This window comes from Lactuca virosa, chromosome 8 (assembly GCF_052849685.1).
Source record: "Lactuca virosa cultivar CGN04683 chromosome 8, Lactuca_virosa_CGN04683_v6, whole genome shotgun sequence".
NCBI classification, from domain to species: Eukaryota; Viridiplantae; Streptophyta; class Magnoliopsida; order Asterales; family Asteraceae; genus Lactuca; species Lactuca virosa.
In genome coordinates this window covers 381,510,408-381,582,496 of record NC_136433.1, presented here as the reverse complement: position 1 = coordinate 381,582,496, position 72,089 = coordinate 381,510,408, and the positions used below count along the sequence as shown (strand labels likewise).

Below are 72,089 nucleotides of genomic sequence, written 5' to 3'. Positions count from 1 at the left end.
TATTGGAAGTTCAATATATGAACTTAATCACTGTAAGTATAGGGATACAAACCATAGGAAATATATATATATATATATATATATATATATATATATATATATATATATATATATATATATATATATATATATATATATATTCTAATATTCTAAAATACAATATTACTCCCTATTGCAGAGCAATGGCTGAACAGGTTAGTAGCCATACCCCCGAGGTTGGTGGAGGTCCTCAAACTGAGGAAGTGAATACTCCAGTATCTCCTCGTGAGGAGCGACTCTTGGGTAAACTTATCGGTGTTATTCGACAGACTCTCGAAGAACACAAAAAGAGTGGTGATAAAGGGAAAGAGAAAGCCACTGCAGAATCTTCGAGAGGAGAGGTGAAGCGTCCCTCGTTTAAAGATTTCAAGAGTAGCGGTGCTACAGAGTTTTCTGGTGTTCTTAATCCAATTGTTGTTCTTACTTGGATCCAGAACACAGAAAAAGTGTTTCGTATTTCTTATGTAGATGCTGAAGAAAAGGCTAACTATACTTCTGCAATGCTCATCGGAGAAGCCTTGGTCTGGTGGGAAGCAACCTATGAAGCTCTCAATAGATTTGACCAGGAGAATTTATCCTGGGAAATGTTCAAAACTCGTGTGCTAGAGAAGTACTGTCCTCTAGACATGAAGAGGAGGTTGGAGAAAGAATTCCTCGAGAGGAATGACTGTGAATGAGTATGAAACTCAATTTAATCAAAGAGCAAGGTTTGCTACAAAGTATATCCCAACTGAAGAAGAGAAAATTCAGTTGTTCATGGAGGGACTACGGCACGAAATCCACGATTTCGTTGCCAATCGGGAGGTTCTATCATTCGATAAAGTCGTTGAGTATGCTCGAAGGCGTGAGCATGACTTAGAACTACGTGGTGCCACTCTTACTGTTCTGAAGCATCCGCGTACTGAAAGGACTGCTCCTGCTTCCTCTATTCCACCAACTCAATCCGTTCGATCTGAACCTAGCAAGCAAGTACAATCTCATAGTGCTTTTCGTGGCCGCGGCAGGTCACAATCTTTTTCTCTTCAGTCGCCAGCTTGTCGAAATTGTGGAAAGAATCATCCGGGCGAATGCATACTAGAGGAAAGAACTGTGGTCTGTTTTGGATGTGCATAAGTAGGACACAAGAGGCCCGTGTTTCCAATGAAAGGTGTTACATGCTTTGCATGTGGTGTTACTGGCCACAGGAAGCATTTTTGCCCCACTCTTACTAGTCAGATGATGGGAAGTCAAGCTTCCGTTCAACAACCGGAGAAAAGTCAAGCTCCTGTTCAACAATCAAGGGGTACTCCAACTAAAAAGGAGGAGGTTCCAAAAGCTAAGGGTCGTGCATTCCAGATCACCACAGAAGAGGCACGCGAGGACCCAGATGTTGTGACGGGTACATTTCTTGTTAACTCTAGACCTGCTCACATTTTATTTGATTCTGGTGCCTCAGATTCTTTTGTTTCTTATGAATTTGCGCATTCTTTTCAAATTGCTTGCTATGCACTCGCGTAACCCTTTCACGTAGAGACAGCTGGAAGTATATCATTACTTGCCGATAAAAGTCTATAGGAATTGTGTTATAGAAATTGAAGGCTACAATTTTCTTGCTAATCTAATTCCTATCTCCTTGCCCAACTTTGACATTATTCTCGGCATGGATTGGTTGTCAAAGAACCACGCAGACCTCTTGTGTTATGAAAAGATAGTACGTATTCCCATTGAAGGGGAGAATCCTATCTATGTCTATGGTGAACAAGGAACCTTAAAAATAATATCTTTCCTCAAAGCCCATATATTCATATCGAAAGGGTGTTCTATCTATCTGGCCTACACAGTCGATGTCTCAAAAGAAGATAAGAAAACGGTGAATGATGTTCCCATTGCTAAGGAATATCCAGATGTTTTTCCCGAAGAATTGCCTGGACTTCCTCCGGACAGGCAAGTAGAATTACGAATTGACCTTGTGCCTGGTGCTGCTCCGATTGCTAAGACTCCTTATCATCTTGCGCCAGCTGAGATGAAAGAAATGATGATCCAACTGCAGGAATTACTTGACAAAGGCTTTATCCGACCAAGTACCTCTCCCTGAGGTGCTCCGGTATTGTTTTTCAAGAAGAAAGACGGATCGATGCGGATGTGCATTGATTATCGTGAGCTGAATAAGGTGACTATCAAGAACAAGTACCCACTCCCTCGCATTGATGATTTATTTGATCAACTTCAGCGTGTTAGCTATTTCTCAAAGATTGATCTAAGATCTGGCTATCATCAGTTGAAAGTTCACGAGCAGGATGTACCGAAGACTGCTTTTCGTACTCGGTATGGGCATTACGAATTCCTTGTTATGCCGTTTGGTTTAACGAATGCTCCTGCTGTATTCATGGATATGATGAATCGGGTATGCCGCCCAATGCTCGATAAATCTGTCATCGTATTCATTGACGATATTCTAATCTATTCCAAGTCTGAAGCTGATCATGTTATTCATATTCGTGCGGTATTAGAACTTCTTCGAAAGGAGAAACTATATGCTAAATTCTCGAAATGTGAATTCTGGCTTCGCCAAGTTCAATTTCTCGGCCTTGTTATTTCTGGTGACGGTGTATCCGTAGATCCTACTAAAATTGAAGTTATTCAAAATTGGGAAGTGCCCTGTAATGCTTCCGAAATTCATAGTTTCTTGGGTCTTGCGGGATATTACCGAAGATTTATTAAAGACTTTTCTCGTATAGCCGTACCTCTCACGAGTCTTACACGAAAGGAAGTGAAGTTCGAGTGGGGTGAAGCCCAAGAAAAAGCTTTCTCGACTTTAAAAGATCTTTTGACTCATGCTCCAATCTTATCACTTCCAGAAGGTGATGATGATTTCTCTGTATATAGCGATGCTTCAAGATTAGGATTCGGTTGTGTGTTGATGCAACGTGGTAAGGTGATAGCCTATGCCTCAAGACAACTGAACGATTATGAAAAGAATTATCCCACTCATGATCTCGAACTCGCTGCAGTGGTATTTGCCCTAAAACTTTGGAGACATTACCTTTTTGGTACAAAATGTCAACTGTATACCGACCACAAGAGTCTCAAGTATATATTCAGTCAGCAAACTCTGAATATGAGACAACAACGAGCCATGGAGCTGATCAAAGACTATGACTGTGAAATCCTATATCATCCTGGAAAGGCTAATGTAGTTGCCGATGCACTTAGCAGAAAAGTTTATCGTAATAGTATGTGTTATGCTGTTACCCATACCACAGTAAAGTTCACTATTCTGGATGAACTAGAGAAATGGCAAGTAGAGGCCCTAAAGCCAGAAAATGTGAAGAAAGAAGGGATGGTACATTACACCGATGTTTTACTTGATGATCCACGAGGATTGAAGGTATTCAAGAATCGGCTATGGATTTTGAAGATTGGTGGATTAAGAAAGAAGATTTTAGATGAAGCCCATAAGTCTAAACTGTCAATACATCCTGGTACAAGTAAAATGTACTATGATGTAAGAGCTGATTATTAGTGGACTGGATTAAAGAGAGACATTGGAAGATATGTACAGGAATGCTTAGTATGTTTACAAGTCAAAACAGAGCACCAAAAGCCTTACGGAACCCCAGAAAGTCTTAGTGTTCCTGTATGGAAATGGGAAGAACTGTCCATGGATTTTATTACCAAATTGCCAAAGACTGCTAGACAGCATGATAGCATTTGGGTAATCGTCGACCGCCTGACTAAACCTAAACGAGAATCGAAGGTCTCGTCATTAGTAGTACAACGGTAAAAAATCTGACGAAAACGGACGTAGGATGAAGAAGTTATGAATTTTTAACGGATTTAGCAGTCCCGGTCTGTTAAAAATAATAATATAAAAAATAAAGTCAAAATTTTCCGACGAAGTCTAAACGAAAGTTGTAGAGCATAATTTTCTCTACGCGTGCATATAAAGAACGTAAAAAACGGAGCTCGTATGAGAAAGTTATGGATTTTACAAGATTGGGCACATTTTTCGAGAAATTTCGCATGAATAGTGATTGCCACGTCACCCTCGCTCGAAGCTGGCCACGTGTCCGAAGCTGCTGCATGGCACGTCCGAGAAGCGACGCATGTCGTATAGGTGTCCGAAGTCGTCACGTGATCCTCGCATGCACCCACGTGATCCGACCCGCGTGTTGGCTCCTGATTCGACCGAGGCAGCCGACCCGATCCGAAGCCAGAAGCCGCGTCATCCGACCAATGCGAAGCGAGCACCTGTCTGTCCGAGCCTCACCCTACTGCCACCTGGTCCGAACCTCGCAGCCGCGTGCCCTCACGCCCTCGCTTCGGATCCGAGGCTTGCACCTATATAAGGGGTGCGAGACCTCCCGGTTAGATGTTTGAAAATTGCCCTTTTTCACCCTTTTTCAACATTTTCTTACATTCCGACTTCCCCCGAAGCCCCGGTACTTATTCCAAAGCCCGAAACACGCCCCGAAATTCCTGAGAAGCCCGAAAAATCTATCTTTTCGGTTTCGAAGCTCTACCTTCGTAGAGCCCGGTTTTCAACGAAGAAAGTTATATTTAAAGCCGAAGTGCTGCCCAAATTACTATTTTGACCCCCGGTTATTTCTCGGTGAGTTTAATATATAGGAACAATTATATGTTATGTGTTATATGTGCTATGTGCTTTTCCATGTTATCATCTCGAGTTGTTGTATCTGCTATTATATAGCAAGGTTGTACCTCTGACTTGAAGTGTATGACATAGGCATCACTTTGGCTTCGGTAGTATGCTAAGATAAGGCTGAAAGCCTAAATATTCTAGCAAAATGATATTCCTGAGTATTTACTGTGCCATTTGTGCTGAAACTTTATTGATTTTATATCAAGTATGGAAATTGTTATGTCTCATTGATTAATATGGAAAGCTTTTCGCATTATGCCTTTGTTGTTCCTTGTTCCTCTTTGCTTCTGGCATATTAAAGTATATATATGGCATAACGTTATATTGTATCTATTATTGAACTCACTAAGCGCCACCGCTTACCCCTCTCAATGTTTAACAAATTTGCAGGAGATAAGCATCCAGTATAGTTATATACTGGTAGCAGATTTTTGAATAGTTTGAAACTACTATGTTGATAGAAGATTTTCGAATAGTTTGAAACTATTGTATTTTGCACTCCCATGTGTATAAAACTATAGAATCCTGGGGAGTTATGTAATATATAACACTATGAAATAGTGGGTTTGTATCCAGTAGTTTGTAACCGCTTTATCAATATAAAATATTGTTTTATGAATATGCATGTAGCATGTTTCGGATTAACTATATAATCAAGTATAGAAAGGGGTTCTTTCATTTGGGCAACGTACTTTATTTCTCATGATGACAACGAACTCTGTTTATGCAAACTTATTTACTCATTTTAGCAATGTACTTTTATTTATGGAAACTTCTATCAACACTTTGATTACAATTCATTAAACCAATATGATTTTTAACTTGTGAACTCGCCAACTATTTTTAGTTGACGCTTGTTTTACATGCTTTTTCAGGAATCACCTAGTAAAAGGCACGTAGAGACGCAACACTTGTAGGAGCATTCGCATGTGTTGTTCCATTTTAATATATTGTAATTTCTTTTAAAATTTTGTTCAAACTCATTGTAAATTTGTAATGATTTTTAATACTATGGTTGGTGTTGTCTTTTAACTTTTGCTATGAAACCTTTTGTACTGTCACACCCCGTATTTCCGCTTTAGCGGGTTGTGACAGATCGGCTTCGTGAATGAGGCGTACTAGCGGTTCGACTCACTTGTCTTATACATATAGTAAATATTAAACTTTTAATTTTACATATAGTATAAGGTGTATTTTTAAACATCTCAAAATACTAGGGTTTTTAAATCTTTAAATTTCGATATTAAAATAATTTTAATTTAGATTTAAAATTCCAAAACTTTGATTTAATTATCAATTAATTAAACCTTTAATTAATTTATTAAACCTATTGAGGATTATCCATTAAATTAATCAAAATAATTTAACCTAATCCCTTACCCCTGAATTTCGAAAACATGGGAGGGATATTATAAAATTCTATAATTATCTAGTTAATCAAATGATAAGATAATTACAAAAAATAAGAACCCTGCCCATAACCCTAATTTTCGAAATTATCATATATTGGGGAGGAAGGCAAGGTTTTCAACCCTTTCCTAATTTTCGAAAATCCATAGGGTTAGGAAACCCAAAATTTCGAAATTTGTTGTCCAAAAAAAAGGTTAATATCCTTATCCAAATTTCTGAAAACTAGGGTTAGGAAACCCTAATTTGCGAAAATCATAAGTCCAAAGGGTTTAATTTCCATAGAACCCTAATTGTCAAGTTCAACAAATTGCATCATATTCAATAGAAAACAAATCTAGGCTCTAATACCATTGCTGGGTTTTACGCATAACAAACAATCCTTATGTGTTCATGCAACCCTAATAGCTTGGATCTATGTTTTCTGTAATTGAACATACAAGCATTGAACACAAAAGAAAAAACCCAGGAGCCATCTAGTAATTTCGAAATTCATAACAATAGATAGTAAACTAACCTTTGAACATTATATAGTAATAACAAATAGTTCCTTGTTGTTGTAGCAGCTTGAGAACTATTGTCACAAGTGTAACACCTCTAATGGCTAACAAACACACTTAGCAATACGATGATATATGAGAGAGGAGGAGGAAGCTTCAAATTTCATCTATTCTTCTTAGGGTTGGAGTGGCCGAAATCAAGAGGGGGTGTAGCTCCTTATATAGCAGAGGTAGCTTAGAGGCAAAGCTAGGGTTTGTTGGAGGAAACCATAATTCCTCAGCTTAAGAACTAAGCAGCCCATGGACTCCCCATCCAAGGCCTTGGACGAAAATTCTAGGGACTCCCTAGAAGTTTTCGTCCAACCCTTCTAGGGCGGTCCAAGAGCCCAAATCCACAACTATCAATAAATTGCCAAATAGCCCCTGCAGTTTTAATTAATTCCTTAAATCCCAAAAGTAATTCCAAATTAATTTTTGATTAAATATTAATTAAATAATTTGATTTCTAATTAATATATTATTTCCATGATACATTAATAAATCATTTATTATAATAAATTCTTCCTCTTTCTCAATAGGTCATCTTGTCTAGTTGCTAGTAAGAACACAACCCAAAAGGACTGTGCTATTACCAATTCATGTACATACCAATTATAATTATGGGCTTAGACACCTAATCTAACAAAAACAGTTTAACAGTAGTTCCCTAAAGCAACAAAACATTAATGTAACATCCCGATGTCAAGACAATTTCAATTTCAACCCTTTCTTTGAATAATATTGTATTTTAGCCTTAGGATTGAAGAATGATTGAAAACAGCCCATAATGGCAATATGGTAATTTTACCCAAGTGTAATACGCTGAGCGTACGTTGTGTACGTTAGGCGTACTAGGGCACACCCTAGTACGCTGGGCGTACACCTCGTACGCGGGGCGTACTTGAAGAAATGGCAAACCCTAAATTTTAGGGTTTGGTCCATATTTAAACCTCTTTATAGCCTCATATCTCATTTCTTCTTCAGCCTACCTCTGTGAGAAACGGCCCCAAGAAAACCCTAAGTGAAAGAGGGCATTTTGGAGGCCTTTGGAGTGTTTAAAGTGTTCTTGAAGATGAAAAGAGCAGTGAGAAGAGCTTCGAGTTTGGGAAGCATCTTGGATCTGGGATTTCCTTTATGTTAGCAACCTCTAGGAGGTATAAAGTTTGTATGTTGATCACTCCAACTTGTATATCAAGATATTTCTTCCTTTAAGACACTTTTTATCCCAAAAATGGTGATACTTGAGCATGGCATGTTCTTGACCCAATAAGTCGTCCTTTCAGACCTTATGAGGGGTCTTGAGTCAAAAAAATGTAGTATTAAGGGTTAGTTTCACTCCCAGCAAGCTATAGAAGGTGCTAATGTATTAAGATGTTGGGTTTTTGTGTTTTACGCACTTAATGGAAATGCAAAGTCATAAAGTTGGAAACTTTATAGCTCTTGAGGAAAATTTAGCATTGGATCTGTAACTGGAAGCATTAAGTCGAAGAAATAAGTGATGAATGAATAAGAGGATGGTTGCTGCGTACGTTGGGCGTACCGTAGGGTACGCTGCACGGATGCAGATATGGCCCCGATGCCTCGGACGCTTGTACGCCCCACGTACCTCCGGAGTACGCCCCGCGTATGAATCCTGTGTCAACTCGGTTGAGTTGACTCGGCTGTGTTGACTCCGTTGACTTGCTGACTTTGACCAACGTTGACCAAGTTTGACTTGAGGGTATTTTGGGTATTTTGAGCAATAGTTAGTCTTGGTCTATATCTGTGAGGTGAGTTTTCCTCACTGTACTTACGGGTCGAAGGCACCAAGGTCGGCCCATTGGATTGATATCTTGGTTTACCGTATGTTGTTTTGTTGTAGTTATCTGTTAGATTTGTATCCTCGTATATAGGATGTTGCTATATTGTAGTGATCTGTTAGATCTGTATCCTGGTATATGGGATGTTGCTATGTTGTAGTGATCTCTTACATCTGTATCATGGTATATAGGATGTTGCTATGTTGTAGTAATCTGTTAGATCTGTATCGTGGTATATAGGATGTTGCTATGTTGTGGTGGTCTGTTAGATTTGCATGACAACCTGTATATCCTAGCAATTGATTGTTATGTATATGTCGACATGTTATGGTTGGTTGGGTTGAGACGGTCATGCTTTGTGCTGAAGGCCAAGATTTCTGGGGCGCTCCGGATAGACTGTAGGCCCTATAAGGCGGTTCAGTCAGGCCGAAGGCCCGGCGAGCGGTCGGTATAGGTTATAGGCCCTACGTGGTGGTCCAGTCATGCCGAAGGCTAGAGAGTGGTCCAGATAGGCTATAGGCCCTGCGAGGCGGTCCAGTCAGGCTGAAGGCTCAATTATGCATGATGTTCTTTGTTATGTTTATGTGGTGGTACTTTGGGGGAAACCCATTAAGCGTTGGATTACAGTTTTAGTTTTGTTTCAGGTACTTCTGAGGACCGTGGCAACGTAAAGGCATGAAAGTACACATTCTCGGTTTTTATGTTGATGGATCTTGGGAGATTCTGAATCGAATAAAATTTTAAAACAATGACTTTGTAAACACTTTTTAAGTAATGTCTTGTTTTGAAAAGTTTAAAATATGTTATGATTTTTGAGATGTTACAAATTAGTATTAGAGCCTTGGTTTGAGTGAATTGGAGGAACATCCGAGTGAATCCAGTCTCAAACTAAGGAACTGCGAAAGTTTTAAAAATGATTTTCAAAAATAATCAAGAAAGGATATGATGTGTACGATCAGCCAGAGCTAGTAAGTATTCCCCAAGTTACCCACACAGTTATCTGATATTGTGTTTATGTTAGAACAACATGCTAATCGTAAGATAAGGATCTTCATGAATTGCTTGATAGAGTTGCTCTATTTATGATGCTTTATTTCCTATAGAGTTTTCCTTTTGATTGTTGTATGTCTCCTTCGGGTGTGAACTAACTATTAATTGAATACATTAAGTCATATGTTTCATGGGTTATATAATTTTAGGGTAAAGGATTTGGTCCTACTGCGTAGCTGTTATCTAATTCCAACCGTTGTAGGGTTGAATCTTTTAATCTAAGATTATTTAAGTTATGTTGCATGTGATTGTATTCATGCAGTAGTTAACGTTGGAAAGTTGATGGTAGGTTGAGATGTGGATCGTAGGATAGCCTAGGGAGCATGTAGTACTCATGCAGCGCCATTAGCAATTGTTTGGAGTGTCATTATGGACAAGTAGGCATGTGATCAGCCGGCCAAATGAGGCGTGTTTAGCCACTCTCTAGGGAGTGAGGATAGGTTGTGCGTATATCCTGGATGTTGTATGGGTTTTGGGTAGTTGTGATGATCCTTGAGACAAATACGGGTAGGTGTGGAAGGTAGTATGGTCTCGTACTATTGAAAGCACAGGACCCATCCGTGTTGCAAGGAAGTCAGAAACCTCGAGGGATAGTCCCGTCATGTAGTTGTAGCATTATCAGTTGTGGGAATTATGATTTTCTTGATTCTTTTCAGTATGGAGTTCGCGAGGGGATCTGGTTTGGGATCTGGAACTGATGGTTAGGATAGGCTGGGATTAGATTCGGGAAATGATTACCATTAAGGTTTCGTAGATATTACAGCAAGAATTGTCTGGTATCATGGATCGGATCACTGGCAGGTTAATTTCCAAGTTCGAGGAGAAGACTACAGCCTTCCAGGTTGCGAGAGGTACTATTGAGATGACTACTGGAGAGATGTTGATGGAGGGAACTTCTAGGAAAGAGGAGGACTCTTTCAGCGAGGGACAAGGAGACCGAGGCTGCTAACTTGGGTACTGGAAGCCAAGGGAGCTATGATATCTGTGGGAAGTGTAGGGGAACCCACGGGTTTGCTTGTCACAAGTTTAAATGTTATAAGTATAGGGAGAGAGGGCATGTTTTTCATGACTGCAAGAAGGATCATATGTGTTTCCACTGTCACCGTCTAGGTCATCTTAAACCTGAATATCCTTTATGGGTAACAGAGGGAATCCAAGCACAGATGCCTACCCCCTATGTCAGGTAAAGGTTGAAGTGCAAGAAATCTCAGGTATGAAATTTTATTCCTCGGTTTAAATTTTGTATGGATAGTCATTCTTGTAGTAGCTTCTTAGAGTCGTTATGCTAGCATATATATACTGAAAGGGGTCAGGGTTGTGTCTAGGAAATCTTTCGGGTGCCTATCCGATTGATTTGACTCCTATCCCCATGGGGGGACGTATGCGCTATAGTAGGGATAGATTGGTTGAGCAGATTTGGTGCTATGATAGACTACAAAGGTCAGCGAGTGGTGGTTCGAACCCAAGTGGGGGAGATTTGATTACCTATGGAGAAGGGTGCTAGACTTGGTTTAGTCTCGGGTGCAGCTCTGATTGCCAAAGCATGGTACCAATTCGCAATGGATTGACAATTGGGTATTCCGCTTGGAGGATTATCGACCTGTTCGAGTAGTGACGTTGGAAGAATAGTTCATAGGGATCTGCGGTGTGGATATGCGAGATTCAGTTTAAGTTTTGGTCAAGTCAGGGGTGTAGAGAAAGTGGCTATCGGATGTATGGGTTCCATAAATACACGAGTTGTCTTATAACAAGAAGTAGTTGGTCAAGAAGCTCGTCGTGGTTTCTTTTGGGATGCCAATGAATAGATGAGGAGGAGCTATAACCGCTCAGCTTGAGTATCGAGTTGTTGAGGAACTTGTCATCTTGTTGTATGGAATGTTATTGCAGTCTGGATCGGGTAGTTGTTGATCAGTAAAACAGTTTCAGAGATGGGTATGTTCAACTTGAGTGGGTTTTGGTCCTCTGCATTGGGTGTCATTGTATTCTTGATCATTGGTGATTTCATACATCATCAAAATGAAATTCTTTGGAAGTTCTGAGCTATATCAGTTGAAGTTCAACGAAGTCATCAACTTATCGTCAAGATCGGCCCAAGTTGATGTCCTTAGTAATATGGAGTCTAGAATTTGGAGCAGTGTTGCTCAGTTCTTTAGATGGGGCCTAAGATCTGTGTGGAATTCATTTTGGCATGTTGGGTTGGCAGGGTTGGTATTGGGAGGGACCCAACTAGAGTTTTAGAAACATTTCTGGATGACCTTAAAAGTTTTATAGAGATAGTTACACATTGTTGGGGCTTGTTCAGTCTTAAAAAAGGTATGAGGTATTGTCTTGGATCGATCAGGAGGATATCTTATGTTAATGTTTGAGGTTCATCATTTCGTCAGAACTCTGGGGCTTCGCTCCCTTTGGGTAAGGTTATAGAATTCCTAAGAGTGTGTTTTATGGCAAGTTCATTAGATATTGTCGTCAGGGGTGTATGTGGGCCCAGTGACCATGATTATTTATCTTTTCTGCATGTGGTACTTTCAGTGTAGGTGCATTGTCAGGAATCGGGAGACTTTCGAACCAGCGGGTTGGATAAAGTGAGCAGTTAAGGGTTGTTGGGAGTATCATTTGTACATCAGGGAGCCTCTTGCAGAGTGTTTCATTATAGATCTCGTTTAGTTGCGGGATATTATTAGGGGTTTGGTGACAAGGGTTGGGTATCGGCTATGGAGTCTCGATTCAGGAAGTTCATTGTGAGTGCCTCGAGTGATTTTCTAGGTAGGCTTACAACTGAGCTGATAAGGGTGGATGCTATATGAAGACTCTTGGATTGATCATCCTCACTTGTAGGAGCAGTGGTTGGTAACAGTGTGTTAGGAAGTTGAGGGTTTATTCAATGTTTTTGTACATCTTATGGATTTGGAATTGCTTGAAATTTGTAATAAATGTGTGTTGAGTACCTCATTCCACGTGTACGGTGGGGCTTCTAGTCGAAGACGAGGGGTGGGTTCAACGAATGGATGAATACCAGTCCTGGAATTTGTGTTTTGAAGCTTATATCTGATGGGTCTCTGGTCTCGGGAAGCAAATCGTTAGAGTGGAAATGAGGATTGTAGTTTTGAGAGTCCTCGTTTCTATAGCTCTCATTAGAAGTTAGGATTTATAGCTAGAAAGTTGTGGAATATGCGGGCGTTGTACATGTTTTTCTACAGCGGTTATCTAGCTGAGACTCGTGTTGGAGTCACCTTATTTTCGGATCAAGGGTTCAATAGTAGTGAATGTTCGGGGGTCCTGTTTCCCAGTGGTATCAGCAAGGTAACTCAGGGCCAGGAGGGTTCGTATGGTTCAGATTGTAAGGAGAAGTCGGAGTAACTGTATTTCGAGATAGTTTTTTTCGCTTAAGAGTCAGTCGAGGCATTGGACTTGTAGATATTGGGAGAATTGTGATGGGTTTTCTTCAGTGGTAAGGGTTAACAGGTTGAGGATTTGATTTTGGTTGGGGTGAGTGAGTTTTGTTAATATTGGGTTAAGGATGGTGCGGGAGGGCAGTCACCTGAATGAGCCGACTTTTCAGTTCGGATCGAGTTCCAGGGAGGACCGTTTGAGTGGCCGAGGTGGAGATGCGGGATCACTACCCTGAGTTAGTGGCAACAGCTGACTTCGAGGACAAAGTATAGTTTAAGTGGGAGAGAATTGTAACATCCCGATGTTAAGACAATTTCAATTTCAACCCCATGTTTGAATAATATTGTATTTTAGCCTTGGCATTGAAGAAGGATTGCAAAATGGCCCATAGTGGCCATATGGTAATTTTACCCAAGTGTAGTACGTTGAGCGTACATTGTGTATGCTAGGCGTACTCGGGCGCGCCCTAGTACGCTAGGTGTACACCTCGTACGCGGGGTGTACAAGAAGAAACGGAAAACCCTAAATTTTAGGGTTTGGTCCATATTTAAACCTCATTATAGTCTCATATCTCATTTATTCTTTAGCCTCCCTCTGTGAGAAACGACCCCAAGCAAAACCTAAGTGAAAGAGGGCATTTTGGAGCCCTTTGGAGTGCTTAGAAATGTTCTTGAAGAAGAATACAGTGGTAAGAAGAGCTGGAATTTTGGGAAGCATCTTGGATCTGGGATTTCCTTCTTGTTAGCAACCTCTAGGAGGTATAAAGTTTGCATCTTGATCACTCCATCTTGTAGATCTAGACATTTCTTCCTTTAAGACACTTTTTGTCCCAAATATAGTGATTCTTGAGCATGGCATGTTCTTGACCTAATAAGTCATCCTTTCAGACCTTATGAGGGGTGTTGAGTCATAAAAATATAGTCCTGACGGTTTGTTTCACTCCATGCAAGCTATAGAAGGTCTTAATGCATTAAGATCTTGAGTTTTTGTGTTTTAAGCACTTAAGGTACATGCAAAGTCATAAAGTTGGAAACTTAATGACTCTTAAGGATATTTTAGCCTTGGATAGGTTGTAGGCCCTATGAGGCGGTCCAGTCATGCCAAAGGCTCGAGAGCGGTCCAGATAGGTTGTAGGCCCAGCGAGGCGGCCCAGTCAAGCTAAAGGCTCAATTATGCATGTTTATGTTTGTTATGTTTATGTGGTGGTACTTTGAGGGAAACTCACTAAGTGTTGGTTTACAATTTTAGTTTTGTTTCATGTACTTCTGAGGACCGTGGCAAGCCGAAGTCCTGACCGTACACATCCTCGGTTTTTATGTTGATGGATCTTAGGAGACTCTGAATCGAATAATATTTTTAAAACAATGATTTTGTAAACACTTTTTAACCAATGGTTTGTTTTGAAAACTTTAAAGTTTATTATGATTTTTGAGATGTTACATTTATATAAACCAACAAAACAACACCTAAACCCACTACACATCAGTTTCCTCCTTGCCCCTACAAGTTCTTGCATTCCCCTTTTTTACACTTGCCACAAGTGAAACTAGAATGTATATAAACAATTTTAGAAACACGATTTCATAGAAATGATGTAATATACAAAGCAAATACATAAATACATATCATAAGCCACCTTTGTGTTGAACGATTTGTTTAAGATCTTTAAATTTCATATTGATATGTTCATACACTAAGCGAATCTTTGATTAAACCACAATACCTTAACTTTGAGATTAGGGCTTTTGATATCAGTAATGAAAGAAAAAAGAGAGAATAAATGGAATCGATATCTATCTAATTAGAATTTGGCGGTATGTATCAATTAATTAGGGGGTATTAAATTAATTAAATATTAAAGCAGAATATAGGAATTGACATATTTTACCTTGCTTTAACGAGGACCATAAGCGACTGTTAAGCCTTTGGACCAAATCCACAACAAATGAAACCTTTTGGACCAGTGGTCCAACTCCAAAATATGTTGGACCAGAGTTATAATTTTTAACATACCATAGGGACCAAGTTTTCAATTTTGTCGATTATATTTTACTTGATATATTATCTATTAATTTTGGATGTAAAATGTTAATACTACATATCAAAATAAATCAACCGTTGATATCAAAATAAATGTTGATTTAACGCGAAGTTTAAAGTTGTGAGAGGATCTGCACGACAAGCCTGTGAATTCACTCTCGCAGATCTGCCATGCTTGAACGCCCATGACTGGATGGTGATTTTCAATATTTTGTTGTGAGAGAAGGAGAAGTACGAACCTGTGTTTGCCCATCTTCAAATCATGCTCAAATCTTACATTCAGGAAGTTGGGATGATGGATATGGAAATTTCCACTGTTCTGAGGCAAAAACCAAATGTTGTTTCAAAAGAAGCTCCGAAAGACTTCCAGAAGCTCAAGCCAGTAAATATTTACAAGGAAGGATGGTTTGTGGTTTACACTGCTAGCGATCGTCCAGGAGCAGTTCGACGCAAGTTATTCTTTCATCTTGAGGACAAGCACTTGTTTTCTACTGCTTGTTTGGAGTTTATTTTGGATCTTGTTGTGAAGTTTAAGGGCAACAACAAAGATGATGTTAAGTGTTTCACTGATATGATCACTTGGTACATTCATGTTCGCAAGTTGCTGCTGAGTTTCATTCCTAAAGTCTACGAAGTGCAGAAGCGAATCACGAATTAAAATGGCTATGGTTTCAACTGACGCAAAGGGGAGATTGTTGAAGATATTGTGTTGCGTCATTGGGCCTGTTTTTACTAGTCCATTTTGTATAAACTAGTTGGGCCTGTCCACTCGTATTCAATGCTAGGGTTATAGTATATAAGGTGTATGCATACTACGTATTTATAATAATTCTCATAATTATCTTTGTAACACTAATTAACGCCTCTACAAAAGTAATTCTTTATCGAGTTCTTCTGAGGTGTAAGAGTTAATCATTCAGCACCAGTTTGATCATATCGTGTTCTTTACCTGTTTTAATCTATTCGATCATCAATGATTTATTCCTATCAACTACCCTCACAAATGTCACCACCTCTTGTGATAGGGTTTATTGGATTTAAAAATAAAACCCATTGCATCCTCAATCCATCACCCAAACCCATCAACAACAATCTCTCCAGTTCTCTGTGTGTGTGTGTGTGTAGAAAGCAACCACCAGAGGTGGTTGGACCACCTTAAACCAGCACGACTCAACTATTTTAACCTTGTTTTGTCAAGAACACTCCACCCAAACACCTCCCCTACCCTCCTCCGACCTGTTGCTACCCTCTCATTCCTCCCTCTCGTCAATCTCGTCGACTAGAAGCAAGAACGAAGCAACAAGAGGCTGTCAGAGCAACCTCCTGCCACCTACAGCCACCACTCGCTACCACCACTTGTTGCCGCCATTACCCCCGAGCGCCAATGTAAGTATCTACCATCCCCACCTTTGTTTTTCTTTTTGTTGTTCCCTTTTCATTGTAATTAAGCTTGGACCAAGAGCCCCTTCATTTGTAAGCCTCGATTTCTTTTTTTGTTTCTTTTTTGATACCTGCGTGTGAAACGGAAAGGAGGGGATGAAGTCCCTCTCTTTTCCAAACTCCAATTTAAATAAACAGTTAACCCCTTCCCTTGTTATTTTTTTTCACAAATTAAATCCTAACCATCAAACTTCCATTTATTTTTTTTAAAGCTGCCCCTCTTAGAGAAATGTTGATAAATCTGGTTCCAAATCCCAACTTTGAATTAAAATAAATACAACAACCCCTCACTTGAAAATAGTTTACAAATTTAGTCCTAACCTCAAAAACTCGGATTAAAATTAATTTATTTAAGCCTCTCCCTTAGAAAAGTTAACAAAATTCGTCAAAATTCTCAAACTTGATGTATTTCAATCCTATACTTGTGGTGTTTCCCGGCTCAAATCCTACACTTAGTTCCCGAATTCACATTACAAAAGTGAGTGCTTACGACCCCTTTTTAACATTTTTCTTATTTTGGGGGAGAATACTTGTGAAACACATATATCGGTTATGAAAAGTGCATACAAAAATTTATATCTACCGTAAACGATATTTTATCAAAGTATTATATCATAATTAGTTTATCATGACATACATACATTATAGTGGGTTTAATATGTTCCTAACTAGAAAATATAATGTATCGTAATACTATTATTTTCATGTGATAATGCATGTCATAAAAGTGTCACAAATGTTTATCAATAATTTATTATTAAACCTATATCATGTATGTACTTATACGTATAGTAAATAGGTATGTTAATTTATAACATATATATCTTGGAATTTATCCATACACTCGAGAAAACTTACTATCTATTTAAGAAAGTAAAATACATTTTTTTGGATATATCCAAATTACTTAGCTTTTATAATGAAATTTATCGTATACCTTTGTTAGTGACTTTTATAGTGAGACATTATTCATTACCTAAGTTTAACTACTTAGTATACCCTCTCGACTATAACAACCAATCCTCGGAGCGAGATACGTATGTATAGATCTATACAGGTTGACATCCCCACCAACGGTTGCTAGCTACAACCTCGACATATCAATCGAATAGGGTATTAATGATCTTCAGTCTTTATCTATGATGTGCAATGAAGCGTCGTAAGGGGTTATATCTAGTCATATAGCTCGGTTATAGGAATTACTATAGGCATTAACTGGAATATTTATCTAGAAACCATTTTCGGTTTCCCTTTTTATCAAACAATTTTCAAACATGGTTTTAACTACAAGAGAAATAATTTTCAAACTTTTTAAAGGTATTATTGCTTCGGTTAGTAGAAAACTATAATACTCACCAACCTTTGTGATGACTCTTAAATTACATGTTTTCTCAGGGGATCATTGAACCAACTTTTAGCAGAAGAAATGCTCATGGATTTCGGGCAACCTAGTTTTATCTAGTTTTTGTTATATCGCCATATTGTTAACGAAAATTCATGAACTTGTTATTATTATTTGTATGAACCTTGTATTCACACCTCAAAGTGGAATGTAACTATTGTGTTGTTATTGTTATAAAATTTGTATGTATATTCAATTTGCTTATGATCCATGAAATAAGTCGCACAGCCTGGTATGTTCTGACGCCTTGGCCGAGGGTGTGATGAATTGGTATCAGAGCTAAATTGGCTATAGAGAACTTGTATCCTCGAAAGAGGAAATACAACAATAGCTATAGGCTCCTAATAAAAGTATTATTAATGATTAAACAACTTCTCAACTACTCACATGAGAGGTAACTGGTTTGAAGGGCCCCTTGGGTTGCTGGATTTCATAACGGCTTAATTGCTAAAATGGTCCTGCCCTCCGGTGTTTCCTGTCTGACCCTTATCCATGCTTGGTAGTCTTGGAGTACAAACAAAAATTAATAATACTACAAACCTCACCAAAAATAGTATATAATAGTTATATGTATAATCTGACCTGCGATGAGAACACTTAATAAAAATTCTAACATACCTTCAACTAAGACTACCAAGTCCACCCTTTAGGTCAAACACCTCGACTAAGGTTGGTATCGTACATAATTCATACCATAAGTAAACTTGGAATGTGTGCCTATGTTATTTATGGTTGGGCCAATGCACAACCAACTTTGAACGACGAGTTTGACAGACTACTATGGTTGAGAGTTTTAAAGATTGAAGGATGTTCTCAAGATACACTGCAGATACCTAGTACCTTAGGATCCCTATGAAAACCTTAAAACACATACATAGTTTTAAAACACTTATACATGTAAAACTTATTTCTAACATACTTAAAAATTTTCCAACCCCTTGATGCAAATGGCTGACGACCACAGAGAGGGGATTGACCCTACGGATCGCGAGGATCACCAAGAGGCCCCAATGCACTTAGTTGGGGACCCATGTTTTCCCGAAGACGCAGCAGCTGACCCCACCAAAGAGTAAGACCCTTCAGAGGATGACACGGAAGATCCTTTAGAACATGAAGATGATCCAGAGGAGGTCGTGGAGTCTGCTGATGAGGGTACACTTGAGGATGTACAGGATGAGTTGGACGACGACGCCCCAATAGAGGGCGATAAGGGCCTCACAGACGAGGAGCATATCCCAAATCCATTTCCCTCTCCACCTAGGGGATGTTATCAGCCATATCTTCAACATGGGAAGAGTCCCCTATTGAAGAGGACTCTGAGGATGAGTGTTCCTCCGGTGTCTCACCTAGACACTTTCTCTTACTTCCGCGAACTACTACTGGTCCGAAAAGGAAACCGACTTCACCCCTTGAGCTAGCTTGGCTTATTTATAGGCTCAATAAGAGGAGGATTATTAATGACTCTCCAGGATTTGAGAGAAGCAAGTCTTCTCAGGCTCCGCCACGTACACCATTTGGGGGTAACCCCGAGGCTCAGGACGACAGACTAGAAGACCGAGTCCAGTCCCTGGAGGAGTTTGTTAGAGCTTCATGTGCAACCTCTAGGGAGAATGAGTGACGAGTCGAAAGGTTGGAGGAGGAGGATAAGGATGATTCGGAAGCCATCCAGATGCTATACCATCGTATGGTTTCTAGTTGAACTGGGGTGAATGCCTTGAGTGCCCATATCAGGGTCACAGAGTATCGGTCTCAGGTTATACAAAGTCAGCTGGATATAGCCGAGTACTGGGTTACCGTTGCTGAGAAGGAGCAAAACTAACTTCATGAGCAGTTTGAAGAACTGGTCTACTACTTGATTTTTTTCATAGGATGATAGACATTCATCTAGGGTGGCTTGTTCCCTAGGGTAGGGTTAGGATTTTTGGTGGAATAGCTGATTGTACGACAAGTGATTATCACTGCCTCTTTAGAAATTATATTTTGTAAAGCTTTTCCAATTCAAGCCTTACATGGTTAGTACTTTAGTAACCGTTGTAACTGAAAACAAGTAGTTCTAATTTATGAATCTATTTTCAGTATTTTGTTAAATACTGAAACTTATTGTCTATATTGCTTGTAAAACACTATCATTACTTAGTGAAATATCGGTTAAAAACTTTCACTATATAACTTGGAGATCTGTAAGATTTTGGGAACAAATTACACAAAAATAGAACTCATACATACTTTTTCATGGCTAAGAAGTATAAACTGTTGGATTAATGTCTAAGTCCATAACTATATTTGGTATGTACTTGACCCGACCCGGCATGGTCCATTTGGGTTGCACTTCACCGGCACAATTTATATGGATAGTCTTTTGAGAATAGTATATTTATGATTTATATTAATATATTATAAGTTCTAATATATTAATATGGAATCATATTATTTAATTAGTATTGATCAATAATTAATTTAGAATTAATTAAGTGATCAAAAAGAACTAATTAAATATGGACTCTTATATATATGGAATGGGCCAAGTTCATTTAGGTTGGGCTAAGCTTTCATGGATGGTCCATGGAGCTTTTAACCCATGGATCCTAAGTAAATGAAAGGTCATGGGTATTAGGGTTTACATGGATGTAACCCTAATCCTCCATAATATATAAAGGGGTCCTTGGCTCACAAAATTGGAACAAGTGTGTGAAAATAAGAGTGGGTCGATTTTAGTGTGCATACATATTCTCTCAAGTTCTTCCAAGGTGTTTTGGTGATTTGTGATTCCATTTGAGGCTTCCACACTATTGGGGCTAAGCTCTTAAAGCTTGAAGACATCAAGCTACATCAAAAGGTATGTCATCTAACTAGAACTTTGTAGTATAGGTGCTTCATAATATGCTAGTTAGGATGAAACCTTGGAATAGTTAATATTTGCATGTATAATAGAGAAAACATAGATCCAAGGTTTATAGGGTTGTATGTACACCATAGGAGTGTTAGAATGCTCAAAACCCAACAGTGGTATCAGAGCCATGGGTTGTTTTCTGTTATATTGATGCAAATGTTTTATTTTCAAGTTGAAAAAAAAAGGAAAAAAAAAACATGACGTTTGTCAAATTTTAAGATAATTACTTGTTTTGTGAAAAACGAATTATTTGTAAATTTTGAATCATTTGTTATATGAGTTGAATTAGGTCAAATTTAGTAAAAGATAAAATGATATGATTATTTTATTAGTTTTAAAAGTTTGATCTAAATGTTTTAAGGAGTTACATATTTTGTCATAAAATTTTGGAGCTCAAAAGTTTTTTTTAAAGTTGTGATCTTAAGGGTTTTTGAAACTTCCATAAGTCATGGATATGAAAGTTTTTTTTTAAAAAAAAAATTTGATTCAAAGTTTTTATGGAGTTACAAAATTTGGTGTTAATGTTTTAAAGAATTCCATAACTTGTTCTTAAGTTATGGAACATGGAAAGTTTCATCATAAAACACCATTAATTCCATAAGTTATGGAATCCAAAGGTTTTCAAGAATTACAAAACTTGCCCTCAAGTTTTGGAATTTGAGAAAAGTTTTTTATGAAAAAAAAGAATTGAATTCTAAAACTCTTGGGTTCATAACTTAAACAATTAATTAAATGGTTTTAATTTTGAGTTTAATAATTGGAATTATGATGTTTTGTTGAATAGTTCAAATTAACTCTTATGGACTTTATTAATAGTTAATTAAAGCGTTTAATTAAAAGAGTATTATTAATCCATAAATATATGGTTTGAGTTTAATTAAATTAAAAGTCTAGTTTAATTAATAGATTAAACCACCAAGTATTTTAAAAGTCTAAAATACACCCTTATACTATTATAATATTAAAAGTTTAATATATTATATGTATAAGAGCAAGTCGTCATACCATTAGTAGGCCTCATTCACGAAGCCGGTCTATAAGGGGGGTATAAGGTTACTGCCTATAAAATGGCAGTTTAATGGGTGTCCACTCTCACTCACCGCTTCGTTGACCGGTGGAGGGTCGTTAGCCGAACAGGTAGGACAAGGACTATAATTCTCCCTTCATTAAAAGTCTTAATGATAAATACTAAGTAACTAAACCTTTTATTAATTCCCAGTCTTAGTTACTTAGGAAAATGTGAATAAGGTGCCAATCCATGAATTTACACTTTGCACTTTGTTTAAACCGTTAGTGGAGCGTGTGTGGTTAACCGGCACACTAACCTGGATTTAACAAAGTAGGCAAGTGGTAACTTAATATTTATCATAGTATCGGTGGAGCTCGTGTGATTAAACGGCACATCGATTGAGGGGTAAATATTAAGGGTACCAAGTATATTTGCATGGTTACTTCACACCTTGTTTTGTGATCCTCGGCATCCCAGTCACAAAACCTGAAGGGCACACTCGAGATTGAAACATGCCATTGAAAAGTTCAATGAATCTCAAAAGATCTAGGAGTTTCAAATCCAAGTAAAAAACCTAATTAAATTATTTCGTTTTTCATGGTGGAAATTGGTAAATCGTCATTTACCTACCTTCAACTATTTTATAACTCGGATTACGGCATCCCTCTTCCAGTTATAAATAGGTTGTTGGATCCTAGCCTTAATATTTCATATTGGGTGTTATATTAAGGACTTTAAATCAACTATCTTGAATATCTCCCAAAAGATGTCGAGTTCAGACATCTATGATCTTCCCAAATCTCTTGGAACTTTACTTCCTCCACCTCCTCCAATTATTCTCCCTAACCCACAAGTTCAAGGTCACTCAAGCCCTAATGGCAAGCAAGGTCTATGTGTGATCACATCTTAGAGATGAAGTCACATATTGACAAGCCGGGAGAGTTGGGTTTCAAAGTCTTGAGAAAGTTGGATGTTCAATCACTTTCTAAGTCACATAGTGAGTTCCTGTGGGACTACTATGATACAGACTATGACATGAACCTTAATGATCATATCTATTTGCTTGGTGCTGCTGAATCAACAATGATTTGGAACGATAGTGAAGCAAATTTGATTAGAAGATCAACTTCCCAAAAACTTTATGGACAGTGACAATGGTGACACTGGAAATCCAGAAAAAGCATTCTCTTCCCAATGGAAAGGAATTCGCCATAGTCAACCCGGTTGACCAAATGGTAAAGAGAAAGGCTAAGTCTGAGATAGTCCCATTACCAAAGGGTCCATATGTTTATTTTGACAAAGGAAGGGGCGTTGATTGCAAAGCTGCCAAATTTACCTAAGGATGTTAAAGTCAATAAGTTTGACTCTACATCAGGTAGAGCCCATTATCTAACTCTGTTAAGTTCTATTCTGAGATCCTCATTACATGATGTGACTGGGTCACATGTTGATGTTTTAAGAATCAAAGAATAGAGAGAAATCTTAAAGGAAGTATATGCTGATTGTGATCGCGAAGGTGGATTTCGATCGCATCAGAATTTTGAGCAGTTGCTTAAGAAGTTATGATATATTGCTAAGGAATAGATAACAATAATTTTCCATGTGGATTGTAAGGATAAGTTTTTCCGCAAAGTTTTAAAATAAAAGAAAATTGTTTAATTTTGTTTATTTGAAGTATCCTTACAATGGCATTTGTGGAAAATTGTTGCTTATATGATTCCACTGACAGCAATATTGGAAAATGGATTTGATTCTTTCATTTGTGGTAGTGTCTAAATTTACCAAATCAGGAACGTTCCTCATCACCCAAGTTTCAATTGGACCGAAACTTGGAATCATGCAAGTTGAATAGTATGATGAATGAGAACTTTCAAGCATTGGAAAATCAAGACTAATTACTTGTTCACATGGATGTGTGAGTCAAGTGAAGGACTAAAGGGATCGAGTACACATTCTTGTGCACTGGTCATGTCCACCACAAAGCTCGTTAAGACTATTTGATTTACTAAAGTTTAGTAAATATGGTTATACTTACAAGTTTAAGTATAATTCTGAAACATTGGAAAAGTCTCAATGTATGGCAGAACGAATGGGATGAATCAAATTAGGCAGAAAGATAAAAGTTTCTCAAATCTGAAAAAAGATGGGAGAGTACTTTAGTATCATGTTTGTGATCATCTTAATGATTTAGAAATCATATCACAATTAGTCCTCTAAAGGTCATCTTATTGCATTCTTATGACTAAGAAGAGGAGTCATGAATTGTTGAAATGGTTAGATCAGGAAGATGAGTCATACTTCGTTCCAAAACAATTCTTAGAGTCATACTCCAAGATTGTAACTTGAGTGACATATCTTAAAGAAAGGTTTAAAACACTTGTCAAATGTAAGAGTAAAAGTGTCCTACTCTTGTACATTTGAAATTGGTAAGTTGTGATGTTTTGGATAAAACAAAGACCAACTAAGGCCAATTGTGTGAAGTGTTTGTCTTGATAAAGAATCCACACTATCTCTTGAATATTTGGCAAGATAGTCTTATATGTCAAGAGGATAGTGGGAGTCTTAAAGATCCTAAAAAGAATTTCAAGAACTAATCAAGAATAAAACCTGAGGTTCTTCACAAGCACACGACTTGAGGTTTATAACCTATCGTGTTGACATATTCTGTGCCATTCCAGTTAAAGTTGGCTTTGCATAGGAGTTCTGAAAGTTCTCAATTGGTTGCATAACAACTTGGAAGCAATGGCAGGCCCTGTACTGCTAGGTGGCAAGAAGTTAAGATTGCATATGTTCAGTCCATATGAGTTTGGATTTGTCATTATCCTTGTCTTGTGACTATGGTTTTGACGATTCACATGGATAAGAACACATACACCATAAAATCTAAGGGTCATAAGGTTTCTCTCCGATTCAAGAAAATGATGGTGAGGAAACACTTCCACCAAGTAGATTTGAAGTAGATGGCAAAAGGTCTAAACAATTGAGACTATGATTACATCATCCCTTTTCATAGTTATGAAATTGTTTAGACACACATGCATGCTATCTAAGGAAAGGTGTATGATTTTGATAAAGTTTTATCAAAGCATCTCGTATCAGAAATCTGAACTTTGGTAAGAAAGTCAATAAAGTATTGATTTCTAGAAGTCCAGCTGATTTCTGAGTACATGTCAAAGCTAGTGGGAGCATAAGTGTTATGCTAATAATCATCATGTTAGTGGGAGCATGATAATTATTGTTAGTGTTGCAAGTTATCAATGTTAATTATAGAAAACAAAAGTTTCAATTCGTGAGGCTGCAGGGATTGAAAAAGTTGTTTTGCTATAATTAAGGGAGAGGATATACTTCATTTTAGTTCTAAAGGCTTAGATTGAGACCTTAATCATCTTTAGTCAAGAATATATATATGAATTTCATGTTGGATTGGTTCAACTTAAGGAAATTCTATATATTGCGTTCTCAAAATTCGATTATGATTACGGCATCCCTCTTCATAGTCAAATTTTGAAAACATGGCAAATAAAATTATTGTAGCAAAAGACTGGTCTAGAATCATGTCTTTATGTGAGACATCATGAATCGTGTACCATTTGCTTTGGGTACAGGATCGATTGCATGTGCTATAATATTTGTCATTTCTAAATTTTTCCACATGCCCAGAGGCATTAAGAAGGGAAAAGGTCTAGGATTGGATATGACTAAAATGATTAAGCAATTGTCGAGGACAATCTGAGGTTTACCAAAGATTGGTTGCTCAGGGACAGTTGGACGTATAGTGCTAATTTTGGAAGGACCATATTGACATATTATGAAAAGAGGCATCTCTTATTCAGAAGTAATAGTCAAAATGAGAATATGGAGTTGTCTCCATAGGTGGAAGTTATCTGTGTAAGATTAGAAAACTTAATGCAAGAAGCATGTCCAAAGCAATGTACTTTGGATATGAGACTTAGTTTCCATGGAGTTGATCTCCATTTGAATACCTTATAATGACTGTTGACAAGTCTTTGTGACTTTGTACATATTCATTACAGGAGGGTCAGTGCATATAAGTTTAAAATCTAAATAGATTTCGATAAATGATAGGAATTTGAAATTCTCACATTTTTCGATAAGGATTTGGGAGTGTGAAATTAGAATCATTGAAATTATGTACAATTGGTTTATTTCACAAAGTAAGGATCATAGACAAACATAGAGTGCATACTTGGTGTATGGCAAAGCTATTGTTTAAGAAAAACATAGTGTACATGCTTGGAGCATGGGACAACTAGTGTTTTTAATTCAAGTATAAAGTTGATAAAACCGAAACAATGAATAATGAGTAATCAGTATGGTGATAAATAAAAGTGTTTATTTATATTCATAGGGTTTGATACCATATTTGATTCATTTATTCTTGTGTTTCACTTTGCATGTTTTGACTTCCAGAATAACTAAGTCGCTCTTCCTGAATGATTAAGTTATTCAAACCATGCACAGTCGGTGATATGTTGGAAGTAGATATGAATCAAGACTGTCATGGGTTGGTTTGTAGAGGTCCAAGTTGGTGGACAAAGTGGTGCTACAACACTCATGAGTGCTCATAAGTTCTGAGTATTAGATTCAACTCGCGCTCATTTGAATCACTTCATGGATTTTATCACGAGTGATCATGAGACGATAATATCTTATATTCTTCAAACCTAGAGATATGAGTTGTTACTATGAGTTGGTTATACATTGATTGCACGAAAATGCATTTGGTAACTCGATGTTATAAAACGTGCCTTTGTGTATGATTCAACAAGTAGTAGAACAAGCCATATGAGTCGAAGTTTATCCATTCCTTTTACCTTCGGGATAAAAGCGATATCTGTGGGCCCCTCGATGATTTAGCGATGACACATGTGAGTGCTTGGCCAAGCCAGGACTTATTTGATTTGTTCAATCAGTCAGTCATCATAAATCGAAAATCGGGAAACAACAAATGGACAGAGAGAATGATTATAATCCATGTCTCAGTCCATATGATATCTAGAATGGAGGAATATATGATCCCTTATCTAATGGACAAGTCATTGACAAGGTCAGAGTTCGACAGAAGCTTTTGAGAGCTATGATTGCTAGTCAGGGTTTGAAGTCATACTCAATAATAGTTTTAGACTTATCCAAGTGGGAGACTGTTGGATTAATGTCTAAGTCCATAACTATATTTGGTATGTACTTGACCCGACCCGGCATGGTCCATTTGGGTTGCACTTCACCGGCACAATTTATATGGATAGTCTTTTGAGAATAGTATATTTATGATTTATATTAATATATTATAAGTTCTAATATATTAATATGGAATCATATTATTTAATTAGTATTGATCAAGAATTAATTTAGAATTAATTTAGAATTAATTTAGAATTAATTAAGTGATCAAAAAGAACTAATTAAATATGGACTCTTATATATATGGAATGGGCCAAGTTCATTTAGGTTGGGCTAAGCTTTCATGGATGGTTCATGGAGCTTTTAACCCATGGATCCTATGTAAATTAAAGGTCATGGGTATTAGGGTTTACATGGATGTAACCCTAATCCTCCATAATATATAAAGGGGTCCTTGGCTCACAAAATTGGAACAAGTGTGTGAAAATAAGAGTGGGCCGATTTTAGTGTGCATACATATTCTCTCAAGTTCTTCCAAGGTGTTTTGGTGATTTGTGATTCCATTTGAGGCTTCCACACTATTGGTGCTAAGCTCTTAAAGCTTGAAGACATCAAGCTACATCAAAAGGTATGTCATCTAACTAGAACTTTGTAGTATAGGTGCTTCATAATATGCTAGTTAGGATGAAACCTTGGAATAGTTAATATTTGCATGTATAATAGAGAAAACATAGATCCAAGGTTTATAGGGTTGCGTGTACACCATAGGAGTGTTAGAATGCTCAAAACCCAGCAGTATGTCGCATCAATTCATACACTAATGGCTGCCGGGTGAAATATGCTACATGTACACTGATGGATTCCACCCTAACTTGGTGGAATAACCATGATAAGTCCATGGGGATCGATGAAGCTTATGCCATGGGCTGGGAATCCCTGAAACAAATGATGATCAAGGAGTACTGCCCTCGACAGGAAGTCCAGGCTCTGGATCAGGAGCTCTAGAATCTCACCATGAAAGGATCGCAGGTGGCTGCCTACACCTCTCGAATTAACAACCTTGCAAATCTCTGCCCGGGACTGGTGACACCAGAAGATAAGAAGACCGAAAGGTACATTTGGGAATGGCTTCGCCAGTTTAAGGTCTGGTGACTACATCCAAACCCTCCACATTTGATAGTGCTAAGAAATTTACCTATCAATTGACTGAAGAATGTATCCAGGGTACGATGGCCTCACATGCAAAACAAAATCATGATACGAAGAAAAACTTCCAGGGAAACTCAAGAGGGAACTCCTAGCATCACTAACCCAAGCCAGAACATGTGGCTGTCTATTCCACAATCACAAACACCCCCAACCCATCCAATTCCTACACTGGAACTCTGCCCCACTGTACCAAATGCAACTTCCACCGTGTTGGAAATTGCAGAGATATGACCTGCAACAACTATGGCATGAAAGGTAATATCGCGAGATACAACAGAAAGGTACCAAATATTACAAACTCAACCACTGCTGCGAGAGGAAGCTGTAACTGCTTTGAAACTGAAGAATCAGGGAATTTTAAAAAGGACTACCTGAAACTGAAGAATCAAGGTGCTAAAGGAAGAGCATTTGTAATCATTGCGGGAGATGCTCTCCAGGAACCAACTATTGTTACTGGTACGCTTACTGTCAATAATATTTATGCTTCCGTGTTCTTTGATATTGGTGATAATAAAAGCTTCATTGACCATAAGTTTACAAGCATGCTAAACCATAAATCCTGCAAACTTAATGAGGCTTATACGGTAGAAATGGAAAACGACCAAGTAGAAATCATGCCAAACCTTAAAATCCTGCAAACTTAATGAGGCTTATACGGTAGAAATGGAAAATGGAAAAGTAGAAAGTTCGACTACCCTACCCAATGATGAAGCCGTTGTGATTTACGGAGATATCAGGGAAGAATCTAAGACTCATTTCTTGCATGAAGGAAAGAAAGTGCTTACAGAAGAGATTCTCCGCTTTCTTGGCCCACGTGGTGGATATGCAAGGCAAGAGTAAGGAAATCAAAGACATTCCATAAGTGTGCGACTAGCTAGAAGTATTACCAGAGGATCTACCTGGACTACCCATAGTCAGACAGATTGAATTCTAAATCAATCGAATCTCGGGTGCAATGCTAGTGGCAAGATCCCTTTATCGTCTGGCACCAGTTGAAATGCAAGAACTATCCAGTCAACTTTAAGAACTAAGTGACAAAGGCTTTATCTGGCCAAGCTTCTCACCCTGGGGAGCTCCGATATTATTTGTAAAAAAGAAGGACGGATCGTTTAGGATGAGCATCGATTATCGAAGGTTGAAAAAACTCACCATTAAAAACTGATACCCACTCATGAGGATCAATGACATGTTCTACCAGTTGCAAGGTTCCTGGTACTACTCGAAGATCGATATAAGATCTAGTTACCATCAACACATAGTTCAAGAAGAAAATATTCCAACAACAACATTCAAGACTCAGTACGGTCACTATGAGTTCCTGATTATGCCCTTCGGGTTGAACAACACACCAACTGTATTCATGGACCTTATGAATCAAGTGTGCAAACCCTATTTGGACAAATTAATGATCGTCTTTATCAATGTCATTTTAATATATTCACAAAACATGGAAGAACTTAGCCAACACTTGCGATTGATTATGGAACTACTAAGGAAGGAGAAACTTTATGCAAAGTTCTCAAAATGCGAGTTTTAGATCAACGAAGTGCATTTCCTCAATCATGTGGTCAGTAGCAAAGGAATTCATGTCAACCATGTGAATATTGAAGCCATTAGGGATTGGAAGGTACCAACAATTCTAATCGAAGTACGCCAATTCCTAGGGCTTGAAAGGCTATTACCAGAGATTCATTGAGAAATTCTCTAAAATGGCCAATCCTCTCAGTTCTCTAACTCAAAAAGACAAGAAATTTAATTATGGAGACATTCAAGAGTCTGCCTTTCAAATGTTGAAACGATCATGATGCAGTGCACCAATTTTGTCTCTTCCAGACGGAACAAAAGACTTTGTAGTATTCTGTGATTCCTCTCATCAAGGATTAGGATGCAAACTGATGCAAAGGGATAAAGTCATTGCATACACATCGAGAAAACTTAAACCAAACGAGACAAGCTACACTACCCATGACATGGAATATGGAGCTGTAGTGTTTTCCTTAAAGATTTAGAGGCACTACATGTGCGAAATGAAGTGTGTTATGTTCACCGACAAAGGTGGGAAGAATTGTTAAATGATTACTGATGCGAAATTTGTTATCATCCTGGTAAAAAAATGTCGTAGCACACGCTTTAAGCAGGAAGGAACGAGCAAAACGACTTCGTGTAATGGTTCTAACCCAAAAAAACAACTCCAATCTCACCACCCAAATTCGAGACGCTCAGCTGAAAGCCCTCAAACCTGAAAATATTGCAGAAGAAAACCTGTGAGGAATAGACAAGCAGTTCGATGTCAAGGAAGATGGAAGACAATATTTCATGAATTGAATTTAGACACTGAAGTATGGTGAAGTCAGGAATCTAGTTTAAAATGAAGCTCGTAAGTCCAGATATTCAAGACATCCCAGATCAGACAAGATGTATCTTGATCTTAAAAAGCTTTATTGGTGGCCCAACATGAAGGCAAAGATAGCACTACATATGTTGGTAAATGTTTGACTTGAACTAAAGTCAAAGCAGAGTACCAACAACTATCAGTTATACTACAACAACCATCGATTCCATAATAGAAATGGGAACAGATAGCCATGGACTTCATTACAAAGTTGCCAAAGACTTCAAGCGGTTATGTCATCATTTGGGTAGTGGTTGACCGTTTAACCAATTCTGCCCATTTCCTAGCCATTAAACAAACCGACAAGATGGAGAAACTCACCAGGACCTACATCAAGGAAATACATACTGCATGGAGTACCAATATCTATTATCTCGGACCAAGGTAGCTGATTTACTTCCAAGTTTTGGAAAACATTGCAAAGATCTCTAGGAACCAAACTAGACATAAGTATTGCGTATCATCCTCAAACGGATGGACATAGTGAAAGGACGATACAAACTCTGGAAGACGAGCTCCATGCTTGTGTGATAGACTTTTCTAATGCAAGGAATATTCATTTACCGCTAGTCGAGTTTTCATATAACAATAGTTATCACAACAACATACTCGCCCCCCCCCCCCCAATTTAAGGCCTTGTACGGACGCAAATGTCGTTCTCTGCTATGCTGGGTAAAAGTTGGAGATACTAAACCGGTAGAAAGAGTGTTGGAGGTAATTTACGTACTGGCCCCAAAATCATTCAGGAAGCCACAGAGAAGATTATTCAGATCAAGAAAAGTTTGAATGTCGGACGTAGTCGTTAGAAAAGCTATGCTAATGTGATATGTAAACCCCTAGAAATCAAAGTAGTAGACAACGTCCTACTAAAGTTCGCACCATGGAAATGTGTCATTAGATTTGGAAGTGAGGTAATCTAAATCCCCGATACATCGGACCTTTTGAAATCCTGGCAATAGTTGGTCCGGTGGCTTACAAACTCAAATTACCCCAAGAACACAACAAAGTTCATGATAACTTCCACGTGTGTAACCTCAAGAAGTGTCTCTCTGATGTGAATCTCGTCATTCCTCCTAACAAGATCCAGGTCAACACTGAACTTCACTTTGTGGAAGAACCGGTGGATATTATGGATCGAGAAATCAAACGCCTAAAAAAAAACCGAATATCTATAGTAAAACTCTGATGGAACTCTCGTAGATGGTCAGAGTTTACTTGGGAACTCGAATACCAAATAAAGCAAAAGTACCCACAATTGTTCAACAATGCTCTCTCCACTAGTGGAACGAAATAGTAGTATAAATGAAATAATTTTGGGAAGAAATTTATTTAACGGGGAGGTAATGTGACATACTAGAGTTTAGGTCTAACTCTAGAAACAGTCAGTTCGCTGTGAACCTCTTTGTAACTTGACCTATTGAGTTTTAATGAATTTTTTGGCAAATATATAGTGTCATTATAATTACAACAACGTATGAAATGGTATCTTACTTCCCGTTGTGGGAAATCTCAAACAAATCACAAACACAAACTATAACTCTAGTTAATACGTCTGAAATATTAAAATTTTGTATTAAGCGTTTGCGAGCAAAGCAGACACTCTAGTCTCATAGTTCATGTTTACCTGAGTCCGAAAATATAAAGAATGTCCAAAACCGAGTTCGTATGAAAAAGATCACACTGTTTTAAGAAACCAAACCTGTAAAACACTAATTTTACCTGAACTGCATAAACTGTTTTAATCCGTTGAGGCACTTGCACACCTCATATGGAAATTCCTAAAGCATTTTTGGACTCAAGCTATGGTCTAATATTTGATTTCGTACTCGAAATATTTTTAGTAAAAATATTTTCAAAAGTCGAAAAATCAGACGTTTCAGACCAATAAGACGTGAAACTTTAAACACATTCTCACGACGTTCTACAACTCGAAGAATTTATCCATTTGGGTTTTTGGAATCCTTGAATTAACTTCTGTCATTCGCTGCCTTCGGAAAAATTATTAGATGTCGGGAATTGATATGTGAATCGAGAAAGCCTTTTTATGACATTTTTAAGGTCACAAACATGACCACTTATTTTAATATTTTATGTTAATGAGGTGGACCTTAGATTTCCAACCAATTCCCTCTTTCCTCTCTACCCTATTCTCTCTCTCTCTCTCTCTCTCTCTCTCTCTCTCTCTCTCTCTCTCTCTCTCTCTCTCTCTCTCTCTCTCTCTTTCTCTCTCTCAACACTTGGATTTTGTCTTTGAGTTGAAAGTCAAGGCTTGTATTAGAGAATATGTTCTAGGTAATGACTAAAGTGGTGATCCCTAAAACCAGATACCAACTTGAAGATCAAAAAAAAATGATGAGATCCTAGCCTAGGATCTCGACATTATTGATGAACTCAAGGATTTTGCCATGATCTGCATTGTAGCTCATCAATAAAGAATCTCCAAAACATACAACAAAGACATAAAAGTAAGAAGATTCTAGGTAGGTGACTTGCTTCTAAGGAAGGCGTTCCAAAATACCAAGGATCCTAGTGCATGAAAGTTGGCACCCAAATGGGAGTGCCATATCTTATCGATTCAAAAGCAGTAAATTGGGTATATTGGCTAGCTACCCTTGAAGGGGACATCATACCAAGATCCTGGAATGTCATACACTTGAAAGCATATTTCATGTAGGTTAAAGTCATTCATTTTCCAACAAGATCCAAGGTACACATTCTTTACCCTTTGCTTTTGTTTGGATTATTTTATTTATTTTTTTGAAGAACATTACTGACTTACGCATCGGAGGGGCGTTAGCCAGGCTAACACCCACACTAAGCTAATGTTCGCAACATGCAGAACCTCAAGAATCCCGACAACTACGAATAGTGACTGATCATATCTCATACAATTAAGGGTACTTAATCCCCTTTACGACTTAAAGAGTTAATTACCTCTTTTACACGAGTCTTGGTTTCTACACCTCACTTGGACGCACAAAATCTAACTGTTGGATGTGAATAAGGGGATAATTTCACGATTTAGTGACTTGGCAACCCTTTTATTTTTTAACATATTATAAGATCCTAAAGTTCAAATCTATGGTTTATAACATTGTCATGTTATCTTAATATGGGATCTTCCCTAGTAAATTTATAAGGCTTATAACAATATCATGTAATGTTACAAGTTGGGATTTTCCCCAATTATTTTCTATGGTGGGATCCTACCCTGTTATTTTCTAAGGTGGGATCATCCCATGTGATTTTCTAAGTTGGGATCTTCCCCAATTATTTTCTAAGTTGGGATCTTCCCCAGAATTTCTTAATTTGGGATTTTCCCCAGAATATCGAGATTTTTCCTAATATTTTCTAAAGTGGGATTGTCCCCGGTGAAAGCTAAGTAAGGATCTTCTTCAACAAATTCCTAATTTGGATCATCCAAAGCAGGATCCTCCATATATAAGAACGCAGGAAACTAAAAAAAGAAAATTTTGAAGGCCGAAGCTAAACCTAAGAACACCAGGTTCTACCTATCTGATGTGAAAAATAATTACGCACTAGTTTTATCCTACTTATGTAACTACTTTCTACCGAAGGCAGTGTACCTTGTTGTAAACAGCATAGCACAATACACAGGTATCGAACATAGGGAACGGTATTATTAGCTAATTTTTACCTACTACTAACTAAATTACTAAGAAATTTAGAAAAAGGGTTTTTTCTCTAGTTTTGCAAGACTAGAAACTTAATTAACTAAACTAATTTAACAATTAACTAAAGCAATTATCAAACTAAAGCACGAAAGTAAAAGAGGTGACTTAAACCAAGGTAATTGAGAGACTTTCATTTAGTTTCGATTTACTTACTATTATGGTTGATTTATGGGAGTGCAATGGATTAATGTTCAATTAGTTACCGATTTCTAAGATGACCAAGTTAATATTCACTAACTTAATCCTGTAGAAAACTAGTTCATTCATACGGCGATCAGGCGGATAAACTAACAAGCTTACTAGTGTTCGGTTCGAATTAAATTAGACTTATAATAGATTGATCAAATTACTTATTCAATTGAATATATGATAGGTCATCGCATATTAGCTCTCATAATTATTTACCCACTTTACTATCTAACCCTAGTTTTTAGTCAAAACTCTAGTCCTATAGTTTTTGCAATCTACAAAGATCATAAGATTCAAGTTAAATTAAGAAAGATAGTCATGAAACTTAATTAAACTCAACAATAAATAGATTAAGCAGTTATGATAATCACAAAAGGTTCTTTAATAAGCTAATTAAACAAATAACTAATAAAAACTTAATCCAACCATAAATAAAACCATATATAGTCAAGTAGATCTACACCAAACTAAAGTCATGGGGTTTTAGCCCATGATTTCAGCAAATAAATTCAGAAAAAACAAATTCTATATGCAAAGACATGATTATAATAGAATATAAAATCGTAATTAAGAAGTTATTGCCTTATTACTCTCAATTCCAAAGCTTCAATCGATTTCTTCACTTCCAAGCTTCAATTCAGATCCTTGGCCTTCAAAAATCATCAAAAGCTCCCAGCAAAAGTTCCCAATTCGGAGAATAATGGCTTCTATTTATAATATCCCGAAAAACAGACCACCACGACGTGGTAAGGCCACCATGTCGTGATCTTCGTAATTATCCTGTATTCAGCAAGTCTTCGAAGTCAATCAGGAAAGGTAAAAGCACCACGTCATGGGGAAGTCACCCCGACGTGTTGAGTATATTTTTCTTCATTTAATACTCTTCATTCAAATTCCTAGTTTCGAGATTCCAGCTTCCAGCTTCCTTTTTGCTCCAAGCATGTCTTTTATCCCTACAACACAATTCATAACAAATTAAGTACCTTTGTTCTATAAAGGGAATAAAAATAATTAGAAATATTAAGATATGATGTATAATTATAGGTATAAATATGCACATATCAAAATACCCCACACTTATTCTTTTCTTGCCCTCAAGCAAATTGATTTTTATTAACGCGCCAATATCACATAGAACAATCCATTTCAAACCCAGCCATTATCCCAAGACCGCAATGCATGTATTTGTGTCTATAATTCCTAAAAACCTCCAATTCCTAAATACTCACAATCCATATGAACCTTCACCCCTCTATATGACACTCATTTTTGCAACCCTCCGAATCCATCCCCTGAAATCTTTCTTAACCTCAAGGTATTTTTGGTTAAACTTCCAAGCATACATAATCTAGAAAAATTAAAAATCTTGATACCACAATGGAGATCCTTTGATTCATCTCTTCTTTGAATAATTGATCTTTGATTTCTTTGAATTCACCACCTTTTTGTTTAATTTTTGGTATTTTCAACTTTTTTGGTATTTCTTCAGATTTTTTGATCTTTGAATTTATACTTTGACAACTCAAAAATTCTTCAACTTTTCGGTAATTTCTTTATCTTTTTTTACATGTCTCACTTTTTTCCGCTCAAAGTCCTACATGCTTAAGCAAGGAGCTTAACTTCATCCTTTATTGGTTAGAGGTATTAGTCTAAGTGCAATGACTACTTAAGCGCTCCTGGATGGATTTCAGGTACAGGCTGCCGAACTTGTTACATCATATAAGCTACTAGATTACCTTTCATACTTCATGACTTTTCACTAATAATGGGAAGCCACAAATACACTATAACATGTGTTGGCTCGAGTAAACATTTAGGCTTTCTTCGGATCATCCCATCCAATACTAGCAAAGATTTTAATTAGCTAGGTTTTCCTAAATTAAACGATTGTTTCAAGTTTATATGCAAATTTGTGAAAACTAGCAATGCAAAATTTTGAAAAACCAAATGCTTTTTCTCTAATGCAAAATACCCCCTATCCCACACTTAATGCAAGCAATGCCCTCATTGCATGCTATGCAAAACATAAAATTAAAAAGGGAGAAAAAGGAACAGACTCCCTGGGATAGAAGACGCATCAATGAATTGTGTTGCTTGTGTGTAGGATCGTGTGCTCAAAGTGTGGAAATGGAAGTGGATGACCGCTACAGAATGTGACTCAGAGACTTAGACACTTAGACTTCAGAATGTACATGATCAGACTTGAAAATCGGACTAAAAAAGGCACCACGTTGTGGTAATGAGGAACACGTCGTGGTGGACTCGTAGAATTTATTTTTCGTGTTCTGACTGCGAAACACGTTGTGGTGATTGATACCACGTCGTGTTGAGTGAAAATGGCACAAAGTAGTGCTGTTAATAGCAGATTTCATCAATATTCCTTAGCACCAACAAATATAAACATTTTCGTGACTTGACTCTTCACTCGTTAGCGCATAATAACACTCGAAATGTTCAACTCTTGCTTCTCTCGCCATTTTGTCATCTTTCTTTAAATTGTATCATTCTTTTGCCAAAACTACCCCTCACATGGACTCAAACATTCATGGGAATCTAAAACAAAGAAGAATAATAAAACTAGAAAACAAGTAAAACAACCAAATAAAAAAAACAATAGTCCAAAACAAACCACATCAAACAAACCAAAATAATAAAACAAAATATAAATAACATGTCTTAAATCCACTTCAAGAAAAGGATAAAACTCTCTCATTCCTCATCATCATAATCATCACCACCTCCTCCACTTCCTCTGGCTCCTCCTTGTCGCTCTCTCTCGAAAGCTCGTCCTAACTTGGAACATGCGAAAATGATCGGGTCGACTAAAGTTCATTTGTTACATCATGTAATCCAAGCTCATATTCGTATAGTTGACACCGCGTGCCAAATTATCTTGGAATTGCCGCAAGGTCACATTGTAGGGATCCATCGGGAGCTCATCTTCGGTCGGGATCACTGATGTTTCATCTTCATCCACTTCTCCTCCCCTCGGTCTCACCCGCCTCTCGGGTTGGTTCCTAGGCGTATCATTGGGAATGCAATAATTTCCATGCCCGTTTACAATCACAATTTTAGCCTGTTTAAAAAGAAGATGAGAAAAAGCCTTTTGATGTTCGATTGTCAAGAACATTGCTTCACGCCTGTAAAGGAGCCCATATGAATGTGCCAATCGGGTGATTAGCATCCCGCCATAGAGTGGAGAGACTCGACGATCTTTTCCCACGCGAACCGCTAAAAATTCCGCCAAAAGAAACAGGATGCCGATATGAATATCTGGAGAAATGAGGTCCCATAAGAAAAACACATCCAACGAAGGGAACTTGTCCCCTCCTGCCTTTGATTGATTGTATTCGTGACTATCTTGTGCAGGAGGCGATGGACAGGTGACCGACTGACCGGATGTCACTCTCTTGTGCAGTTCCCACGAGACATCAGGAAAGGCCCCATGAAGTCGATCCCCCAAATATCAAATATCTCATGAACTTGGATGCTATTTTGGGGCATCTCGTTTCTAGAGGAAATATTTCCCGACCTTTGGCACGCATCACATTCGTTGACAAATCGGGTTGCATCTTTAAAAATTGTCGGCCAATAAAAACCAGAATCGAAGACCTTCTTTGCCGTGTATTGTGCTCCATGATGTCCTCCGGTGGGCCCGTTATGGCAATGTTTCAAGATATCGAGGCTTTCTTTCCCCAACACACATCTTCTTATAATTCCATCCGCGTAAATTCTGAAGAGGTATGGCTCATCCTAAAATTAGTACTTGACATCGGAAAATAATTTCTTCTTTTGTTGTCGAGTCAATTCCCAGGGAAGGTAATCACTAGCCAAGAAGTTGGCTATATCAGCATACCAAGATACCTCTCCCGCGATAACCATCAAATATTCTTAGGGGAAGTCATCTCCAATCTTGTTCTCTTCCAATTCTTCCAATTCCGGGTTTTCAAGTCTTGATAAGTGGTCAGCCGCCACGTTCTCCATTCCTTTTTTATCTCTTATCTCTATGTCGAATTATTTTAAAAGGAGCACCCATTGTATCAGTCTAGGTTTGGCATCCTACTTAGAAAAAAGATACTTAAGGGCAGAATCGTCAGTAAACACAATTATTTTAGATAAAACTAAGTACGGGCAGAATTTATCAAAAGCATAAACCACAGCTAGAAGCTCCTTTTCGGTATTTGTATAATTCTCTTGGGCCAGGTTAAGAGTCTTGCTTTCATAATAGATGGGTTGAAAATGCTTGTCAACCCTTTGTCCCAAAACATCTCCAACTTCATAGTCACTAGCATCACACATTAGCTCAAAAGGGAGGTTCCAGTTTGGGGCGATCATAATAGGGGTACTAGTTATTTCTCTTTCAATAATTGAAAGGCTTCAAGGCATTCTTTAGAAAAGTCAAATGTAGCATCCTTCAAGAGAAGTTGAGTCAATGGCCTTGTGATTTTTGAGAAGTCCTTAATGAATCGGCGGTAAAATCTCGCATGGCCTAGAAAACTTCTCACCCCTTTTACATTTGTAGGAGATGGTAATTTTGCTATAGTGTCTACCTTTGTGCGATCCACCTCTATCCCTAATTTTGAGACTGTGTGTCCCAATACAATCCCTTCTTTCAACATGAAGTGGTATTTCTCCCAATTTAAGACTAAGTTGGTCTTTTCACAATGTCCAAGCATTAGACCTAGGTTGGATAAACAGTCTTCAAAGGAGGAACCAAAAACCAAGAAATCATCCATGAAAACCTCCACAAAATTTTCAATCATTTTGTGGAAGATGGTCATCATGCACCATTGGAATGTGGTCGGTGTGTTGCACAACCCAAATTGAATTCTTCTATACGCAAAAGTTCCACTTGGGCAAGTAAATGTGGTTTTTTCTTGGTCTTGAGGATCGATAGGAATTTGGAAGTATCCTTAAAAACCATGTAAAAAGCAATAGTAGAGATTACTGGATAATCTTTGGAGCATTTGATCAATAAAAGGTAAAGGAAAGTGGTCTTTGCATGTAGTATCGGTTAGCTTACGATAATCGATGCACACATGCGAACCGGTTACCGTTCTTGTTGGAATGAGCTCGTTTTCTTCATTGGTGACCACCGTCATTCCTCCTTTTCTGGGTAGCATGTGCACCGGACTCACCCATGGGGTATCATATATCGAATATATGATACCGGCATCCAAAAGTTTTAGCACCTCTTTCTTCACTACCTCTTGCATATTCGGATTTAGTCTTCTTTGCCTTGTGTCACTGGCTTAGCCCCTTCTTCTAAGTTGATTTTATGCGAACAATAGGCGGGACTAATTCCTTTGATGTCGTTAATCTTCCATGCTATGACACTTTGTATTTTCTTGAGTACTTCCACTAGGCTCTCTTTCTCATGTTTTGCTAGATCAGATGCTATTATGACTGGTTTTGTTGTCCTTCTTCAAAAAATGCATACTCCAGATATTCGAACAAAGCTTTGAGCTCAATTTTTGGTTTTTCGTTAGTCACCATGACGTGGGCATCTTGCCACGTCCTGGTGTCGCAGTTTTTCACGTTAGATCGAGAAAAATTGGCTGACCACGTCGTGGTGTTTCTTCGACTCCTTTTATCACTTCATTGTATTCTCTTTCTTCCAGCAACTTCTCTAGTTCTTGTATGTGAAATTCAGCATTAAAATTCTCCTTCTTATACCACCATATATCCTTCGGTTTCCTTTTCTTTCTATCCTCCAAGCTCCTTCTCAAGTAATTCATCAAACACAACGACTGAAAAAGCATTATCGTCACTTATCCTTGAATGTTGGATTGCTCGATTAAATCCAAAAGTGGCTACTTCTTCTCCTACTCGGAGAGTGATTGTGGACTCTCTAATATCAACTAAGGCTCGGGCGGTGCTCAAGGAGGGCCTTCCAAGAATGATTGGGACTTGTTCGCCTTCCTCCATATCTAAGACAATAAAATTTGCAGGAAAAACAAACTTGTCCACTTTCACCAACAAATCTTCATATATTACTCTTGGAAATGTCGTTTGCTTATTTGCCAAATGAATGACTCTGCGGACCGGTCTTGGTTCGGGGAGATTAAGCTTCTTGAAGAACAAGTAAGCTATCAAATTAACACTTGCTCCCGAGTCAGCTAGAGCATGACTAGTGGTTAGGTTTCCGAATTGGCATGGTAGAGTTATACTTCCTGGATCACCTATCTTCTTTTGTAGCATGTTTAGCATTGCAGCAGAACAAGTTTCATTTAGTACCATCTTAGATAATCCCTCAATCTTCTTGCGGTTAGTTAGGATGTCCTTGAGAAACTTAGCATATTTTGGCATTTGATCCAAGGCTTCAAGGAATGGAATGTTGATTTCAAGGGACTTGATATGATCTAAGAACTTCAGGTAGTCTTCTGCGTTCTTTTCTTGGATTTATCTACTCGGGAAGGGAAGCGGTGGGCAGTACGGCTTAACGAGTTTAGAATTTTTCTTTTCAGATTCCTGCCATGTCGTGGCATCAGCACCACGTCGTGGCGACTGTTCAATCTTTTTTCTTTAACTTTCTTCTCGACTTTCCTGCTCAACATCCGGGTTGTTTTGTCAATGGAGTAAGATAGGTAATAATGTTCCCACTTCTAGTTGTTACAGCTTGGATGTGAGCTCCCTTCAGGTTTTGTTCGGTATTTCCTAGAAGTCCTCCTAGTGATCTTTCATTGAATTGTTTAGCTAGTTGCCCAAGTTCTTTTTTGATGTTCAATATTGAAGCTTGCTGATTTCTGAGTAGAGTTTGTTGATCCCTCATTAAAGCTTGTTGTTCTCTAACTGCAGCTTCGGTTTCCTCATGCCTTTTTTCAGATGCAGTTGCAAAATGGGTAATCATTGACTCGAAATTGGGTTTCTTTTCAGGAAGTAGTTCCTCTCTTTGCTAAAAGCTTCTTCTTTTTTGTTCATATTTCTATTCATTAGCTTTCTTGTACTCATCGTAAGGTAACCACTTCTTCTTGGGCTTTCTCCAATATTCATCATAACGAGCTCGAGTAGAAAGCTTCAACCTTTAAGTTTCAATTTTCATCAAGGTCACAGTCTTTAGTCAAATGCGGCCCGTTATAGTTTTCACACCCAACTCGTATAGCATGGATTGTTTGATCCATCATAGTCATCCTCTATAACGACCCAAAAATCGAGGGTAAAAATTTCATTTTAATATCGTCAAAACATATATATCATTTATTCCAAACATCCAAAACATCGTTAATTAAAACATTTATCAGAGTTCATCCCAAATTCATTCAATGCGGAAAACATGGGTGTGTGCACTGCGATCAATCCGAGCCCTTCTTTTCCAAATCGATGATACCTGAAACCAATAAACAAAACTGTAAGCACGAAGCTTAGTGAGTTCCCCAGAACATACTCCACACAATCCACATAACCATATAATCCATACTAGCTATAACAGCTACATAAACCGTATCAATCGCATATACCGTATCAATCACATATACAATATCAATCACATAGCCATGCATATTAACATATAGGATGTCGTGGGCTCCCCCAGGGTCTCACTCCAGGATACCATGGGCTCCCCACATGGTCTTACACCTAAGTGCCATGGGCTCTCCCATGGTCTTTAATAGGAAAGCCATGAGCTCTCCACATGGTCTTACATCCGAGTGTCATGGGCTCTCCCATGGTCTTTTAGTAGGAAAGCCATGGGATCTCCACATGGTCTTACATCCAGGTGCCATGGGCTCTCCCATGGTCTTCCATGCAAATATCACAAAGACAACTAGCAGGCCACATAATCACCAGCATACCAGATATACATGCATACCAGACATATCGGTAGTGAATCTACAATAAACACTACAACATCGTAGGAAAGCCATGGGCTCTCCACATGGTCTTACATCTAGGTGCCATGGGCTCTCCCATGGTCTTCCATACAAGCATAACACATATACCACTAACATACTTCCTAGCACATAAGCAGCTAACATGCCACATAATACAACTCAAACTAGTGTACCACATATCATAAAATGGGCCGCCCTTGGTGCCTTAGACCCATTGGTATGGTAAGGAGACTCACATGGCATTGCTGAAGTCCCGCGAATAAAACTCTAGCTGTTGGATGACAAATTCCTAAACTACCAACATTAAACAATACCCAATTAATAATTGGGTTCCAAGCCCAAGGTTCAACTCACACTCCAAAGGCACAATAGACAAGTAATGGGCCAAAGCCCAACATATGGCCCAATTTTCTAAATTAGGCCCAAACCTCTACATGGACTCATTTTAAAGCCCAACCAATTATTCTAGTCCAAACAATTGGCATTCGGATGGCCCAATAGCTAATAATCTTCAAGGCCCAATTATGGCCCACTTATGGCCCAATTTTCCAAATTGGGACCAAGCCTCTCTAATGGGTCTTATCTTAAAGCACAATAATTCCTTAGTCCATAGATATGTTCCCAATTGGCCCACCAAAGCCCACAGCAGCTTAGTCCAATAAATGGCCTAATAAGAATCCAAACCCAATTAGGGTTTTTCACATAAAATGACGATTAGGTTTAAGTGTTCCTACTTAACCCATTAAGGACTTAATCCATTAAGGACTTAATCCATTAAGTCCAAACATACAATGAAATCGGGCTTGAGTCATATCTTCACTCCAATGGTCCAAAATGCGGGTCCCGATAAGCCCAAACCAATAATTCCAAAAATTAGGGTTTTCTAAACCCTAATTAGGGTTTATAACCCATTACAATCCAATTAGGTCCAAAAGTTATGTCATTAGGCCCATTAGGGTTTTGCTAGTTGGGCACCACCCACTACCACCTCGGGTAGTGGTGGTAAATGGCAGCACACGGCGGCGGCCACCACCTCATGGTGGTGGTTGTGGGTTTCTTTTATTATTTTCGCATCGGTTACAATATTACAAAGCAAAACCCGAATAACACATACACTAATACAAACACACACACACACAACCACCCTAGTGGTGGCCGGCGGTGCTACATGGTGGCAGCCACCACCTCACGGTGGTGGTGGTGGTTCACTTTTCGTTCCCGATCACACAACACTATACACACGCAAAGACACGGACAAAGCCACCACCATGCGGCGGCTGGTGGTGGCAGAACAGCAAAGGCGGTGGTAACCACCATGGTTGGCAGCCATGGTGGTCTTCCATGGTTTCCGGTGAAACCAACACCGTACACCATATACACACTAGCAGGAGAGACAACACGTGCATCTTGGCTCGAAAAAAAAACCCAACACCCACCTATGGTGGGCCGCGACAGCAGCAGAAACACGTAAAGCGGGCAGCAGTGGCTTCTCGGTGGTTTACAGTCCCAACAACGATGACAGTGCCCTGAGATGGCGAAGGCGGTGACATTGCAGCAGCAGAAGAGGCGGAGGCGCGTCCGAGAATGGCGGCACACGGCCTTAACGTCATCTGTAACCGTCTTGGCGTCGTTCATGGTCGTTCTTTCGTCCGCTCACATCGTCGACGGCGGCTAGGGTTACGATGGAATCTCGATGTGAGGCAGCAGCAGGCGGTCGTTCGGCTCTTCGTCTGTCGGAGAACAAGAGGGAAGTGGCTGGTGCGGCGCCGGAGACTAAAGAGGGTGGCGGCTGTATGAGGCTCTAGGGTTAGGGTTTGGTCGGAGGGTTTATATACTCGTGCCCTCCTACTTGTTTTCATAATGGTAGGAATGGCCCCTCAGTCTCCCTTTTCTTTCAAAACAAGTCCACAATTTACCCTTTTAACCCCTCCTTCTAAAAACCTTTCCAAATCAAGTCCAAAATGTTACCAATCAGCCCCTGCCTCCATAAATCCTTACATATTAAGTCCAAATAATACCAAACTCCCCCTTACTTCTAAAATCCTTTGCAAAACAAGTCCTGAAATTACACTTTAACCCTCGAAAGTCCAAATTATAACATTCGGCTCCCCAAAACCAACACTCCGCTAAATAATATGGATTTAGGGCGACTATTCGTTCATCAATTTTATCTATTTGTTTATTAAATAAAAAGAATGTTACAACTCTCCCCCACTCAAATTAGATTTCGTCCTCGAAATCATTACTTACCATCCCTTACACGCCCGACAACTTGGACGGCATGGTCGCAACCACAAGCATACCATAGCCACTCCAAGGCAACCAAAACTAACCCTGCAGGGTTCTAAAACCCGAAGATGAACAAATTCCTTGCGGCATGGTCGCTTCTACTCCGTCTGAGATCTGTAGTCTCGAGATGGTCTGCCTCCTTGACAGATTGACCATATCGAATCATTGTCGAGTTCACTGCACTTATCTCCCAACTGGCTATTCAACTTTTGACATTATTTAGTCCCACCGTAACCAACTTAGTATATGCCCCGACTGACAGCAACTCAACACACAGATCCCCAAGTCACTAAACCCACTTCGACCCTTCTTGCTACCATTTGCTGCTTTTCAGAAGCAGCCGAGACCTCTCTGATCTCACCTTATCTGTCAACTACTTGAAACATCGGACACATAGCCGATTGCTGGGCCAAAACACACGTAGAAGTCCCATGCGACCTCTGAAAGATACCTCGTCTGACAAAACTGGCCTATCTATACAGCCACTCATGGCTCCTTCAATCCATTTGATCCATCCGATCATGATAGGCTGACAACCTGTCGCCACTGAATCCAACGCAAAAGGTGAGTGCTACCAGAATAACTTTAGTCTTACATCATATCCTGTCTCCTTTGACCTAGCGTTCCCTGATTCCAATTATGTTGTGGCCTACTCACAACCTTGCGAACTGGCCCACACTAGTCTAAGTTATCCGAACGAATCCGTGAATGCCACAGCTGCCCTGCAGTATGTCTGTATCTCCCACACTATCTGGCCGTTGTGAATGCTACGTCTCCCCCCGTAGTCTTACAACACCCTCATCCTAACACAATCGTAGCCCAATACCTTACCCATAATCTATTAATTCAAAACGCATACAGAGTCGAGCACGCACTCCACCGAACACCCGAACTGAACTCCATTCATGACTGGAGCCCCAAACTATCTCCCCAAATTCTGTTATCAAGCCCCCAAGAAGACGCGATTCACATGACGGAGAGTCTTACCGGACTCCAAACTCGCACAACCCTCAAACCAAATAGCCACTTGGGTCGCCATTTTCCTTGATGAGGATGAGAAACTCATCCCGGTCTCATACCTACTCCTGTCCTGAATACCTGTGCGATTCTCCCCCACTTAGAATCGACTAAGTCTTTGCCTTACGTGAGAATTGAAGGATTCCCAATTCTTCTTACTCTTAAATAACCAAACTGCTAACAACCTGCTGCTTTACCGTGCTAGTGTTCTAATACTGGCCCAAACCCCAAAGACCAAAAAACTCTTAAGGATTAGACGAACACTCCCCGAATCCTAGCAAAACTAATAACCTTAGACACCTTGAAATGATGCGACACTAATATCCTGAAGTCCAAATAATCGATGCCCAAACCATAGCCTCTGCAGTAGACCACTTCCCCTGGCGCCTCCAAAAGCCGACTCAAACAGAATGGCTGAGTCACCAATCCTGACCGTAGACCTTCTGCATCACGTTTCTGAACCGATCTCGACCATAGACCCAGATAACATTGGATGCTCCAAACCATCAAAGAGGAACACGACTTTTCACTAACCACCCCGTAACTCACAGTATGCAAATGACATATGATAATATTTGAAGGTATAGCCCAAACACAAGTAGGGAAACAAACCCTGAGATACACTTACTAAAACTCTTGAAACGAAAGACTCCATCGTGCAGTTTCCCGCATGTGTTGTACTGAATCTGACCCTGCTGGTCTCTCAAAAGCTAATCCGAAATCTAGGGTCTCTTTTCTGGACCCTCCAATATATGCACCTGATCTGGTCCCCTCTTCCCAACGTGCTCCAAATCAATCCCTACTCTCGAGCTCTAGAAATCATATCACTCAGGGTCTCGCACCCTGGCACACTCACCAGCTCAATCGTCCTTGGTTGAACTGCAGTAGCTGAAGAAACCTCTGCCCTAAGCCGGGCTACAAACAACACCCAACATATAATCTCTAATATCGAAAGTGCAATAGATCGCACAATCAATCCTTGCTGCCTGATACAAGAGATCCAAGGCGAATTCAAAATCCTGGTAGTCTTTTCGTTAACTGGCTCACCACCGGAGCCGGGACCAAATCCTGGTCCTCCCTCATGTGTGCTCATCCTCATCTGGCAAGGCAGCTATCCCCACTATCAGAGCATAACCAAGAATTCTCCTTCCCATAAGCTTCTTAGATTCTCCATGACTCTCACCGATTCGAGTATGGATCTTATGCTTTCAATAGTACATGCCCATACTACCTTCCACACCTATCCATTCTTTCCTCAGCAATCGTCCCGAATCCTCTAAGTCGCCTACCACACCGATGCACCAAATATCCGCTAAACAGAAGCACGATACTCACCGAAGCAACTCCTAGGCTCCCCCTAGGTTCCCAACCTCAACAAACTGCCCCACTAAACTCATTGGGGGATATCCTAGGCTTTCCTAGGTTCCCAACCTCGCCCTGCCATCAGCTGCTGAAGAACTCCCCATGATGCCAACCATCCACCTCCTGGATATCGTCATATCCAATTAGTAGCTGACTCCCATCACTTAAGAGTTCCACAAAGCACAAAGCAAGCAACATTCGTGTAGTATCACTTCGATCCAAAGAACTATCATAGAACATTTCGCCCACATATCGCAACTCGTTCTGTCCACATCCGTCCATCTTTACTGTCGGCTGCCTTATGCATGCAAATTATACACAGAATAAGATCTAATAGACTGTCGAATAATAGACTCTACCCTAGGACCACAACTAGACAAGGAACAGGAAATAAGGCCAAATCAATTATTCTAACGCTATGAGATCCTAACCGTATACAATTTTAAAAGCATACACATAGCAGTTACTAATACCAATTATCATTCTCATTCCAGCATGGCATCCAGTATCTCACAGGCTACAAGCATCACATATCAGGCCAAATCTATCGCTGACTACTCATCACTAGCATGTGATTCACAGATTCATAATCAAATCATAACCGATAACAAATGTGGGTATTCTGGGGAAACTTACTTGAGGTTGGCTGATTGCATGCACCACACCCTTTCTTGTCTTAGAAAACTTTTTCCTTGAAAACATTTTTCTTTTTGAAAACTTTATAGATCCTTAATGTGAGTTCAAACACACCCGAAAGTATGTCTGAATCCCTCAAACCAAGGCTCTGATACCAACTTGAAACGACCCAAAAATTGAGGGCAAAATTTTCATTTTAATATAGTCAAAACATAGATATCATTTATTCCAAACATCCAAAACATCGTTAATTAAAACATTTATCAGAGTTCATCCCAAAATCATTCAATGCGGAAAACATGGGTGTGTGCACTGCGATCAATCCGAGCCCTTCTTTTCCAAATCGATGATACTTGAAACCAATAAACAAAATTGTAAGCACGAAGCTTAGTGAGTTACCTAGAGCATACTCCACACAATCCACATAACCACATAATCCATACCAGCTATAACAGCTACATAAACCGTATCAATCGCATATACCGTATCAATCACATATACTATATCAATCACATAGCCATGCATATAAACATATACGGATGTCGTGGGCTCCCCCCAGTGCCTTAGTCAAGGATGCCATGGGCTCCCCACATGGTCTTACACCTAAGTGCCATGGGCTCTCCCATGGTCTTTAATAGGAAAGCCATGGGCTCTCCACATGGTCTTACATCTGATTTCCATGGGATCTACCATGGTCTTTTAGTAGGAAAGCCATTGGCTCTCCACATGGTCTTACATCCAGATGTCATGGGCTCTCCCATGGTCTTCCATGCAAATATCACAAAGACAACTAGCAGGCCACATAATCAATAGCATACCACATATACATGCATACCACACATATCAGTAGTGAATCTACAATAAACACTACAACATAGTAGGAATGCCATGGGATCTCCACATGGTCTTACATCCAGGTGTCATGTGCTCTCCCATGGTCTTCCATACATGCATAACACATATACCACTAACATACTTCCTAGCACATAACCAACTAACATGCCACATAATACAACTCCAGCTAGTGTACAACATATCATAAAATGGGCCGGCCTTGGTGCCTTAGACCCATTGGTATGGTGAGGAGACTCACCTGGCACTGCAGAAGTCCTGTGAATAAAACTCTAGCTGTTGGATGACAGATTCCTAAACTCTCAACATTAAACAATACCTAATTAATAATTGGGTTCCAAACCCAAGGTCCAACTCACACTCCAAAGGCCTAATAGACAAGTAATGGGCCAAAGCCCAACATATGGCCCAATTTTCCAAATTGGGCCCAAACCTCTACATGGACTCATTTTAAGGCCCAACCAATTATTCTAGTCCAAACAATTGGCATTCTGATGACCCAGTAGCTAATAATCTTCAAGGCCCAATTATGGCCCACTTATTGCCCAATTTTCCAAATTGGGCCCAAGCCTCTCTAATGGGTCTTATCCTAAAGCCCAATATATCCTTAGTCCATACATATGTTCCTAATTGGCCCACCAAGGCCCATAGCAGCTTAGTCCAACAAATGGCCTAATCAGAATCCAAACCCAATTAGGGTTTTTCACATAAAATGACGATTAGGGTTAAGTATTCCTACTTAACCCATTAAGGACTTAATCCATTAAGTCCAAACATATAATGAAATCGGGCTTGAGTCATATCTTCACTCCAATTGTCCAAAATGCAGGTCCCGATAAGCCCAAACCAATAATTCCAAAAATTAGGGTTTTCTAAACCCTAATTAGGGTTTCTAACCCATTACAATCCAACTAGGCCCAAAAGCTAAGTCCTTAGGCCCATTAGGGTTTTGCTAGTTGGGCACCACCTACTACCACCTCGGGTAATGGTGGTCAACGGCGGCGGCCACCACCTCACGGTGGTGGTTACGAGTTTCTTTTATTATTTTTGCATCGGTTACAATATTACAAAGAAAACCCCGAATAACACACACACACAGGCACTCTAGTGGTGGTCGACGGTGTCAGCCATAATCTCACGGTGGTGGTGGTGGTTCACTTTTCGTTACCGATCACACAACACTACACACACACGTAAAGACACGCACACAGCCACCACCATACGGTGGCTGGTGGTGGCTGAATAGCAAAGGCGGCAGTAACCACCATGGTTGGCAGTCATGGTGGTCTTCCATGGTTTCCGGCCAAACCAACACCGTACACCATATGCACACTAGCAGGAGAGACAACACGTGCATCTTGGCTCGAAAAGAAACCCAACACCCACCTGCGGTGGGCCGCGACGGCAGCAGCAACACGTGAAGCGGGAAACAGCGGCTTCTCGGTGGTTTACGGTCCCAACAACGATGACAATGGCCTGATATGGCGAAGGCGGTGACATTGTAGCGGCAGAAGAGGCGGAGGCGCGTCCGAGAATGGCGGCACACGGCCTTGACGTCATCTGCAATCGTCTTGGCGTTGTTCATGGCCGTTCTTCCATCCGCTCACGTCATCGTCGGCGGCTAGGGTTACGACGGCATCTCGATGTGAGGCAGCAACATGCGATCATTCGGCTCTTCGTCTGCCGGAGAACAAGAGGGAAGCGGGTGGTGCGGCGCTGGAGACTGAAGAGGGTGACGGTTGTATGAGGCTCTAGGGTTAGGCTTTGGTCAGAGGGTTTATATACCCGTGCCCTACAACTTGTTGCCATAATGGCAGGAATGGCCCCTCAGTCTCCCTTTTCTTTCAAAACAAGTCCACAATTTACCCTTTTAACCTCGCCTTCTGAAAACCTTTCCAAATCAAGTCCAAAATGTTACCAATCAGCCCCTGCCTCCATAAATCCTTACATATTAAGTCCAAATAATATCAAACACCCCCCTTGACTTCTAAAATCCTTTGCAAAACAAGTTCTAAAATTACAATTTAACCCTCGAAAGTCTAAAATATAACATTCAGCTCCCCAAAACCAACACTCCACTAAATAATAAGGATTTAGGGCGAGTATTCGTTCATCAATTTTATCTATATATTTATTAAATAAACAGAATGCTACATCCTCCAATCCATGTTTTGCAACATTGCTAAGACCGTCGACATTTCTTCAGAAGCTGAATTTGTCGATCCCATTGTTACATCGTTTCACGAGTTATGGTACTCTCTAGAATGTTTAGAAAATTCTTCAATGAGCTCCTTGATTTCTGCTGGATTTTTCTTGGTTAATGGTCCTTGAGAATTAAAGAGTTGCCTAGTCGTGACATTCACCCCATCATAAAATATGGAAACTTCTTGTTTCACGTTAAGATCGTTTTGGGGGCAATTTCGTAGTAGACCTTCGTAGCGCTCCCATGCTTCAAATAGCGACTCCCCCATTTGTTGTTCAAAGTTAGCAATGGCCTTTTTAAGCTTAGCCACCTTTTATGGTGGGCAAAATTGTTCCAAGAATTCGTCACACATTTTCTCCCATGTAGTGATTACGCCTGGTAAGAGTGCCTTTAACCAGTCCTTGGCAGCTCCTTTCAAGCTGACCGAAAGCATTCTCAACAACACCGTTTCTCGTGGAAAATATGAATGTTGAAATAGTCGGCGATGTCGTTGACTTCATCAAGATATATGTAGGTGTCTTCATGATCTTTTCCAGTGAATGGAATCTCCTTTAGCTGAGCAAGGATGTGCGCCTTGAGTTCAAATGTGGCAGTGGCTGGTATTGTGGGTTGCACAAGGCCCGGTTCGGTGTCATCACAAATTATTTTCTTATATGCCTCCATGAAAATGTCGGCAATGTCCTCCATGATGTTGTTGGGTTCGCTTTCTTGTTCGCTTACTTTTTCTGATTCGTTGTTGCTTTCTTCCTTTTATGCATCGTAAATGCTTGCGTCTACCGGGGTTTTGCTGGATTCTCCCACTAGGTGATTTCATAGGTGTGTTTGAATCTTCTACGGTTTTATCTGTGTTTTTACGAAAAGCGGACTCCGAGTCTTCAAGTGGTGGAATCGGAGGTGTGTTGGATCCTCAGGTCATATATTGCTGCAAAAGAAACAAATAAAACGTGTAAAAAGAACAAAAACAAAAACTGAAAGTTAACTATTACGACACCACAACGTGGTGGGTCACACAGATTAAAATCCTAAAATAAAATTTTCAAAAGAAATAGAAGCAAAATCCTAATAAAATAGCAGATTTAAAATAACTAAAATTGAGTCGTTCCTAGCAACGACGCCGAAAACTTGATGTGAAAAATAATTACACACTAGTTTTATCCTACTAATGTAACTACTTTCTACCTAAAGAAGTGTACTTTGTTGTAAATAGTATAGCACAATAGACAGGTATCGAACACAGGGAACGAAATTATTCGCTAATTTTTACCTACTACTAACTAAATTACTAAGAAATTTAGAAAAAGGGTTTTTTCTCTAGTTTTGCAAGACTAGAAACTTAATTAACTAAACTAATTTAACAATTAACTAAAGCAATTATCAAACTAAAGCACGAAAGTAAAAGAGGTGACTTAAACCAAGGTAATTGAGAGACTTTCATTTAGTTTCGATTTACTTACTATTATGGTTGATTTATGGGAGTGCAATGGATTAATGTTCAATTAGTTACCGATTCCTAAGATGACCAAGTTAATATTCACTAACTTAATCCTTTAGAAAACTAGTTCATTCATACGGTGATCAGGCGGATAAACTAACAAGCTTACTAGTGTTCGGTTCGAATTAAATTAGACTTATAATAGATTGATCAAATTACTGATTCAATTGAATATATGATAGGTCATCACATATTAGCTCTCACAATTATTTACCCACTTTACTATCTAACCCTAGTTTTTAGTCAAAACTCTAGTCCTATAATTTTTGCAATCTACAAAGATCATAAGATTCAACTTCAATTAATAAAGATAGTCATGCAACTTAATTAAACTCAACAATAAATAGATTAAGCAGTTATGATAATCACAAAAGGTTCTTTAATAAGCTAATTAAAAAAATAACTAATAAAAACTTAATCCAACCATAAATAAAACCATATATAGTCAAGTAGATCTACACCAAACGAAAGTCATGGGGTTTTAGCCCATGATTTCAGCAAATAAATTCAGAAAAAACGAATTCTATATGCAAAGACATGATTATACTAGAATATAAAATCGTAATTAAGAAGTTATTGCCTTATTACTCTCAATTCCAAAGCTTCAATCGATTTCTTCACTTCCAAGCTTCAATTCAGATCATTGGCCTTCAAAATGGTAAAAAGCTCCCACCAAAAGTTTCGAATTCGGAGAATAATGGCTTCTATTTATAATATCCTAAATAACAGACCACCACGACGTGGTAAGGCCACCACGTCGTGGTCTTCATAATTATCCCGTATTCAGCAAGTCTTCGAAGTCAATCGGAAAAGGTAAAAGCATCACGTCATGGGGAAGTCACCACGACGTGTTGAGTATATTTTTCTTCATTTAATAGTCTTCATTCAAATTCCTAGCTTCCAGCTTCCTTTTTCCTCCAAGCATGTATTTTATCCCTACAACACAATTCATAACAAATTAAGTACCTTTGTTCTATAAAGGGCATAAAAATAATTAGAAATATTAAGATATGATGTAGAATTATGTGTATAAATATGCACATATCACCATCCTTGTTTGTGTAAGGCTTTCTTCCTATGCTATAACTAAAGGCTTATCTTTTCTAAGGATCCTAATTGTTTTAAGATATTAATTAATCATCTTGGATTATCAAGAACCCAAAAGGTTCTTGTAAAACCTGAACATTTTAGGATTCTAATCGTCTGAGGATCCTTATGAAAACCTATCCTATTTTGATGCTACAATCACATCGACCATGCAAAATAATATGTAAACAACCATAACATCACATAGAAAGGGGTTGCCTAACAACCCTACAAAAATAAAAAAGTAAAATATTTCCTTAGAACCAAAAGCATTCAAATTCTTTTTTAAAAATCAAACTTAAACCAAGGTTTGATCATCAACACATGGAACCTTCTCTGCTTCTTCCTCCCCTCATCCTATCTTCAGCTGCTTTGCAGGATCCTGACAGGTGTTAAGAAGCTCACCAGTTAATTTAGCTATGGATTTACGCCAACCATGTACGTTCTAGGATTCCGCGTTGGCCACGTCCTCTGCAAGTTTGATCTTAGCTTCCCAATAAATGGCCTAATAAGAATCCAAACCCAATTAGGGTTTTTCACATAAAATGACGATTAGGTTTAAGTGTTCCTACTTAACCCATTAAGGACTTAATCCATTAAGGACTTAATCCATTAAGTCCAAACATACAATGAAATCGGGCTTGAGTCATATCTTCACTCCAATGGTCCAAAATGCGGGTCCCGATAAGCCCAAACCAATAATTCCAAAAATTAGGGTTTTCTAAACCCTAATTAGGGTTTATAACCCATTACAATCCAATTAGGTCCAAAAGTTATGTCATTAGGCCCATTAGGGTTTTGCTAGTTGGGCACCACCCACTACCACCTCGGGTAGTGGTGGTAAATGGCAGCACACGGCGGCGGCCACCACCTCATGGTGGTGGTTGTGGGTTTCTTTTATTATTTTCGCATCGGTTACAATATTACAAAGCAAAACCCGAATAACACATACACTAATACAAACACACACACACACAACCACCCTAGTGGTGGCCGGCGGTGCTACATGGTGGCAGCCACCACCTCACGGTGGTGGTGGTGGTTCACTTTTCGTTCCCGATCACACAACACTATACACACGCAAAGACACGGACAAAGCCACCACCATGCGGCGGCTGGTGGTGGCAGAACAGCAAAGGCGGTGGTAACCACCATGGTTGGCAGCCATGGTGGTCTTCCATGGTTTCCGGTGAAACCAACACCGTACACCATATACACACTAGCAGGAGAGACAACACGTGCATCTTGGCTCGAAAAAAAAACCCAACACCCACCTATGGTGGGCCGCGACAGCAGCAGAAACACGTAAAGCGGGCAGCAGTGGCTTCTCGGTGGTTTACAGTCCCAACAACGATGACAGTGCCCTGAGATGGCGAAGGCGGTGACATTGCAGCAGCAGAAGAGGCGGAGGCGCGTCCGAGAATGGCGGCACACGGCCTTAACGTCATCTGTAACCGTCTTGGCGTCGTTCATGGTCGTTCTTTCGTCCGCTCACATCGTCGACGGCGGCTAGGGTTACGATGGAATCTCGATGTGAGGCAGCAGCAGGCGGTCGTTCGGCTCTTCGTCTGTCGGAGAACAAGAGGGAAGTGGCTGGTGCGGCGCCGGAGACTAAAGAGGGTGGCGGCTGTATGAGGCTCTAGGGTTAGGGTTTGGTCGGAGGGTTTATATACTCGTGCCCTCCTACTTGTTTTCATAATGGTAGGAATGGCCCCTCAGTCTCCCTTTTCTTTCAAAACAAGTCCACAATTTACCCTTTTAACCCCTCCTTCTAAAAACCTTTCCAAATCAAGTCCAAAATGTTACCAATCAGCCCCTGCCTCCATAAATCCTTACATATTAAGTCCAAATAATACCAAACTCCCCCTTACTTCTAAAATCCTTTGCAAAACAAGTCCTGAAATTACACTTTAACCCTCGAAAGTCCAAATTATAACATTCGGCTCCCCAAAACCAACACTCCGCTAAATAATATGGATTTAGGGCGACTATTCGTTCATCAATTTTATCTATTTGTTTATTAAATAAAAAGAATGTTACAACTCTCCCCCACTCAAATTAGATTTCGTCCTCGAAATCATTACTTACCATCCCTTACACGCCCGACAACTTGGACGGCATGGTCGCAACCACAAGCATACCATAGCCACTCCAAGGCAACCAAAACTAACCCTGCAGGGTTCTAAAACCCGAAGATGAACAAATTCCTTGCGGCATGGTCGCTTCTACTCCGTCTGAGATCTGTAGTCTCGAGATGGTCTGCCTCCTTGACAGATTGACCATATCGAATCATTGTCGAGTTCACTGCACTTATCTCCCAACTGGCTATTCAACTTTTGACATTATTTAGTCCCACCGTAACCAACTTAGTATATGCCCCGACTGACAGCAACTCAACACACAGATCCCCAAGTCACTAAACCCACTTCGACCCTTCTTGCTACCATTTGCTGCTTTTCAGAAGCAGCCGAGACCTCTCTGATCTCACCTTATCTGTCAACTACTTGAAACATCGGACACATAGCCGATTGCTGGGCCAAAACACACGTAGAAGTCCCATGCGACCTCTGAAAGATACCTCGTCTGACAAAACTGGCCTATCTATACAGCCACTCATGGCTCCTTCAATCCATTTGATCCATCCGATCATGATAGGCTGACAACCTGTCGCCACTGAATCCAACGCAAAAGGTGAGTGCTACCAGAATAACTTTAGTCTTACATCATATCCTGTCTCCTTTGACCTAGCGTTCCCTGATTCCAATTATGTTGTGGCCTACTCACAACCTTGCGAACTGGCCCACACTAGTCTAAGTTATCCGAACGAATCCGTGAATGCCACAGCTGCCCTGCAGTATGTCTGTATCTCCCACACTATCTGGCCGTTGTGAATGCTACGTCTCCCCCCGTAGTCTTACAACACCCTCATCCTAACACAATCGTAGCCCAATACCTTACCCATAATCTATTAATTCAAAACGCATACAGAGTCGAGCACGCACTCCACCGAACACCCGAACTGAACTCCATTCATGACTGGAGCCCCAAACTATCTCCCCAAATTCTGTTATCAAGCCCCCAAGAAGACGCGATTCACATGACGGAGAGTCTTACCGGACTCCAAACTCGCACAACCCTCAAACCAAATAGCCACTTGGGTCGCCATTTTCCTTGATGAGGATGAGAAACTCATCCCGGTCTCATACCTACTCCTGTCCTGAATACCTGTGCGATTCTCCCCCACTTAGAATCGACTAAGTCTTTGCCTTACGTGAGAATTGAAGGATTCCCAATTCTTCTTACTCTTAAATAACCAAACTGCTAACAACCTGCTGCTTTACCGTGCTAGTGTTCTAATACTGGCCCAAACCCCAAAGACCAAAAAACTCTTAAGGATTAGACGAACACTCCCCGAATCCTAGCAAAACTAATAACCTCAGACACCTTGAAATGATGCGACACTAATATCCTGAAGTCCAAATAATCGATGCCCAAACCATAGCCTCTGCAGTAGACCACTTCCCCTGGCGCCTCCAAAAGCCGACTCAAACAGAATGGCTGAGTCACCAATCCTGACCGTAGACCTTCTGCATCACGTCTCTAAACCGATCTCGACCATAGACCCAGATAACATTGGATGCTCCAAACCATCAAAGAGGAACACGACTTTTCACTAACCACCCCGTAACTCACGGTATGCAAATGACATATGATAATATTTGAAGGTATAGCCCAAACACAAGTAGGGAAACAAACCCTGAGATACACTTACTAAAACTCTTGAAACGAAAGACTCCATCGTGCAGTTTCCCGCATGTGTTGTACTGAATCTGACCCTGCTGGTCTCTCAAAAGCTAATCCGAAATCTAGGGTCTCTTTTATGGACCCTCCAATATATGCACCTGATCTGGTCCCCTCTTCCCAACGTGCTCCAAATCAATCCCTACTCTCGAGCTCTAGAAATCATATCACTCAGGGTCTCGCACCCTGGCACACTCACCAGCTCAATCGTCCTTGGTTGAACTGCAGTAGCTGAAGAAACCTCTGCCCTAAGCCGGGCTACAAACAACACCCAACATATAATCTCTAATATCGAAAGTGCAATAGATCGCACAATCAATCCTTGCTGCCTGATACAAGAGATCCAAGGCGAATTCAAAATCCTGGTAGTCTTTTCGTTAACTGGCTCACCACCGGAGCCGGGACCAAATCCTGGTCCTCCCTCATGTGTGCTCATCCTCATCTGGCAAGGCAGCTATCCCCACTATCAGAGCATAACCAAGAATTCTCCTTCCCATAAGCTTCTTAGATTCTCCATGACTCTCACCGATTCGAGTATGGATCTTATGCTTTCAATAGTACATGCCCATACTACCTTCCACACCTATCCATTCTTTCCTCAGCAATCGTCCCGAATCCTCTAAGTCGCCTACCACATCGATGCACCAAATATCCGCTAAACAGAAGCACGATACTCACCGAAGCAACTCCTAGGCTCCCCCTAGGTTCCCAACCTCAACAAACTGCCCCACTAAACTCATTGGGGGATATCCTAGGCTTTCCTAGGTTCCCAACCTCGCCCTGCCATCAGCTGCTGAAGAACTCCCCATGATGCCAACCATCCACCTCCTGGATATCGTCATATCCAATTAGTAGCTGACTCCCATCACTTAAGAGTTCCACAAAGCACAAAGCAAGCAACATTCGTGTAGTATCACTTCGATCCAAAGAACTATCATAGAACATTTCGCCCACATATCGCAACTCGTTCTGTCCACATCCGTCCATCTTTACTGTCGGCTGCCTTATGCATGCAAATTATACACAGAATAAGATCTAATAGACTGTCGAATAATAGACTCTACCCTAGGACCACAACTAGACAAGGAACAGGAAATAAGGCCAAATCAATTATTCTAACGCTATGAGATCCTAACCGTATACAATTTTAAAAGCATACACATAGCAGTTACTAATACCAATTATCATTCTCATTCCAGCATGGCATCCAGTATCTCACAGGCTACAAGCATCACATATCAGGCCAAATCTATCGCTGACTACTCATCACTAGCATGTGATTCACAGATTCATAATCAAATCATAACCGATAACAAATGTGGGTATTCTGGGGAAACTTACTTGAGGTTGGTTGATTGCATGCACCACACCCTTTCTTGTCTTAGAAAACTTTTTCCTTGAAAACATTTTTCTTTTTGAAAAATTTATAGATCCTTAATGTGAGTTCAAACACACCCGAAAGTATGTCTGAATCCCTCAAACCAAGGCTCTGATACCAACTTGAAACGACCCAAAAATTGAGGGCAAAATTTTCATTTTAATATAGTCAAAACATAGATATCATTTATTCCAAACATCCAAAACATCGTTAATTAAAACATTTATCAGAGTTCATCCCAAAATCATTCAATGCGGAAAACATGGGTGTGTGTACTGCGATCAATCCGAGCCCTTCTTTTCCAAATCGATGATACCTGAAACCAATAAACAAAATTGTAAGCACGAAGCTTAGTGAGTTACCTAGAGCATACTCCACACAATCCACATAACCACATAATCCATACCAGCTATAACAGCTACATAAACCGTATCAATCGCATATACCGTATCAATCACATATACTATATCAATCACATAGCCATGCATATAAACATATACGGATGCCGTGGGCTCCCCCCAGTGCCTTAGTCAAGGATGCCATGGGCTCCCCACATAGTCTTACACCTAAGTGCCATGGGCTCTCCCATGGTCTTTAATAGGAAAGCCATGGGCTCTCCACATGGTCTTACATCTGATTTCCATGGGATCTACCATGGTCTTTTAGTAGGAAAGCCATTGGCTCTCCACATGGTCTTACATCCAGATGTCATGGGCTCTCCCATGGTCTTCCATGCAAATATCACAAAGACAACTAGCAGGCCACATAATCAATAGCATACCACATATACATGCATACCACACATATCAGTAGTGAATCTACAATAAACACTACAACATAGTAGGAATGCCATGGGATCTCCACATGGTCTTACATCCAGGTGACATGTGCTCTCCCATGGTCTTCCATACATGCATAACACATATACCACTAACATACTTCCTAGCACATAACCAACTAACATGCCACATAATACAACTCCAGCTAGTGTACAACATATCATAAAATGGGCCGGCCTTGGTGCCTTAGACCCATTGGTATGGTGAGGAGACTCACCTGGCACTGCAGAAGTCCTGTGAATAAAACTCTAGCTGTTGGATGACAGATTCCTAAACTCTCAACATTAAACAATACCTAATTAATAATTGGGTTCCAAACCCAAGGTCCAACTCACACTCCAAAGGCCTAATAGACAAGTAATGGGCCAAAGCCCAACATATGGCCCAATTTTCCAAATTGGGCCCAAACCTCTACATGGACTCATTTTAAGGCCCAACCAATTATTCTAGTCCAAACAATTGGCATTCTGATGACCCAGTAGCTAATAATCTTCAAGGCCCAATTATGGCCCACTTATTGCCCAATTTTCCAAATTGGGCCCAAGCCTCTCTAATGGGTCTTATCCTAAAGCCCAACATATCCTTAGTCCATACATATGTTCCTAATTGGCCCACCAAGGCCCATAGCAGCTTAGTCCAACAAATGGCCTAATCAGAATCCAAACCCAATTAGGGTTTTTCACATAAAATGACGATTAGGGTTAAGTATTCCTACTTAACCCATTAAGGACTTAATCCATTAAGTCCAAACATATAATGAAATCGGGCTTGAGTCATATCTTCACTCCAATTGTCCAAAATGCAGGTCCCGATAAGCCCAAACCAATAATTCCAAAAATTAGGGTTTTCTAAACCCTAATTAGGGTTTCTAACCCATTACAATCCAACTAGGCCCAAAAGTTAAGTCCTTAGGCCCATTAGGGTTTCATTAGGCCCATTAGGGTTTTGCTAGTTGGGCACCACCTACTACCACCTCGGGTAATGGTGGTCAACGGCGGCGGCCACCACCTCACGGTGGTGGTTACGAGTTTCTTTTATTATTTTTGCATCGGTTACAATATTACAAAGAAAACCCCGAATAACACACACACACAGGCACTCTAGTGGTGGTCGACGGTGTCAGCCATAATCTCACGGTGGTGGTGGTGGTTCACTTTTCGTTACCGATCACACAACACTACACACACACGTAAAGACACGCACACAGCCACCACCACACGGTGGCTGGTGGTGGCTGAATAGCAAAGGCGGCAGTAACCACCATGGTTGGCAGTCATGGTGGTCTTCCATGGTTTCCGGCCAAACCAACACCGTACACCATATGCACACTAGCAGGAGAGACAACACGTGCATCTTGGCTCGAAAAGAAACCCAACACCCACCTGCGGTGGGCAGCGACGGCAGCAGCAACACGTGAAGCGGGAAACAGCGGCTTCTCGGTGGTTTACGGTCCCAACAACGATGACAATGGCCTGATATGGCGAAGGCGGTGACATTGTAGCGGCAGAAGAGGCGGAGGCGCGTCCGAGAATGGCGGCACACGGCCTTGACGTCATCTGCAATCGTCTTGGCGTTGTTCATGGCCGTTCTTCCATCCGCTCACGTCATCGTCGGCGGCTAGGGTTACGATGGCATCTCGATGTGAGGCAGCAACATGCGATCATTCGGCTCTTCGTCTGCCGGAGAACAAGAGGGAAGCGGGTGGTGCGGTGCTGGAGACTGAAGAGGGTGACGGTTGTATGAGGCTCTAGGGTTAGGCTTTGGTCAGAGGGTTTATATACCCGTGCCCTACAACTTGTTGCCATAATGGCAGGAATGGCCCCTCAGTCTCCCTTTTCTTTCAAAACAAGTCCACAATTTACCCTTTTAACCTCGCCTTCTGAAAACCTTTCCAAATCAAGTCCAAAATGTTACCAATCAGCCCCTGCCTCCATAAATCCTTACATATTAAGTCCAAATAATATCAAACACCCCCCTTGACTTCTAAAATCCTTTGCAAAACAAGTTCTAAAATTACAATTTAACCCTCGAAAGTCTAAAATATAACATTCAGCTCCCCAAAACCAACACTCCACTAAATAATAAGGATTTAGGGCGAGTATTCGTTCATCAATTTTATCTATATATTTATTAAATAAACAGAATGCTACATCCTCCAATCCATGTTTTGCAACATTGCTAAGACCGTCGACATTTCTTCAGAAGCTGAATTTGTCGATCCCATTGTTACATCGTTTCACGAGTTATGGTACTCTCTAGAATGTTTAGAAAATTCTTCAATGAGCTCCTTGATTTCTGCTGGATTTTTCTTGGTTAATGGTCCTTGAGAATTAAAGAGTTGCCTAGTCGTGACATTCACCCCATCATAAAATATGGAAACTTCTTGTTTCACGTTAAGATCGTTTTGGGGGCAATTTCGTAGTAGACCTTCGTAGCGCTCCCATGCTTCAAATAGCGACTCCCCCATTTGTTGTTCAAAGTTAGCAATGGCCTTTTTAAGCTTAGCCACCTTTTATGGTGGGCAAAATTGTTCCAAGAATTCGTCACACATTTTCTCCCATGTAGTGATTACGCCTGGTAAGAGTGCCTTTAACCAGTCCTTGGCAGCTCCTTTCAAGCTGACCGAAAGCATTCTCAACAACACCGTTTCTCGTGGAAAATATGAATGTTGAAATAGTCGGCGATGTCGTTGACTTCATCAAGATATATGTAGGTGTCTTCATGATCTTTTCCAGTGAATGGAATCTCCTTTAGCTGAGCAAGGATGTGCGCCTTGAGTTCAAATGTGGCAGTGGCTGGTATTGTGGGTTGCACAAGGCCCGGTTCGGTGTCATCACAAATTATTTTCTTATATGCCTCCATGAAAATGTCGGCAATGTCCTCCATGATGTTGTTGGGTTCGCTTTCTTGTTCGCTTACTTTTTCTGATTCGTTGTTGCTTTCTTCCTTTTATGCATCGTAAATGCTTGCGTCTACCGGGGTTTTGCTGGATTCTCCCACTAGGTGATTTCATAGGTGTGTTTGAATCTTCTACGGTTTTATCTGTGTTTTTACGAAAAGCGGACTCCGAGTCTTCAAGTGGTGGAATCGGAGGTGTGTTGGATCCTCAGGTCATATATTGCTGCAAAAGAAACAAATAAAACGTGTAAAAAGAACAAAAACAAAAACTGAAAGTTAACTATTACGACACCACAACGTGGTGGGTCACACAGATTAAAATCCTAAAATAAAATTTTCAAAAGAAATAGAAGCAAAATCCTAATAAAATAGCAGATTTAAAATAACTAAAATTGAGTCGTTCCTAGCAACGACGCCGAAAACTTGATGTGAAAAATAATTACACACTAGTTTTATCCTACTAATGTAACTACTTTCTACCTAAAGAAGTGTACTTTGTTGTAAATAGTATAGCACAATAGACAGGTATCGAACACAGGGAACGAAATTATTCACTAATTTTTACCTACTACTAACTAAATTACTAAGAAATTTAGAAAAAGGGTTTTTTCTCTAGTTTTGCAAGACTAGAAACTTAATTAACTAAACTAATTTAACAATTAACTAAAGCAATTATCAAACTAAAGCACGAAAGTAAAAGAGGTGACTTAAACCAAGGTAATTGAGAGACTTTCATTTAGTTTCGATTTACTTACTATTATGGTTGATTTATGGGAGTGCAATGGATTAATGTTCAATTAGTTACCGATTCCTAAGATGACCAAGTTAATATTCACTAACTTAATCCTTTAGAAAACTAGTTCATTCATACGGTGATCAGGCGGATAAACTAACAAGCTTACTAGTGTTCGGTTCGAATTAAATTAGACTTATAATAGATTGATCAAATTACTGATTCAATTGAATATATGATAGGTCATCACATATTAGCTCTCACAATTATTTACCCACTTTACTATCTAACCCTAGTTTTTAGTCAAAACTCTAGTCCTATAATTTTTGCAATCTACAAAGATCATAAGATTCAACTTCAATTAATAAAGATAGTCATGCAACTTAATTAAACTCAACAATAAATAGATTAAGCAGTTATGATAATCACAAAAGGTTCTTTAATAAGCTAATTAAAAAAATAACTAATAAAAACTTAATCCAACCATAAATAAAACCATATATAGTCAAGTAGATCTACACCAAACGAAAGTCATGGGGTTTTAGCCCATGATTTCAGCAAATAAATTCAGAAAAAACGAATTCTATATGCAAAGACATGATTATACTAGAATATAAAATCGTAATTAAGAAGTTATTGCCTTATTACTCTCAATTCCAAAGCTTCAATCGATTTCTTCACTTCCAAGCTTCAATTCAGATCATTGGCCTTCAAAATGGTAAAAAGCTCCCACCAAAAGTTTCGAATTCGGAGAATAATGGCTTCTATTTATAATATCCTAAATAACAGACCACCACGACGTGGTAAGGCCACCACGTCGTGGTCTTCATAATTATCCCGTATTCAGCAAGTCTTCGAAGTCAATCGGAAAAGGTAAAAGCATCACGTCATGGGGAAGTCACCACGACGTGTTGAGTATATTTTTCTTCATTTAATAGTCTTCATTCAAATTCCTAGCTTCCAGCTTCCTTTTTCCTCCAAGCATGTATTTTATCCCTACAACACAATTCATAACAAATTAAGTACCTTTGTTCTATAAAGGGCATAAAAATAATTAGAAATATTAAGATATGATGTAGAATTATGTGTATAAATATGCACATATCACCATCCTTGTTTGTGTAAGGCTTTCTTCCTATGCTATAACTAAAGGCTTATCTTTTCTAAGGATCCTAATTGTTTTAAGATATTAATTAATCATCTTGGATTATCAAGAACCCAAAAGGTTCTTGTAAAACCTGAACATTTTAGGATTCTAATCGTCTGAGGATCCTTATGAAAACCTATCCTATTTTGATGCTACAATCACATCGACCATGCAAAATAATATGTAAACAACCATAACATCACATAGAAAGGGGTTGCCTAACAACCCTACAAAAATAAAAAAGTAAAATATTTCCTTACAACCAAAAGCATTCAAATTCTTTTTTAAAAATCAAACTTAAACCAAGGTTTGATCATCAACACATGGAACCTTCTCTGCTTCTTCCTCCCCTCATCCTATCTTCAGCTGCTTTGCAGGATCCTGACAGGTGTTAAGAAGCTCACCAGTTAATTTAGCTATGGATTTACGCCAACCATGTACGTTCTAGGATTCCGCGTTGGCCACGTCCTCTGCAAGTTTGATCTTAGCTTCCCAAACAGCCACATCAACGCTACCCCTCACCTCAGCTATCACTTCTACAATCTCAGGAATATGCTCCTCCTCCTTTTTAGCCTTCTATTTACTCAGAAGCTCCACCCTAATTAAGAGATCTTCATTGGTGGATTTCTACACTTTCTCTTTCTCATTTAAGGTTAGCTCAACCTTCTCAGCTCTCGGCTTCAAGTCAGTAGTAGAGCAAGAGATGTGGCCAAAAACCTGAAACAAGAATGCCATTAGTAGATATAAAACCAGAAAATAAGAATCGAAATTCATGAAACACTTACGACTTGAGAAAAAAACTAGCTTCCTGAGAGCTTCCTCGGATTCAAGGTTTTCCAGGCTCAGATCTATGGCCTCAACGATTTTCCTCTTCTCGGAGCTTGGAGTCTTGATAGTGAGATCGATGTGAGCCCTCTTGGGAGGAAGAGAGAAGGCAGATTTTTCCTTCTTGATCATAATCAAACCATTTGACATGTCATCTTTTCAGATCATAAAGGCCAAATTGAGCAGTAGAACGGGTAGCCTTGGATCCTGTATTAGGGATCCCCATCAGTTTAAGATCCCAATGATATGGTAGACAATAAGAAGAAGGCAGGATTCTCACCGGTGGCCACTGAAGCAGTGGTAAAAGAGTCCTCTTGGCGACTGGAGTGCTCGAGCTTGAAAGACCTATTGGCTGCAAAAAAAGTGAGGAAGTGTGCAACCTTGTCTTCAGTATCTTCAGCGGTAAGAGCAGTCTCTTCAAATTTGAACCCTACATCACAATAAACAAAATAAGAAATTGAATCCTAGGATCCTTGCAACTAAATAGTAAATCCTACCCTTTTTGACCTAGGTCTTTGGCAGGAGATCCCCACCGGAAATAGTGTCGCACCTCACAAAAAAAATATTTCTCTTTCCAAGCTCTGTTATTATGTTTCGATTTCAGAATGAGTGAAGATTTTTTAGGTTTGAGATTTAGGCGAAAATGAGAATTACCAAAGGTGGAGAGATCGTAAATAGGATTCAGTTCAGCAACGTCTATGTCTAGATCATTGGATTGGTTCAACTAATTCATACGGAATATGATCCTCCATATGACATGCATAGCTTGGATATATGAGTTTTTTGTGATTTCAAAAAACTCAGAAATGATTCTAGGAAAGGGATACTTTAAACCCAAAGAAAAGGGGTATTCAGGGAAGCAAATCCAAGAGGAAGAGACGAAATATGGCTGAATTGAAGCATCAAAAGACCTAAAGATCGTATCTACGGGAAAAACCTCATTGGATTTCAGGAACCTAATATCCTCTTCATCAAACTAACAAGTCTCAATATAAGTGAAGAGCTTTTAATCGATAAAGTCATTGTCAGAAGGGGCAATGATGTTAGCTCGAGAGTAAACCATCTTTTTACCCATGATTAAGAGATTGCAAAAACAAAAAAAAGGAGAAAGAATGATACCTAACAGATAGTCGGAGATGATCAAGTAACAGGTGAAAGAATTTCTAACTATCTACCCGTATTTATATGGGAAACAAGAAAGACAAGACTGATTTGACCATACCATCATGAGGGTTAAACGAATAAAATTCTATCTGTTAGGGTCAATCCGGAACTCCACCTGCCTCTCGGAAGGCACACCCGGCAACTCCTCGGGAAAATATCTGGAAACTCGCACACTATCGGGACCTTGGAAATAGAACTTGGTCTTTCTGTAGCAACTCGTGTATCCATCACGTACACCAGAAAACCCATACAACCCTACTGTAGAATCTGTCTCGCTCTGGCAGCAGAGCAAAAAGCTGATCCAGATCTAGTACCCTCGCCATATATTGTAAGCACTCCCCTACTAGGGTCTCGTGTGGTCACCATCTGACGCTCACAGTCGATCACAGCTCCAAACCGACTCAACCAGTCCATGCCCACTATAACAAAGACATCACCCATCGCAATCGGTACCAGGTCTATCAGGAACTCCACACCGAAAATCTCTAGTACACACCATCGAAATATGTCAGTAGCGAAAACCGCATGCTCGTCGGCTATAGAAACTCTCAGAGGTCGATCTAACGCCTCTCGCTCGACACTAATGTGACGAATAAAAGCTAAGGACACGAAAGATCGACTGGCACTCGATTCAAACAACACCAAATGTGACATCCCCATTTTCACGGCCAGAAAAGACCGATTTTGTTTATGCTTGTTTGAAAATCAGAGTAACATTTTAAATAAAAGTGTTGCGGAATTTGTCCCAAAACAAAATATGATAAAGATTTATCAAAAGCATTTCCAAGGAAATGTATTTCATTAAAAGACTTGGGATGTCATGTTCGATACAGATCAAAAGCATAAACAGTACAATATAAGCCTTACCACATTGTTTCATATCTACAGGCCTATATCCGTAATCCCTCATCCAAAACATCACATCTATGCTCGAGCGCCACTACCTGTAATACATGAAACTGAGTGGGTCAGGCTTGGGAGCCTGGTGAGTACATAGGGTTTTCAACCCACAATAAATAAGTTTATTAATTTCATCAACCAACAATAACCCGATTATCCGTTCCCATTATCCTCACTTTACGTCCCTAAACACCTATCATAAGGGACCTAGCCTAAGGATCATCATCGGGATGGACACTACTGCTAAGGGGGTTCCTCAGCAATAAATGTCCTAAAGACAACCATGAGGGGGATGGAGTACACCGGTGAACACATCGTTCACAAACACCTACAGGTTGCGAGCCTGCTAGCGTTCCACTGGACTGTCTAGAAGATTTTGTGGTCGTCATCTATACTCCGCTAGATGACTGGATCACCAACAACATCGAGGCCTCTCATCATTTTATCACACATCGTCTTATTACATCTACCTATGTTTTACCCCAACATCTTTGTAGATATAAAATACATATACAGTTTAAATCATGAAAAACGTGTATAAAATCATTCATCCAACATGGACAGCAAGTATTCAGATAATATGCAGACATAGCACGTAATTTATATAAAATACTTCATATCTATGTGTAAGATGAAAGTAACTATGCACTCACCTGATTAGGTGGTGACTCGGTACTCGAACAGCACTTCGTTATCTCAAAACAATTTTTTTCCTTGATCAAAGCCTAGTATTAAAACCACTAGAGTTTAGTTTTAACGTTAACCGCGACTAATTAATAGTCTAGCTATTATTATTATTATATAAGCGTTAAATAACACTCAATATAACTCATAATAATAGCCCAAATAATTATTTTAAGGACCTAATAACATTACTATAATTATTTAGATGTTATATTAAAAATTGCGTAGGCGTAGCTCACTTACAGCGGATTTTAAAGAAAACCGGGCTTTGCTCGGAGCAGCGTTTCCGAACCGAAAGACCCCTTTTCTCGGGACTCCGGGAGCCTCGGGGCTTCCTTAGGGTGCAAGGGATTTTTCCTAGGGTTTAGGGGGTTAAAATGGGTAGTGAGAGAAAGTAGAGAGAGAAAGGAATGAAGAAATGAGTGATTTCCTCGGCAGCCCTCGCAGGGTATTTATAGGGGCCGAACTTCGGATCTACGCGGGGCATTCAGCAAGTTACGCGGGGCGTAACTTCGCATAAGGGTGCCAGCTCGCACCAGCTGGCTCGCACTCGCAAGAGGATCAGGTCCGAAAGTATGCTGGGCGTACTAGCCTTGGACGCGGGGCGTAGAGCGAAGGCGAGGTGACGTGGCGTTCATCGGATGCGAGACCGTGGGGAGCAAGCAACGGCTAGGATTGAGCCACGTCATCGCGTCTTGCATCAGATTTCGCAAATTGCACTCCCGACTTTAAAAATTCGTAACTTTCACATACGAGCTCTGTTTTCGACGTTCTTTATATCCACGCGTAGGCGGGAACGTACTCTACAACTTTCGTTTAGACTCCGTCGGCTAATTTTGACTTTATTTTAAAAGTTATATTTTTAACAGGCCGAGACAGGATTGGTCCGTTAAAAATTCATAACTTCTTCATCCGACGTCCGTTTTCGTCTGTCTTTTTATCGTTATGCTACTATTAATGAGATCTTCGATTCTCGTTCAGGTTGTGTCGGCTAAAAACCGCTCGATCTAATATTCGAACTTCGGGATGTATACAGCTAAGCCGAAACTTCGAAAAATCATAACTTCCTCATACGAAGTCAGATTTGGGCGTTCTTTTTATGGACGCTCTCGGTTTAACGTTTGCTACGACTTTTGTTTAGATCGCTAAGGCTAAAACTCGCTCTATCGTAAATTAACTATTTACGCTTCCTGGTATCGTGCCGGTTCCGTCGCGAAACTTCGACGGGTCATAACTTCTTCGTCATAACTCGGATTTCGGCGTTCTTTATATCCCTGGAATCCTTGTTTCGACTACTACAACTTTATGTAAAGATATCGGGCTTATCTCATACTTTAATTTTGACGCTTATTTTTATTCTTTATTTATTATACATTTATAAATAAATAATAAGCATATAAATTCACATAATTCACATAATACTCAAATATTCCATCTTTATTACTTCAAAAGAGTTACAATAGTTGACCTAGACTATTACATCGTCTAAAAATGCTTAGCCCCGAAACCCGGGCGTTACAATTCTCTCCCCCTTAGGATGATTCCGTCCCGGAATCATGCATCAGCAAACAGATGCGAATAGTGACTCATCATGTCATCCTCTGTTTCCCAAGTGAGATTCGACCCATTCGAATGTTTCCATTAGACTAGCACTAAGTCGACCATCTTGCGTCGTAACTTCTTAGTCTTACAGTCAACAATTGTCTCGAGCTCTTCGATCAGCCTCTTATTCTCATCCATCCTTAACTCTGAGATTGGAATTATGTCGGGAACTTCTCCCGTGAATTTCCTCAAATAACACACATGGAAGGTTTTATGAATACCATCTAATTCTTCGGGTAATTCGAGCTTGTAAGCTTGGTTCCCAATCTTCTGAAGAACTTTGAACGGTCCAATAAACCTTGGACTTAGCTTTCCTCGTTTTCCGAATGTTATAAGTCCCTTCCATGGTGAGACTTTAAGCAAAACAGAATCCCCAACTTCGAAGGTCATCGGTCATCTTTTCTTGTCAGCATAGCTCTTCTGACGATCCTGAGCTGCTAACATTCTTTCCCTAATCACCTTCAGTTTCTCAGCAGTATCATGGACTATCTCGGGGCCCATAAACTGCTTTTCTCCAGCCTCAAGCCAACAAGACGGCGTACGACACTTTTGCCTGTACAAAGCTTGATAGGGTGCCATCTTGATGCTCGAGTGGAAGCTGTTGTTGTAGGAAAATTATACCAAAGGTAAGTGCTCATCCCAGTTACCTTGGAACTCGATGGTACATGCTCTCGACATATCTTCAAGCGTTTGAATCGTTCTTTCGCTCTGACCATCAGTCTGCGGATGGTAAGTTGTACTCAGACACAACTTCATACCCAGTTCCTCTTGTAGACTTCTCCAAAACCTTGACGTGAAACGACTATCAAGATCCGATACAATTGTTAGAGGAACACCGTGAAGTCTCACAATTTCCTTCACGTAAGCATTTGCAAGCTTATCCATAGACCACCTTTCGTTGGCAGCTATGAAGTGTGCACTCTTTGTGAAACGATCCACGACCACCCAAATCATGTCGTGACCGTTCTTCGTCCTGGGTAGTTTAGTCACAAAATCCATGGTGATGTCTTCCCATTTACCCATGGGTACAGGTAAGGGTTCTAAACTCCCATACAGTTTCTGATGTTGTGCCTTAACTCTTACACAAGTTACACACTCGGCCACATACTTCGCAACATCGAGCTTCATCGTCGGCCACCAGTAGTAAGGTTTTAAGTCCCTATACATTTTTGTGCTACCGGGATGAATCGAGTACATGGTCTTGTGAGCTTCTTCCATCAGAAGATCTCTTATTCCTCCCGTCTTAGGTACCCAAATCCGATCTTGGAATACCTTCAGTCCTTGACAGTTTGTACCGAATACCAACGTCCTTCCCAAACGTTCTTCCTTTCGGTCATTCTTTTCTGAAGCTTCTTCTTGAGCTTTCTTGATACTTTCCACAATCGTCGAGACAACTTCTATTTTCAACGCTCTTGGCCTTTTCCTTTCAAGATTGACTTTCCGACTGAGGGCATCAGCAACAACATTTGCCTTACCGGGGTGGTAAAGTATCTCACAGTCATAGTCCTTGAGTAATTCTAGCCAGCGTCGTTGTCTCATGTTTAATTCCTTCTGATTAAAGAGATACTGGAGACTCTTATGATCAGTGAAAAGTTTGCACTTCGTTCCATAGAGGTAATGCCTCCATATCTTTATAGCAAAAACTACCGCTGCCAACTCCAAATCATGAGTGGGGTAGTTCTTTTCGTGCTCTTTCAATTGTCGAGATGTGTATGCTATCACCTTTTCTCTTTGGGTCAGAACGCAACCCAACCCGACTCCAGATGCGTCACTATAGACCGCGAAGTCTTCAACTCCATCGGGTAGAGAAAGAATCCGTGCTTCACATAACTTCTTCTTTAGCTTCTCGAATGCTTCTTCGTGCTTCTCACTCCATGTATAAGTAGCTCCTTTGTGGGTCAAATCTATCAATGGAGCAGCCATCGAAGAAAAGCCTTGGATAAATCGTCGGTAATATCCGGCTAATCCTAGGAAGCTTCAAATCTCTGTGGGATTCTTCGGTCGTTCCCACTTCATTACAGCTTTGATTTTTGTTGGGTCAACCATTATTCCCTCCTGGTTAATCACATGACCCAAGAATTGGACTTCTCGGATCCAAAAATCACACTTGGAGAACTTTGCATACAGTTTCTCCTTCTTCAAGACTTCCAGCACTACTCGTAGATGCTTGCCATGCTCCTCTTGGCTTTTCGAGTAGATGATAATGTCATCTATAAACACTATCACGGACTTATCGAGGAATGGTTTACAAACCCTGTTCATCAAATCCATGAATGCTGCTGGAGCATTGGTTAGTCCAAACGACATAACCAAGAACTCGTAGTGTCCATATCTCTTTCTGAACACAGTCTCTCAATATCTTGCTCTCTCACCTTCAGCTGATGATATCCTGACCTAAGATCGATCTTTGAGAAGTAGTTCGAACCTTGCAGCTGATCGAATAGATCATCAATCCTCGGCAATGGATACTTGTTCTTCACTGTTGCCTTGTTCAGCTCTCGATAGTCTATACACATTCTCATGCTTCTGTCTTTCTTCTTCACGAATAGCACCGGAGCTCCCCAGGATGATGAACTAGGTCTGATAAAATCGTTGTCCAACAACTCCTGAAGTTGCGTCATGAGCTCCTTCATCTCCATCGGTGCTAATCGGTATGGTGCTTTCGCTATCGGTGTTGTTCCTGGTAACAAGTCTATTCTGAACTCCACTTGTCTATCAGGCGGTAATCCGGGAAGATCTTCGGGAAAGACTTCTGGATAATCACACACAACCGGTATATTCTACACCTCCTTTTTCTCCTTCTTTGCATCGATCACGAATGCCAAGTATGATGCACATCCCTTGGACAAACATTTCCTGGCTTTCATCAGGGAGATGATTCCAGAATTTACTCTGTGTTTGTCCCCGTACACCATAAATGACTCTTTTCCGGGTGGGTTCACCCTTACTATCTTCTTCCTGCAAAGAATCTCAGCATCGTTGGCGCTAAGCCAATCCATACCCAAAACGATATCGAAACCGTTCAACTCTATGGGTAATAGCTCTTCGTGGAATTCGTTTCCGTTTAGGTCAATGACT

General features: G+C 39.8%; 1 protein-coding gene and 2 non-coding genes across 3 annotated transcripts; 2 read left to right on the top strand and 1 right to left on the bottom strand.

The window, feature by feature from the left end:
* Positions 1-39,980: 39,980 nt before the first annotated feature.
* LOC145131959 (uncharacterized) lies at positions 39,981-40,514 on the bottom strand. Its single transcript, XM_079066603.1, has one exon. It carries the CDS (start codon positions 40,512-40,514, stop codon positions 39,981-39,983), a length of 534 nt encoding a protein of 177 aa, XP_078922729.1.
* A 10,145-nt stretch (positions 40,515-50,659) lies between these two features.
* On the top strand, positions 50,660-50,766 carry LOC145135082 (small nucleolar RNA R71). Its single transcript, XR_013719561.1, has one exon. It is a non-coding gene; the product is annotated as a small nucleolar RNA R71 (small nucleolar RNA).
* A 10,688-nt stretch (positions 50,767-61,454) lies between these two features.
* LOC145135081 (small nucleolar RNA R71) lies at positions 61,455-61,561 on the top strand. The gene has a single exon (XR_013719560.1). It is a non-coding gene; the product is annotated as a small nucleolar RNA R71 (small nucleolar RNA).
* The last annotated feature ends 10,528 nt before the right edge of the window (positions 61,562-72,089 follow it).

Coding starts and splice junctions, on each gene's coding strand:
- LOC145131959 (XM_079066603.1), bottom strand. CDS start 40,514: ATGGTACTAAATGAAACTTGTTCTGCTGCAATGCTAAACATGCTACAA.